Genomic DNA, 72089 nt, shown 5'->3' on the forward strand with positions numbered 1-72089 from the left:
TTCCAATTCTGGTCTTTTACATATTACTTTTAAATCCATACGGGCCTTCGGATTATCCTTCGTTTTTCCTTTGACATTTATTACCATATTGAATACATTATCAAACACATTTTTTTCTACATGCATCATAACCAAATTATGTAGTATTAATAAGGTCGGCCAATATGGTAGTTCCTAAAATATAGATTTCTTTATACAATTGTGATTCTTTCCAAATCCAAGAAAGGGCATCATACTACGAGCATCTGTCAGTCCATATGCAAAGTATCGCAATCGTCTTAAAATCTCTATGCTAGACAACCGTGTAGGTGGACCTTCTACTTCAGTTGTGTCTGCCTTGAACACATTCCTTTATTGTCGGAATGGATGGTCGCTAGGTAGAAATCGACAGTGATAATCAAACCAACACAACTTCCTTCCATGCTTCAATCTAAAAGACTTTGTATCCTCCATGCAGTAGGGATATGCCAACCTCCCATGTATGCTTTAACCAGATAACATACCATATGCAGGGAAGTCACTAATTATCCATAAAACAACAACCTTCATATTGAAGTTTTATTTTTTGTAGACATCGTATGTGAGAACATCGTTATCTCACAGTATTTTCAGTTCATTAATCAATGACCTTAAATATATATCAAGATTTTGGCCCAGAGACGTCGGGTCAGGGATCAATAGAGACAAGAAAAGATTTTGATGCTTCATACACAAGCTTGGAGGAAGGTTGTATGGGATGACAGATACTAGCCAACACGAGTATGGGGTTGATCTACTCTCAAATAGATTAAATTCATTTGTACATAAACCGAGCCTACCATTTCTCACTTCCATTGTGAAGGTTTGATGAGTACGATCAAAGTGCTTCCAAGCATCTGCGTCAACATGATGTGTGATCTTGTCTTTATCATGTCGAACTTTATTTGCATGCCATCTCATGTGTGTAGCTATCCTCGAAAACATATACAATCATTGCAATCTAAGAGTGAGAGGGAAGTAGCGGAGCGACTTGTATGACACTTCTTTTGACGTCATGCTATCATTGCTTCTTGTTTTTAGCTTAAACCGAGGATGCCCACATGACGGACATGATCTGTTATTTTCTTGATCTTTGAAATACAACATGCAGTGATTTAAACAAGCATCTATCTTTTGATACCTCATACCTAAAGTGTTAACCATAACATTCTTACAATAGAAATTTTGTGGCAATTTTTCATCTTTGGGCAACATACTCTTCACAATAGAGCACAGACGGTCAAAACATGATTGACTCAAATTATACTCGGACTTCAAATTCATTTGTTGAAGAACTGCAAACAAGAAAGTGTGACTCTTGCAATCATTCTAAAGTGGCTCATCAGCATCTCTAAGTAAATCATAAAATCTACTAGCTGCATCGTTTGTTGCTTCTTCCTCTACCCCAGTTGGTACATCACTAGGACCCATAGTAGAACCCAGTTCTGGTCCTGCGACAACAAATATCAAATCCATATATGAATTATCGTGCACTACATCCACCCGTGTGTCAAAATTTTTTCCAAATTCTTCACCATGAAGCGTCCAATTCTGATAATCACTCACAAAACCCTTTCTGTATAGGATGATGCGATAATTACTCATAAATATAATATATTTTTATTGCATAAATGCATTATTTATAGGTTTAGAACCCTTACTTAGATGCATTTAGGTACCATTGAGCTATGGTTCGAATTTCATTCGAATCAGACTTAAAACGAGAGAGATATCACATTTTTAATGAGTTAGGTCGGACCTCGGGGCAAAATGGGTCAAAAGTGGATCCAAATGGCCATTTGGGCCTTGGATCTAGGCGAAAACTCCAAGATCCACCCCACATCAGCCCAAACTAGAGTTTTAGAACATTTTCTAAATACCTCCTCAGAAAAGGGCGCCCAACAATTAAGTATTTTTTAATCTCTTTTCTAGAATTTCCAGAAAAGAGTTCTTGAACTATAAAAACTTTGCCCAAAACCCTATTTCATGTCTTTTGCTCTTGGGAGTGCGCCCTTCAGCCCAAATCTTGACCCTTCAGCCTTCTTCCTCAGCCCCAATCCGCCCCATCTTCTTCACTTTGGGTTGCTAGGCTTTGCCAAGCTCCCATGGCTGCCATCTTCTTCCTCTTTCATTCATTTTCTTCTCCGTACGTTCCTTCTCTTCTCCACCTTGCTGAAACTAATCTTCCTTGTTGTGTTTTGCAGGTTGCAGCAGTCATGGTGGTGGTCCAGCTATGTAAGGGGTGTTGTCTGCCCCTTCACAACAAGCCGACTCTACCTCCATCCGGCTCTCTACACCATCCGCACCATCAGAGCACCATCAGTCGCGGTTTTCAGCAGCTTGCAGCAAAAGCGAAGTGGACAGCACCATTAAGGGTGTTGGCCTTGAAGCTTCATCATGAGGGGCGTCTTTCCAAGAGAGGAAGGCATGGGGCTGCGCCCCATGGCCTTTTGGTAATTGTTTAAACCTTTTCAAAATGCAAAAAAAAATGGTTGACTGTTAGGGGCGGTAGCCTTGGGGCTCCCCCTGTAATTTCTCAAAACGTGAATGGCACTTTAAAACTTTAAGGAATGGCATTTTTGAAAGAATTTCCAAAGATTTCAAAAAGAAGCTTTTGATTGGCGTTTTGAGCGGCTATGGGGAGGCATGGAGCACCCCAGCCCTCCATCTTCCTACAATTAATCACAGCCACTCCTTTAGAAAACCTAGGTATTTATCCCTTGAAGAAAGAGAGAGAAAGCCCAAAAATGGGCGATTTCCCCTCTCTCTCTTCCACTCCTTCCCTCTTATTCCTTTCTTCTTCCCCAAATCGTGTAAATAGATTTGTGTGGGTGCTAAGCACCACTTTGGTTGAAGCTCCTAAGCTTCACTCTCATAGCATCCTCTCCATCATTTTGAAAACCTCAAAGGTGAGATTTCGACCATTTTTCCATTCACATGTCTTCTTGTTTTCGTTAAAAGATGAATATGTTGTTCTTTCCTTCGTAATGGCATGAAACCAAATTTCCTATTATGCATTATACGATATGCATAGAGATTTTTGGTGGATTAGGTATTGCATGTTTGGTATTTTGATTTGGAAATGCTTTCTTATGCTTAGTCGTGCTTTGAATGGGTTTGTTGCATGAATTTTTCCTTTTTCTCAAATGATGTGTTTCGAAGCGACTTGTGCTTCTTTTTCCCATTTTGAGATGGTGGCGTGGGTGTGGTCTGCTCGGTTGCAGCCACCACTCACGGTGGGGGAGGTAGCAGCAAGGCTGCCATCCTTGTGTTTGTAGTTGGCGGTTCGGGCTTGCACTTAGCTGAACTCGCCATCCCCTTCTCTCTCTCTCGGTTTTGTCTTAGTCTGAACCAAGTTGGTTCAGACTAGACATTGGCACCCTGGGTCTGAGCACGGGCTCAGACCGTTCTGGGGTGGCCTTCGGTGTGCCCAGGCCACACCGAGTGCTGGAAGCACACTCGGTCAGCCTGTGGTGCTGGCGCCCATGCGCCAGGCACTGGCGCCCTTGTGGCGCTGGCACTCTTGTGGCAGGCGCAGGCTGCAGCGCCCTGCCCCTTTTGGTTGGTGCGCCCCGCACCCCTGCTGGTCTAGACACCTCTGTTCGGACCTGTGCTCAGGACCCCCGCATGGATCCAGGCCTGAGTCAGACGGCTGCAGCACCTGAACCGAATCCAGTTCAGGTGGTGCGCTTAGGTGCTTGCATACGGGCAAGTATGGACCGAATGTCCAGACTTGCTGTCGGCTTTCTGGGGACCATCTGGTCCATTGGCGTGGGTCTGGACCTTTATCCAAACCAGTGGGTTGCGTGACCTGCAGGGCAGCAGTACCTAGTGTGGATAGTGTTTGGTGACTACGGTTGGATTGTGCGAATGCCAGTTCGGGCAAGTCTGGACCGAATGTCCAGACTTGCCACCGAGTTTTTTTGGGACCCCATGGTCTAGTTGCATGGGTCTGGACCTTTCTCCAAACCAGTGGGCTGCTAAGTTTTGCGTGGCTGCAGCACTTTTACAGAGTTTTGTGAGGCCATGCTCCTGAGTTGCACCTAGAGGTGCGACTGCGGCTCTTTGTCTGCAAATTGGGTTGGTGTGTGTTGCGGTTTTGGGGCCAAGGCGTGGCCTTAGTACAACCGGTATATGGGGTTGCTGCAGCGAATAGGGGCAGCATGTTGTCGGACCCCATTCTCGCAATTGTACGGTTTTTCCCGTATCGTGGCCTAAATGACCGTTTTGTTAGTAGCACGTCTCAAATGCACGATAAATGTTGTCATATCACCCCTTAGCAAAAAATTCTCCTTGATGCCACTATGATAGCAAGAATATATCGTTATATGTGTGCTTTTCCATACGTATGATGGCATTTCACTTATGTCATTACGTGCATCATAGTTAGCACTTTACGCAAATATGTGGTTCACAAAATATGTAAAGCAAATTAACATTTATGAAATGATATAATTCAATGAAAAACAAGGAACCACGTGCTTAATTGCTCTTGCACCTTATCAGATTTATGTTGAATACATTGGTTCAATGGTTCGAACACTATGTCTCCTATTAAGTGTTCATGACACTTGTCACTTGCACATTTCTCGTCGCACATGGTGTGCAAGATAACTTGGGGATATTGACATGTATGGATATCTAAGTCTTCTGAGACTTATGTGATAGCTGGAACTCTTTGGTGAGTTTTGGTGTGGGTGATGGCCCCACCTCGTGAGACGAGCTCATTTATGTTAGAGATACATAGTTTTATATGTTTTTACACATCTCGTGTTTCGTTTTCAGAGACGCCTTACCGTGGCTATATGTTTCTAACTGTCTCATCATGATGCACCTTGCTTCGTAATGTTACATTGCTTGTTCACGTGTTTGTCGCAGAATGCACACATATGTTCACACACACTTGTGCTTTACTTGCATAACTCATTTATTTGTATTGAATTATGAAGCATGCTATCACTCGATTGCTATCAATTAATGTTTCGTACGCACTCCTTACTGCCTTTTTCTTGCTTATAGTTATGCCTGCTCAATTATTGTAAATGAATGATAATGCTATGTTTGGCAAATGGATTGTTGTGGTTGATTTCTCACCAGCTCGCAAGAGTACTGACCCCGTTTTATGGGGATGCAGGTGTTTGCCACTAGGTGTGTGATGGAGCTCGATGTACGGCGGAGGACATGAACCCACACTTCTAGAACGTCAAGGATCTTTGCATAGTTTTTGTAAAGGGAATTGTTGTACTATTTGTAAAATGTTGTAATAAAAGATGTTTCATAAATGTCGTTGCTTCTCTCTGTGATCCGCCCAGAGTTTTCCACTTGTTTTCCCTTTCTAGTTTTCCACTTCGCACTATGCATTAAAAAAAAAATTTACCCTGAGAATCTAAAGGATTTTTAAAGTCGAAAATTCTGGGGCGTCACAGTTGGCGCACAACCTGGGTGAATTTCCACCTCTTCTCTACCATTCCACTCCTCAGATTGCCGGAATAGGCCTCTGGTTAATAAGTTAGAAACAAATCAACAAGTGTATTTAAAATGCGAGTGCAGATGCATGTGTGGCAAAAAGACAATACTACCCCTGGCGATCTGGAGAAGACTTAGCAATCTATTTCAGTTCATTTTCATTTTTAGACTGTAATTCAATTAGAATTGTAACGTTAACATAGTTGTAAACTTTTGTGATATTAACAAGTTGAAGTTTTAGATTTAATTGTGAATGTATCCCATTCCCTGAGGATTCGACCAGTACTCGCCACATTCGTGGAAAGTCGATTTTTGCTATTACTTGATTGGTGATTTTTCAAAACGCTGTCAACGATAAAATAACATTTTAAATAATGATTACAAAAATTTGATCAAGTTTTTGGCGCCGTTGCCGGGGAACGGAGATTATATTCTGTTATTTCTGAGATTTCAGTTTATTAATATGTGTTTAGTTAATTGTTTTTATTTGTTTTAGTCAGTAGGATTTAACATAGTTAGCAAACATAGGATTCACATGTTTTTCCTAGGATTCACTGAATTTCAGGATTCAAGGAGCGATTAGACAGGTGAGTTTGAAGAACATAGCTTGTGATTTTCTGTATTTGCTGAATTTACTGATTTAGATCTAGATTTATGTTTGTTATTTTAATCACATAGAGTAATTCTGACATAGTTTAGTTGCTTTATGTGTTAGTGCTTTTATTTTGTTAATTGTTATTCAGGGTGTATCATATGTATATTAGAAATAAAATTGTTATTTGTTTTTGTTTGGTTTTGATTTTTGCTTCGGATTTCATTGTTGTCATGCATAAACACTGTACAATCTGATGCTTCAATGCATAAGTCCAAGTTACCAGACATAGAGCATGCCTTCAGAAGCAAACCATTGACCAAATCAGCAAAAAACTAAGTATTCGTATATGCATAGTGGTGGTGTGAAGTCAAGTCAATCATCAGCTTTAGAGGCTTGGGCATATCAGGTTGTATCTATCCTTTCGCTCGTATCTATATGACTGTTTTAGTGTGCATCTACATTGCAATTTTATATCTCTGCATGCCACTAGGGACAATGTCATTCAAGCATGGGGGGGGGGTCAGTAGATACACACTATTTCATCCTGTTTATCATGTTTCAGTAGCTAAAACTCATAAATTAGGTGTTTCTAAAACTCATAAATTAGGCGTTTCAAATTTTTTTTAGCATATATGAATATTTTTGACATAATCTGACATGTTAGAAAATTTTAAAAGCCCCATGAGGAATTTTTTTTTGAACAAATCTAAAAAGAGTGAGTGTTTATGTGAAGTTCAAAGAAAAGACTGTATTCGAATGTGAAAAAATAATTTTGAAACACAAAGTATAAGTAAGCATAGTCTAAAATAAACTACTAAGTAAATGAAAAACATTAAGAAAAAGCTCGAGCTCAAAAGAAAAGAGCATGCGTTAGGTTATTTGGATAATTTCACAATCCCGTGTTTGAATTTCATTCGAAAAGGAAAGTGAGAACTTCATGAGCCTTAAAAGCTGAGATCAGATACAAGTTGAAGTGTCTGAACCTCATGTCAAAGAGGTAAATGAAGGAAGTCACTTTTGTGCCTAGTTAACGCCCTCAACATATAGATAGTGGTATAAGAAGGCATTAACATTGCACAGGGCACAAAAGTAGACCACACACAAGCTATCAAATGAAAAGAAAAGAAAAGGAAAGAAAAGAATCTAAAAGATTAGAAAAATTGAAAATCCAATGAAAAAAAAAATAAGAGCTTAATGAAAAAAAAATTCATTACTTAGAAGTAGAATGAAAGACTATGCAGAAAAAAATACAAGTGATGAAAAATGAGCAATAGCATGACAATACACAATTTTCTGAGAAACAATCATAGATAAATGTGATTTTTAGAAGAGTGAAAGAAAGATTTTATCGTGGAGGCATAAAATCTCTAATCATGTTACGAGAATGAAAACTACAGGAAATGTTTGCTAAAATTGATTTCTGCAATTGCATAGCCTTTTAAAAGGAAATTTTGAAGTTCTTCTGATGTTTGTGGGTAGCATCTCTACAAACCCTCACGAGACCTTGCCCGTCACTGGGGTAACCCAGGGCTTTAAAAGGCTTATTGCATGTGCTAAATGCAATCGTGATTCCTACGAAAGTGAGTTAGTTGTTTAATAAAATTTGCAGTTTATTCGGGTAATCCATATCTTCATCGCAATGGTAGGGTATATTGCTAGGGACTAGCAATTATTCTAGCATGGGGGTATTTGATGATGCAATAATTACTCATAAATATAATATATTTTTATTGCATAAATGCATCATTTATAGGTTTAGAACCCTCACTTAGATGCATTTAGATGCCATTGAGCTATGGTTCGAATTTTGTTTGAATCAAACTTAAAACGAGAGAGAGATCACATTTTTAGTGAGTCGGGTCAGACCTCGGGGCAAAATGGGTCAAAAGTGGATTCAAATGGCCATTTGGGCCTTGGATCTAGGAAAAAACTCCAAGATCCACCCCACATCAGCCCAATCTCGAGTTTTAGAACATTTTCTAAATACCTCCTCAGAAAAGGGCACCCAACAATTAAGTATTTTTTAATCTCTTTTCTGAAATTTCCAGAAAAGAGTGCTTGAACTATAAAAACTTTGCCCAAAACCCTATTTCACGTCTTTTGCTCTTAGTTGTGCGCCCTTCAGCCCAAATCTTGACCCTCCAGCCTTCTTCCTCAGCCCCAAGCTGCCCCATCTTCTTCACTTTAGGTTGCTAGACTTTGCCAAGCTCCCATGGCCGCTGTCTTCTTCCTCTTTCATTCATTTTCTTCTCCATACGTTCCTTCTCTTCTCCTCACTGAAACTAATCTTCCTTGCTGTGTTTTGCAGGTTGCAGCAGTCATGGTTGTGGTCCAGTTGTGTAAGGGGTGTTGTCTGCCCTTCACAGCAAGCCGGCTCTACCTCCATCCGGCTCTCTACACCATCAGCACCATCAGAGCATCATCAACTGCGGTTTCCAGCAGCTTGCAGCAAAAGCGAAGTGGACAACACCATTGAGGGTGTTGGCGCACAACCTGGGTGAATTTCCACCTCTTTTCTACCATCTCACTCCTCAGATTGCCGGAATAGGCCTCTGGTTGATAAGTTAGAAACAGATCAACAAGTGTATTTAAAATACGAGTGCAGATTCACAAGTGACAAAAAGACAACACTACCCCTAGCGATCTAGAGAAGACTTGGCAATCTATTTCAGTTCATTTTCATTTTTAGACTGTAATTCAATTAGAATTGTAACATTAACGTAGTTGTAAACTTTTGTGATATTAACAAGTTGAAGTTTTAGATTTAATTGTGAATGTATCCCGTTCCCTGAGGATTCGACCCGTACTCGCGACATTCGTAGAAAGTCAATTTTTATTATTACTTGATTGGTGATTTTCCAAAACACTTTCAACGATAAAATAACATTTTAAATAACGATTACAAAAATTCGATCAGTGATATATAACACCATGAGGTTCTACAAATCGATTGTTCTTACGCATCGTGCAGGGGCACCTGATCCGACCTGTGTGATTAACTGTACCGACACTTGCCATTTCAAATTCAATAAAACTGTCAACACCATCCATATATTCAAGTGATACCTCATTGTCAACTATCTTACGGTACATTCATTCACTGTTTGCAGCCATTTTGTCCTATGATTGTGCAGCTATTATCCTAACAAGGTAAAAGAGAATCATAAGAATGTTATGATAAAAAAAATATCTAATTTATCATACATTCATGGTGAATGTAATGATTTGATATATATATCACACACACACACACACACACACACACATATATATATATATATATATGATGTCATTCAATCACAAGAACTATGATGCATGCATTGATAACTTAATATTTTTATATGCAAAACCATTCCTTTAAAGCATTGATAACTTATCATTCATTTTCATGTGCAAACTCATTCATAACATGATACATTCATTTGAAGCATGTTTTCATAATACAATTTCACATGGAAGGATAATCAAATTGAAAATAGCTTTATGCAAACATGGATACAATCACATCAAACATTCCAATATATTCAAATCATTTATATCAAAACAATGTCAAACATGTACCTGCAACAAACATACTCAAATATCCCGCTAACTACTACCATGACTAACATGAAATTCGAACTCCAAAAATAAAAATACTTCTATTTTCATACATTAAAATCATGCTCAGCATGATCTCCGAATTCCATCAAAGCAGTCCTAGATATCCATAACTAAGTGAGTGTGTGAACAAAAAAGTGTTGCATCCAAGAAATTAAATAACCTGTGATACACTTGCATCACTTACTCACCACGTGTATTTACTTGATTTGCATTGCTTTTGCCTTTGCATTTTTAACTGCATGCGATGCTTAGCACTAAGCATCACACAATTAGCTTAGCTACGTACCTGCAAAGTACAAATATACAAAATAATACAATATAAAATAATCTACTCTCTCGTATCCCGTACAACAGGGAGGGGGATCAGCCCCTCCCTAGCAAAAAAAGAACAGGGAGGGGAATGAGCCCCTCCCTCACATCCCGTAACATAGGGAGACAGGAAGGTGGCTCGACCCCTCCCTGATGAAAAAAGAACAGGGAGGGGGTCGAGCACCTCCCTCCCATCCCGTAACACAGGGAGACAGGGAAGGGAGGCTCAACCCCTCCCTGGCGAAAAAAGAACAGGGAAGGGGTCGAGCCCCTCCCTCTTATCCCGTAAGACAAGGAAGTGGATCGGCCCCTCCCTGGTGAAAAAAGAACAGGGAGGGGGCCGAGCCCCTCTCTTGCATCCCGTAAGATAGGGAGACAGGGCAGGGGCTCAGGCCCTTCCTGGCGAAAAAAGAACAAGGAGGGGGTCGAGCCCCTCCCTTGTATCCCGTAAGATAGGGAGATAGGGAGGGGGCTCGGCCCCTCACTAGCGAAAATAGAACAGGTAGGGGGGCGAGCCCCTCCCTCACATCCCATAGGACAGGGAGGTGGCTCGGCCCCTCTCTGGCTAAAAATGAATAGGGAGGGGGTCAAGCCCCTCCCTCGCATCCTGTAAGACAGGGAGACAGGGAGGGGGCTCGACCCCTCCCAGGCGAAAATAGAACGGGAAGGGGGTCGAGCCCCTCCCTCGCATCCCATAAGACAGGGAGGGGGCTCGGATCCTCCCTGGTGAAAAAAGAATAGGGAGGGGGCCAAGCCTCTCCCTCGCATCTCGTAAGATTGAGAGACAGTTAAGGGGTGCAGCCCCTCCCTGATGAAAAAGAAAATAGAGGGAAAGAAAGGGGCTCACCGGTCGACGAAAAAAGAAAGAGAGAGGGGAGTCAGGGGTTACCTGAAAGGAGCCAACATTGGTGTCGGCAGATGAGAGAGACCAGAGTTGGGAGAGGGAGATAGGGTGAGGTCGGAAGGGGGTTGCTAGATGAGGCTCGCCGACCGAAAAAATGATGAGAGCGAAAGAGAGGGAAGCGAAGGTGAGACGGGGACTGAGTCGAAGGGGGAGGTCGACGGGTGTGATCATCGCAAAATTTTTCCTTTCTTGTGGTTTCTCTTTCTTCCTTCTTTTTTTCCTTTTCTAACCTCTATTTTCTGCCTTTTTGAAGGGAGAAAAATAAAGATAGAAAAAAAAGAAAGAAGAGAAAAGAAAAGAAGACAAGAGGAACTCTTTTGCGGGGTCTCACTTGACCTCGCTTTAAAAATATTTAGAAAATTACTCTCCTCCGTTTTGAAATATGTTGCAGGAAAATGAAGAGACGGGATTCGCTCGTCGGTACGAGGTTCGACCGTTCCTGGCGCCTTTACCAGGGGTAATCAAACCAAGGATCAAAATTATGCCTTTAGCTTTGCTAAAATAGTATCTAAGAATTTATCCTAAGTCTAAATGCACAAAGAATCATGCTTGTGCAATGCAAGGATGTATGCTCTTTTACAAGATGTTTTTCAAGAATTCCCAAGTGTTCTGAGATGAACTTAATAATGGAGTGAAGAGATGGTTTTTGAATAGTAGAATTTAACTTAAAACTTGAGATAGATCAGAAAAGATATATGAAGTTCTAAATTTTTGAAATAATCAGAGTTGGAAGAATAAATCTTGATGTTGAGAGAGAATGATTTGAAGCTGAGATGAAAGGGAAAATGAAGGAAATTTCAAAGTCAGAAGATGGACTTTGAACTTAGATTTAGGAGAAGAGATAAAATTTCAAATGGAATTGAATTTAAAATTTGAAATTAGGATGGATTTGAGAAATCCAAATGATATTTAAAAATAGAAATGGATTTAAGAAGTCCATATGAGATCTGAAAATGGAGCTGGATTTGAAATCTTGAATTGGGAATGAAATTGAATTTTGAATCCTAAAATGGGTTCTGGATTTTAAAATGGATTTAGGATATGAAATCTGAGATAAAAAAAAAGAGTTGGACTCTGGACTCTAAGATGGATTTTGGATCTGAAGTCGAAGATCCAAAGTGAAGTTGGATTTTGGGTTCTGAATAGAATTGGATCCAAGATCTGGAATCCAAGATGGGATTGGATTTTGAATCCTAAAATGTATTTTGGATCTGAAGTCTGAGATCCAAGATGGAATTGGATTCGGGACCCTAAAATGGAATTGGATCTGAAATCTGAGATCCAAAGTAGAATTGGGTTCTAAATCTAGAATTGGATTTTTGGAGTTTAAATTCAGAAGATGAATCAAGAGCTTCCAAGTTTAAATTGAACTTGGAAAATGAATTTTAGATTTTAAATGTTGGATAAACAAATGAATTTCAAAGTCAAATTAGACCTTGAATTTGAAGTTTTGAATTTGGAATCAGAAGATGAATCAGAAATTTCAAAGTTAAATTGAATTTTTGAATTTGATTGGAGTTTTGAATATGAGATGAATTTGGAATTTCAAAGTCAAATTGAACTTTGAAATCTGTTTTGAATTGGATTTTTTTTTTGAATACGAAATGAATTTGAAATCTCAAAGTTAAATTGGACTTTGAGATTGAAAATGAAATAGAATTGAAAAGGAAAAGATGAATAGGATTTTACAAGAATTGAAGATCAATTGAAGAAGATATTAACATCACTTGGGTTTTTGAAAAGGAAATTTTGGAAATATGATGCAATTCTATCCTAAATGATGAATGAATTTAAAAAATTTTGAGATTGGATTTTGAAAACCATATTTCATTCTTTACATGAATTTGAAATAAAATTGAAAATATAATACATCCTTGACTATGGTCATTGAATGTATTATATAATAATCTATATTTAAATTCAAGTGAAGAATAAAACATATTTTGGTGTTTTTATAGAGTTTAAAATGAAATTAACTCTCAATATACCCTGACTATGGCCATTGATATATATATTGAGTTAATTTTAAGTTAAACCCTGATAAAAGAGGAAAATATTTGAAGAAAATATGATGAATTTTGAAAAGGATTTAGTGCAGATCCAGTGTTATTCTATAAAAGGTGAAAATCCTAAGTTTTGTTCACATCCTGACTATGGCCATTGATGCAAATCATCAACTTAGGATTAGTCACCTCTTATTAGAATGGTGAACGTGCCTGCCATTCGTGTGCCCATTTGCAAAATTTTGAAAATACAAGAGAAAAATGATATGAAAAACTAGTAGTTTCTAAGACATATACATGCTCATACATTTTAAATCTAATGCTTAAAATTAAACTTCTCATTAGTACCTAACTATTACAACTTGAATTTAAAGATTACAAGATGTTTTAATCTAAGAGGAAGAATTTAACACTCCAGCCTTTCCTCTAAAATAGAATTATTATGGGGTAAGATCACAAAATATGAAAGATGAGAGAAGCTATCAAACTAAACTTGAGATGGTATGCTCATATGGAAAATATATATGGAGATCCCTTCATTCAAATGAGAATATGATACTTACCTTAACTGGTGGAACACATGTATAACGTGCTGTGGAGGTCACCAATCACACATATAATGTATGGTATGCAGGAAATTGTGAGGGTCCATGCACAGTAACGAAGGTGGAAACAGGGTAGCAGCAGATATATAGTGACAGGAAAGCAGTATGTACTGATAGTGAAGTGATGTGAGGCATGGTAGTATCTTGCACCACTGTGAATGTAAGAAGACCACAACAGTACTTTATACTGCTGCACAATGCCAGGAAGATACAGCATTGCACTGTCGTATGCTTAGGGAAATCACAGTTGCACCTTGCACTGCTAAGAGTGCAAGTAGAAGTTGGAGAATACAACAGCAATGCAGTGATGCAAATGCATGCTGTGAGTATAGCAATGTGCTGTGTAGAGAATGTGTAAAGGGTATGAAAGTTCAACTGTGAAAGAAGTGGAGAAAGAAAGTGCAAGAATATGGAAGATAAGATAATGTGCATTGAGGTGACATGAGATTAACTTGCAAACGCATGTTGCATTTTGCAGCAGTGAGAGTGTAACTGGGTGATAGCAGCAGGATGGTGCTGCTGGAAGGTGGGTATGGCACTGCCAGGTATGGGAGATATGTGACAGCAACTAGGTAGTGAAGTGATTATTAGGAAAGGTTTGGTGGTGGTAGGGTAAGTGCAGGAAATGTAACAGCATAATGGATGCACTATCTTTGTGAAAGATAAGTGATGTGCATAGTAGTTTATGAAAGGTGCAGTGGGCATGAAGGGTTGTGAAAGTGGGGCTGGGAGCACTGCTGCGAGTTGTTGCAACAATAGTATGAAGCAGTATCTTATGCTGGAATGGCATACTATGTATAAAAATGGCATGATTGGCACTTCATGACAAGTACTAAGGCGAATGTAGCAGCAACTGGGGCTGTTGTAGGGCAAAAGTAGTGGATTATTGAAAGAGTATATATATGTTGGAGGTTGCAGAAAATGAAAGATTATGCCAGATTTAAGCTGGCGGTAACTGCAGAACACAGATGAAGGGAGTGTACCAGTGAAATGTTATGGGTTGGTTGCTGTAGCAGGAATCTGAAAATGGTGAGTGAGGATTTGTGCTGCGAATTACTGTAGACCTAACAGATGCTAGATGTTATAGAGGTGCGACACTTGGCACGTAGGGGCCAATTAGTAGACTACAACAGGGGGTAGTACTGCTGTAAGCAGCAAGGGTGTGGCTAAATATGATCTGCAAAAAGTGGCACAATCTTAATGAAACTTCAAATAATTTTATACTAACAGAAAGTACATACCTATTCATAAAAGGAGAAAGAGATTTTAAACAAAATATATGGATATTGAAATCTTAAAACAACAACTCTGATCCTTTCCTTAGCTAAAAAAAAAATGATGGATGACTTTCAAAATCTGCAGACCCTTCACTACTAGTCACTTGAAATTGCCTCTCAGATCAAGGTTCTGTTATTTCTCAAAAGCTTTTATGTGATTTCAAGAGCCAAAGATGCAGATATATTGGATTTCTACCTTGGCAACCTTCCCGTCAATTTTCTTTGTTTTTTTTTTCTTTTCTTTTTGCAGGAAATGATGCCTGTGTCTATTACAGTTGGTATAGATAAAACTGAGGCCTCTAATGCTGATGATGAATCCAGATTCATAGGAGTGACAAACAAGATACACTTCTTGGGGAAGCATAGATTGACAGAGCCCTTTTTGAGCAATATCGTTAAATATCAAACTCAACCCAGCCCAACATACGAATTTCTACCAGAAGAATTCAAATTACACAGGTTGATCTTGATGTAGTATTGACAAATGCAGAATATAGCTGGGATACCAGACTTAGGTACAACAACAAATAGATAAAGGAAGGGCAAGGATATGACGAGATAAATGCTGAACTAACTAAAAAAAAAAAATAATAATAATAATAATAAATCAATTGAAGAGATGTCATTATACAGAAATATCATAGGGGAAATACAAATTCGAACCATGAAATCAAAGGAATTGCTGGGAAAAGGAAATAAAAAGAAAATAAAAAAGAATCCTAGAAACGGGTCATTCAGAATCATAGAGGCAACCCCTGATATTCATAGGTTGAGAGTATATGTAGACAACATCCTATGATTAACGAAGTTAAATTATTAAATCTTTCCAATGGCACCATAACAAAGCTTAATGCACCCAGGTGGATGGATCAGGGCAGAATATCTCTAACTATGCATAATATAGAAGTTGACACGCAGTACACTCGTTTATACAAACTATATAGAAGCAATAACGTTGAAAATGTGTGCTAATTTGCAACTTACAAATGTTCATGGAGATAGGTATTGAAATGCTGGAGGTAGCCGTGAGGCTATACAGGAATTACATTAGCTACCTGTTATTTTATCATACACGCATATGCAGAGACACTAACAATGTTCTCCTATCCAAATTACATACTCAAGCATACATCGATGTTACACGCAGAAAGGAGACATTTCACTACCAGCCTGATCAACATCTCTGAAAAGATAAATCAATAATTTCACAGGAACAAAAGACATTTTGCAGGATGGTAGATGAACATTATATCTTCTCACAAGATGCAAATGTTTGTTATAAAACTGATGACAGGTTAGGAAATAGATAAACAACTAACTATTGGAACTAAAGAACTCCTTTGGCTATTGCAGCAGGTGAACCGATCCTGCTACCTGCAGGTTGATTCCACCTGCGATGCTTCTGAGTAGAATGGAAATAAAGCAAAAGTAAGACTAAAAAAAAAGATCTACCGAAAATCAAAAGGAGGTAATAATTCTTAACAGAAACGTGGTAAAGTAGCCACAAAGATAAGACATCTGAAAAATAAGAAAAAGGAATTTATGACAATTAGGATCAGCAGCTGACCCACATGAAAAAAAAAGATTTAAAACTTAACAGGTAATCAAAGCAGGACAAAGACTCCTGGCAAATTAGAGAATGGTATAAACAGGAGCAAAGAAAAGAAAACGTAAATGGAAAATCACATGTGAACGGATGAGAATAAAACAGGACAAACGTATATCGATAGATGTTCAATCAGAAAAATTATGGAAATTTAATGGCCATTAAAGATTTGCTGGAATGTATATTCCATGGATGTAGCAGTAGGTGGGTTGACGCTGCCATAGCAGCGTCTACCTCACCAATTGCGTAAAACTGGAAATATCAATAAGATGCAGGAGTTGTGATAGAGGTGGCACTTTGAGCCATAATGCAACAGAAATGAGGATAACGAATTCAGTAGCATCAACATAAAATCCGAATGTAGATTAGCTAATTGAGATTAACAGAAAGAACAGGACATAGAAGCAAAAATTGAAATCCACATTGATTCATCAGGACGTGAACAAGACTCTGATGTAAACAGGGAATAGCAAACAAAAATCAGGAACAAATTGACTATAAATTGGAATAAACAACAGAAAGGGGGAATAAAATGAAATGAAATAAAATATAAAGCATATGAAAAATATATTGGAACGGCAGTTCCATTTGCTGTAGCACAGAAGAGGGGTTGAGGTTGCTATAAACAACCCAGCACACTCGATAATGCATTAATGGGGGCAAAACAGAGGAATCTAAGGAATTAAGGAACAATAAAACTCTTACCGGTTTCTTTGCTTTTGGTTGAAGGAGGAAGGAGGAAGGCGATCAGAAGGCCGATGGTAGATTGTAATGGATGATAGTGGAGAGGTAGGAGACGGATCCTTGAACCTTTCCCATTCGTGCTTTTTTAAAGAGGAGGAAGGAGGTTCGAGAATGTCTTCGGTTGGCGATGAAGGGCTTACAGAGGAGGAGATGAAGGTTGTTGGGGAATGAACGAGAGATGGTGAGGAGGTCGCACATGGGGGCGTGCGATGAGGGTTCGGCTGGAGTTCTGCTGGAGGGGAAGAGAAGGGAATGGTTTGCGAAAGAGGCGCCACCCTCTTGTCTTTACAAAGGGTTTTCAAAAACCCTAGAAACAGATTTACAACAGGGCCTCCTTCATTTTCGGGATTTTACAAAAAAAGGGGTTTTTAACAAATTTTTGCTAAAAAAAATGTTTTCATAAAACTTGATTTTCAAAAAGGTGTTTTCAAAAGGTTATTTTTGTGTTTCTTCTTTTCCTATTTTCTTTATTTTTTTTGTTTTTTTTTTTGACATTTTTTGCATTTTTTTTGTATTTTTTGGAATGAAATTTTAAAAAATAATTTCAAAAATATTTACAAAGGAAAGGTTTTCTGAGCAATTTTGGAAGAAAATGGGTTTGGACCCGAGTTTTGAAAAAATGCTCGAGTTTTGAAACTCGAATCGAGAAATACAACGTGATGGATCCACATGGATGTCGGATGGACTGACCGAGCTATTATAAAACTATTTTTGGTATTTTCTATAATTTTAAAAATTTGGACAACGAGGCTCAGATTTGGTTCTTGATAATGGATCCAGATCCGAAATCGAGTCAGATATATAAGATGAATTTGATTTCAGTAAAACTTGAGAAATGAACTGGAATTTAGATTTAAAAGCAAATCAATTGCTCCGAAAATGAAATCAGGGACAAAAAGGGAACATTTAAAAGATTTTGAAAAAATTGGGGTGTTCACAGATGCCCCTCTTTGCTACTAAGTCGGTTGAAAGCCGAGCTTAGTGGCAAAGAAAACACTCCAAATTTTGAAAAAAATGCCCCAGTCAGCAGATCTGAACCGGGTGTGGAAGGATTTATTTGAAAAGACATGATTTTTCAGGCTTAAAACCTTATCCTGAATGGCTTTGGGGGGACAAAACCCTTGAAAATGATAAGACTGAATAACAGAAATGAGGAAATCGTGATGGGACTTTGGGTGAAGATCCCGAAGTGATGAAAGATAAGAATTTAGATCAAGTCTCATGGGTGAGACAAGATCAACTTTTGAAATGACTCAGGTTTAGCCCTTAACTTGGATGGGATGAAGATATCTCGAGATAATCTAAATGAGGAAAGGAATATGAGTGGACCTTGATGGGACATTTTGGAAAATGCCTCGTGAGATGAAGCTTAAATAGGATCCCATCCTGGATGGATATACAAAGCATGGATTCCTCGACGGGAAGAACCATGATGGGACTGGGAGGAGAACACCTCGTCTAAACGAGAAACCTTGTCGAAACGAGACTCAGATTTTAAACCAAAACCTGAAAAGGAAGATACCTCGAGGCATGAGGTTCAGGCTTAACCCTTAACCTGAAGAGGACGACCAAATGGAATCCTCGAGTGAAGAAACCGTGATGGGACCTTCGAAGTTTGGACGAACAAATCCGAAAGGAGTTTGCGAAAGAAGGAAGATGGGGTTCCCCAAAGGATGATTTTGAGTGTCTCATTGCTGAGACTAGAATAACTTTTGAATTTTGAGGACCTCTCACAGAAGGTACAGGTTTGATCCTTATCCTGAGTGGGTACAACCATACGGATTTCTCAAAACCGTGATGGGACAGGAGAGATACTTCAACTAAATGGGGTAACTCTTCTGGAAGATATAAACAACGCTAGGTTGCACCAAAATGGATATTGAATATTTATTTCATTCTTAGAATATCTAGAAAATTTTGCCAATAAGATAAATTTATAGTTGACTTCAGCGCTTGAAAATGTGGACATGTGTGCAAAGATATTCCCTCTTTTACCCAGAGTATTTCCTCCAATGAGGTTAACCTCTCGGTCTTAAGAGTCAAATTCAAAATTTTAGCGCTGATGACTTTCTTCAAGGAAGCTATCCATTTCCTTGATATGAGAAAAGAAGAAATATTCTTAATTTCATAAAAGTAAGTAGTGAGAAGATATTGATAACAGAATTTTGCATAAGAAAAGATGACTTCTGGCAATTTCGGCAATTTGATATCTGGGTGTTTTCCCATGATGATCTTTTTGTACTCCTTTTGAGTCATTGGGTTTTTTTGGGCTTTTTACATCATCCTTCATTTTGGAGATGTCTTGGCTTTTCTCTCTTTTTCAGGGAAGGGTACGTTACAAACTCCTTCATCTTAGAGATATTCTGATCCTTCTTTTATCTCAGGGATTCTATTGATGATATTTGCTCAAAAGGTCTTTAGATGATAGCAGAAATCAAATATCTTTTAGGGTTTGTCGGTAGGTTCATCACACTTGCCTTCATCTCGACGGTGATCTAAACTTTCCCTGGAAGGATCCTTCACAAACTCTTTCATCTCGAAGATGATCCAAATCTTCTTTGGCCCCGGGGGTCTGCTCGCCTATTCGCCTTCATCTTGAAGACAATTGAGAGATCCCTTTTGCAGATATTTGATTGCAACTTTAGAATGAGAAGATATGGATTAAGTGGATTCTTTTTGCAGCTCAGGATATTTCCACTGTCTGATTGCCAGAAAATCATCTTTAAACATGCGTCATAGCCATGATCAATATCAATTCGCTTCTGGCTTTTCAACATCATCGAATATTTCTTTCGTCAATCATACCGAGGATATTTCTCTCATCCATTTGGTTGATCAACAGGGAAAAGATTTGAATTTTACCTCTTTTTCGCAAAAAGTTTCACCTTTTTTGAAAGGATACTAGAGGTAATCAGAGGTGATTCTTCTGTGTAGTAAGAATATTGGAATCAATAAATACTTTTAGCAAATTGGCAAATTTTTCATGACTTCCATGTGAAATATTTACTCAATATAGATTTTGATGCGACCTTTAGTTGCAATTTATGATTTTGGACATTCTGACCAGTAAAACTGGGACCTTTCATTTAACGACCAGCGAAGGAGCTAGAACCTTTCATTTAATGACCAGCGAAGTAGCTGGGACATTTCATTTAACGACCAACGAAGGAGTTGGAACATTTCATTTAATGACCAATGAAAACTCGGACCTTTCATTTAACGACCAACGAAGTAGCTGGAACATTTCATTTAACAACCAGCGAAGTAGCTGGGACTTTTCATTTAACGACCAGCGAAGTAGCGGAATATTTCATTTAATGACCAGTGAAAACTGGGACCTTTCATTTAACGACCAACGAAGTAGCTGGGACATTTCATTTAACGACCAACGAAGTAGCTGGGACATTTCATTTTAACGACCAGCGAAGTAGCTGGGACATTTCATTTAACGACCAGTGAAGTAGCTGGGACATTTCATTTAACGACCAGTGAAGTAGCTGTGACATTTCATTTAACGACCAACGAAGTAGCTGGGACATTTTATTTAACGACCAGCGAAGTAGCTAGGACATTTTATTTAACGACCTGATTTAAGATTGAGACTTTTGAAAGACAACTAGTACGAGGACTGAGTTTTGTGAATGAACTTGATTTTTAGATTTGAAAATTTAGCAAAATAACCAGTGCGAGCACCGGGTTTTCCAACTAAGAGTCGGGAAGGAGACTGGCATTTTTAAGATATTTAGAGATTTGAAGCAGGAATGATTGCCGAGGTTTCAGGATTATCGCTTATCCTGAAGGAGAAATGGAATAGACATTTGATGAGAATTTAGGAAAAGAATGATTCAGGTTTATCCCTTAACCTGAAGGGGAAATAGAAGATTTTGTGACGAGATAACTTTGAAACTTGAATTTAGAAGGGATATGACAAGATTTAGAATTTATGATCTATGATTTAGATGGACCAGATATGCGGTCCAATTTTCAGGATTAACCCCTTATCCTGAATGGGAAAAAGAAGAAATAAAATTTAAGAAGATAGAAGGAGATCGAATTTGATGGAAAATTGATAAAAATAGAGAGAATTTGAGGAAATTGATTTATTTTGTAAAAAGAATTCTCACGAGTAGCATTGTTGTTCTCATGAGTGATCTCAGGATTATCCCTTATTTTGAATGGGAAAAAGAATAGAATTAAAAGAAAAATTGCTATAAATTTAGAAATCAATAAAGATCGATAAAACTTGTATTTGCAAAAAGAATTCTCATAGGTAGCATTGTTGCCCCTACGAGAGGTCTCAGGATTTTCCCTTATCCTGAATGAGAACACCTCAGACAACGAGGGTCAGGTTTATCCCTTAACCTAAAAGGGTAAAGAATTGAAATTTATGAAAGTTGAGAGAAATTGAATGAATTTATGAAAACTTTGTTTTTAAAAAGAATTCTCACAGGTAGCCTTGTTGCTCCTGTGAGGGGTTTCGGGATTATCCCTTATCCTGAAAGGGGAAAAGGATAGAATTTAAGGAAAATAAATGAAGAGAAATTGATATAAATTTAGAAAATCAATAAAGATTGACGAAACTTGTATTTACAAAAGAATCCTCATAGGTAGCATTTATTGCTCCTACGAGGGGTCTCAGGATTATCCCTTATCCTGAATGGGAAAAATAGAATAGAATTTAAGGAAATTTAATGAAGGGAAATTGATATATAATTTTAGAAAATCAATAAAGGTTGACGAAACTTGTATTTACAAAAGAATCCTCATAGGTAGCGTTTATTGCTCCTACAAGGGGTCTCAGGACTATCCCTTATCCTGAATGGAAGCACCTCGGACAACGAGGGTCAGGTTTGTCCCTTAACCTGAGGGGGAAAACACCTCGGACAACGAGGGTCAGGTTTATCCCTTAACCTGAAAGGGTAAAACAAAATAAAAGAATACCTCATTGAAAAGAGGCATCAGGTTTATCCCTTAACCTGAAAGGGTTCAGATTCGATAAAATTTAATAAAATTGAGGAAAATTTAATAAAACTTGATAAAATTTGATAAAATTGATATAAACTTGATGAAAATAAAACAAATGAAATTGATAAGCTGAAATTTTATAAGTTTTGAAAAAAATGAGTTTTCTGATCCTGCCTGCATATGGGATCTCGAAAGGAAGATGTTCATTTAAAAAGATAAGTGAGGAATCATTTTTGGGAAGAAAAATCAGTGCGAGGACTGGATTTCTGAAAAGGGAATCAAACACGAGAGATCATCATGAGGGTCAATTTTTGAAGACAATGGTTTGAAAATCAAATTTTGAAAAAGAATATCAACAATAGATCTAATTTCTGAAAATAAGATCAATACAAGGGTTGATCTTTGAATATAATGATTTGAAACCCATTTTGGAAGATAAGACCAACACAAGGGTTGATCTTTGAATATAATGATTTGAAACCCATTTTGGAAGATAAGACCAACACAAGGGTTGATCTTTGAATATAATAATTTGAAAGCCTATTTTTGAAAGATATGATCAAAACGAGGGTTGATCTTTCTTTGTAATGGTTCGAAAATCAATTTCTTTAGAAATATGATCAACACGAGGGTTGATCTTTCAATGCAATAAAACCTATTTTTGAACATGTGATCAACATGAGGGTTGATTTTTCAATGCAATGGTTAAAAACCTATTTTTTGGAAAATACGATCAACACGAGGGTTGATCTTTGACAAAAGTTGGATAAAAGAATATTTGAACTTTTTGTTTATGAAGACTTTCAAAATTTCATGATTTTTAAAAAACCCTCATAGGTAATATCATTTCTCTCGTGAATGATGTCAGGATTGGTCCCACATTCTGAAAAGAACAAGAAAAGTGTGGTTTTAATAGAAGTCGATGAAGAGATTTTTGAAATATAGGTTTTCAAAAGCAAATGCCCCTATGTGGCAGAGGAAGAAAGTATTGTGATATCAGAGATATAAAGGAAAATTGACATTTCATTGATGAGCAAAACTGATAACAAAGAACTGAAATATTTACAAGTATTTTGACCAAAAGGTCACAAAAGGACTGGGCTGACTGACCCCCTACAAGGTGACTGGCAAAAGAGGAGAAAAGTAGGAGAATTCTAGCATCTTAAGTCTTCTGAGTAGCCCGGGAGAGACTTGGTCATGACGGCTAGTTCATCTTCCTCTTCGTCTTCAACAAAGAGACTCTTGTCGACGCAATCCTGAACAATATTTTTGAAGACGAAGCAGTGATCGGTGTCATGCCCCACTGCTCGATGGAACTTGCAGAACTGATTTGTGAACCTTCTCATGACCGTGGGAGGATCCACGACTTTTTGGGAGTTTAACCAATCCTTTGGCCAGCATGAATTCAAGGGCTTCTTCGAGCGTTTGCTTCAGAGGAGTGAACTCACGATCATTACTCCAACCTTCGCGCTTTATCTTTTCTTTTTGCGGAAAGTTAGACTGAGATGGCTTGTCATTCTGCTTGGAAGACTTCTCCCTTTGAGCTGCGCCGTGGTTCTGGCCATGCTTGCTGTCATTTCTGTTTCTTTTGCTGCTGTCATGATCGTTGCCAGAGGTATCAGCTGCATGACTGAACTGCGCTTTCTTTTTCTGGTCTTGGATATTTTTGGTCAGAGGCATGCCCTCGTAAAGCCCACTTTCTATTCCTGCCTCAAGTCATTTGGCTCGCTCAATCAACTTGATGAAGGATTTTGCCGGAGAAGTGGCAATGAGGCTTCTCAGGGGTTGAGAGAAATTGCTGAGGATTATTTGCAATGCATGCTCCTCTGGAATGAGAACTTTCATCTTGTTGCAGGTGCTTCTCCACCTGTGGATGAATTCTCCTACTCTTTCAGTCTCATTCTGCTTTAAGTTGTAAAGGTGATTGAGCGTAGGTGAAGCTTCAGTGTTGAATAAGAAGCGCTTAATGAACAAATTGACTACCTTATCGAACTCTCGTAGTTTGATAGGATTGATGTGGTCAGCATACCACCTGGCTGCTATACCCTACAGACTGCGGGAAAAGCAAATGAATAAAGCCCTATTATCCTTTCTGAAGCGGCAACATTCTGCATAAAAGGTGGCTAAGTGGGCTTTAGGGTTGCCAGTCCCGTCAAATTTGAGAAACTTGCGAGGAAGGTTCTCCAGGTTATCGTCCCCATCTAGACCATCGTAAAAATCTTCGCCAGTGTAGGTCTGCTTGCCCTTACCCTTGGCTTGAATGTCCTTGATTGCTCGATTCATCTCCTTCATCTGTTTGCTCATCAGGTCCTCTGCTGGAGTCCCAGACTTGGGCTTGTTGACGGATTCGGGCTCTTCTGCAACTATCTTTACGGATTGTCTCGGAGGATTCTGTTTGTAGACAATCTGCTCTTCCTCTTCTGACTCTTCCTTGACTGACTCTGATTCCTCAGAAGTAGTGTCCGGCTGTACCTTCTTCCTGATGATTCTGACTTGCTTTTTTACAAGCTTCTTCCTGAGTTTGCTTTTAGGAATTGCCTCTTTCAGATTGGACTCGGCTTGCTCCGACATCATCCTCGCCATCATCTTTTGGAACATACCATACATAGCGGGGTCAATGTCATCTCCTTTGCTCTAACCCTGTCCCCTGACCGATTTAGAAGAGTTCATCCCTTCCGTCTCACTATCGTTGTGTTGAGGAATTGTTGCTTTTCCAGCTCTGGTCTGAACCATTTTTGAATATCAGTGCTCTCTGTAGAGGAAAGTGGAGGTTTTTAGACCGAAGAAACTTTTGAAGAAGTTTTGACAAAAGGAATGATTTAGTTTGAAATCTAAAAAATCGTATCCCATTACTAGGGATTGAGTCGCCACAAAATTTGTAACAATTGCGTTGTTTACTCTACGAGAGAGTAACCAACTAAAACCTGAAAAAAAATGCTTATTTTGAGAAAGATATCTCTTGATGAAAAAGAGAAAATATAAACAAGAATATAAAATCAGAAGAAAAATAAGAGAAAAAGATAAAATTTGAGAATAAATGGTAAAGATTTAAAATTTTGAAGAACTTGCAGGCAGGATCAGAAGAATTTTAAAGAAATGTAGAAGAAGAAGAGAAAGAAAAATACACCTGGGTTTTAGAAACAAAGAGAAAATTTTGAAATATATACCCAGGGTTTTGGAAAATATAAGGAAGATATAAAATATCAGGCAATCACAGATATACAAACAAGGATGTACAAACAGTACTCCCTAAGGCTGACTCTATATGCAATATTTAAAAAATGGCGGATAAGACCTTAATCCTAACTCTAAGATTTAGATCATCTTATTCCAATCAAGGTACGCCGATATACTCAAGCCGAAGCTCGAAGTACGTGGCATAAATATATTCCTCCGGTTGTAAGGTAATGGCTTCCCAACATCCTTGAGCACCTACTGATATACCTCGGACTATGGCCCTTAGGTACGTGGTAGGGGGGTGCGAACCCGAATAAGTGGCTCAGTTGTGAGGCTCTCTCCCGAACTATGGTTCACTGAGACAGCCCAGCAACGTGAAGACCGGGACAATATAGGTAGGGATGTTTTTGAAAATATGTTCAATATGCAAGAAATCAGATGTCTCTAATGCAAGTCCTAAAGAGATAAAATTTAAATGAAAAGAAGCATACACTTGCACACATTGTTTGCATTCAATCCCTAGAATTGAGGAGTGTTGTATTTCAAACCTAAATCTAATATGAACATGGAATAATCTCCTCAATATGGTCCTACCAAACCATACTTAGATCCTATATGCAATGATGTCAGCTTAGGACAGAGTCTAGGCTCCTAAGGTTTGCATGGAAATGAAGCTGACATTTATGGAATAAAGACTTAGAAAATATTAAAGCAAATCAAAGGCGTAGATTCAACCGGACGAAGACGTATGTCCCATCACGGTCGCCAAATCTGTGATCATCGCAAAATTTATCCTCTCTTGTGGTTTCTCTTTCTTCCTTCTCTTTTTTCTTCTCTAACCTCTATTTTCCTCCTTTTTGAAGGGAGAAAAATAAAGATAGAAAAGAAAGAGAGAAGAGAAGAGGAACTCTTTTGCAGGGTCTCACTTGACCTCGATTTGAAAACATTTAGAAAATTACTCGCCTCTGTTTTGAAATATGTTGCAGGAAAATGGAGAGACGGGATTCGCTCGTCGGTACGAGGTTCGACCGTTCCTGGCGCCTTTACCAGGGGTAATCGAACCAAGGATCAAATTTATGCCTTTTGCTTTGCTAAAATAGTATCTAAGAATTTATCCTAAGTCTAAATGCACAAAGAATCATGCTTGTGCAATGCAAGGATGTATGCTCTTTTACAAGATGTTTTTCAAGAATTCCCAAGTGTTCTGAGATGAACTTAATAATGGAGTGAAGAGATGGTTTTTGAATAGTAGAATTTAACTTAGAACTTGAGATAGATCAGAAAAGATATATGAAGTTCTAAGTTTTTGAAATAATCAGAGTTGGAAGAATAAATCTTGATGTTGAGAGAGAATGATTTGAAGCTGAGATGAAAGGGAAAATGAAGGAAATTTCAAAGTCAGAAGATGGACTTTGAACTTAGATTTAGGAGAAGAGATAAAATTTCAAATGGAATTGAATTTAAAATTTGAAATTAGGATGGATTTGAGAAATCCAAATGATATTTAAAAATAGAAATGGATTTAAGAAGTCCATATGAGATCTAAAAATGGAGCTGGATTTGAAATCTTGAATTGGGAATGAAATTGAATTCTGAATCCTAAAATGGGTTCTGAATTTTAAAATGGATTTAGGATCTGAAATCTGAGATAAAAAAAAGAGTTGGACTCTGGACTCTAAGATGGATTTTGGATCTGAAGTCGGAGATCCAAAGTGAAGTTGGATTCTGGGTTCTGAATAGAATTGGATCCAAGATCTGGAATCCAAGATGGGATTGGATTCTGAATCCTAAAATGTATTTTGGATTTGAAGTCTGAGATCCAAGATGGAATTGGATTTGGTACCCTAAAACGATCTGAAGTCTGAGATCCAAAGTAGAATTGGGTTCTAAATCTAGAATTGAATTTTTGGAGTTTAAATTCAGAAGATGAATCAAGAGCTTCCAAGTTTAAATTGAACTTGGAAAATGAAATTTAGATTTTGAATCTTGGATATACAAATAAATTTCAAAGTCAGATTAGACCTCGAATTTGGAATCAGAAGATGAATCAGAAATTTCAAAGTTAAATTGAATTTTTGAATTTGATTGGAGTTTTGAATATGAGATGAATTTGGAATTTCAAAGTCAAATTGAACTTTGAAATCTGTTTTGAATTGGATTTTTTTTTTTGAATACGAAATGAATTTGAAATCTCAAAGTTAAATTGGACTTTGAGATTGAAAATGAAATAGAATTGAAAAGGAAAAGATGAATAGGATTTTACAAGAATTGAAGATCAATTGAAGAAGATATTAACATCACTTGGGTTTTTGAAAAGGGAATTTTGGAAATATGATGCAATTCTATCCTAAATGATGAATGAATTTAAAGAATTTTGAGATTGGATTTTGAAAACCATATTTCATTCTTTACATAAATTTGAAATAAGATTGAAAATATAATACATCCTTGACTATGGTCATTGAATGTATTATATAATAATCTATATTTAAATTCAAGTGAAAAATAAAACATATTTTGGTATTTTTATAGAGTTTAAAATGAAATTAACTCTCAATATACCCTGACTATGGCCATTGGTATATATATTGAGTTAATTTTAAGTTAAACCCTGATAAAAGAGAAAAATATTTGAAGAAAATATGATGAATTTTGAAAAGGATCTAGTGCAGATCCAGTGTTATTCCATAAAAGATGAAAATCCTAAGTTTTGTTCACATCCTGACTATGGCCATTGATGAAAATCATCAACTTAGGATTAGTCACCTCTTATTAGAATGGTGCACGTGCCATTCGTGTGCCCATTTGCAAAATTTTGAAAATACAAGAGAAAAATGATATGAAAAACTAGTAGTTTCTAAGACATATACATGCTCATACATTTTAAATCTAATGCTTAAAATTAAACTTCTCATTAGTACCTAACTATTACAACTTGAATTTAAAGATTACAAGATGTTTTAATCTAAGAGGAAGAATTTAACACTCCAGCCTTTCCTGCAAAATAGAATTATTATGGGGTAAGATCACAAAATATGAAAGATGAGAGAAGATATCAAACTAAACTTGAGATGGTATGCTCATATGGAAAATATATATGGAGATCCCTTCATTCAAATGAGAATATGATACGTACCTTAACTGGTGGAACACATGTATAACGTGTTGTGGAGGTCACCAATCATACATATAATGTATGGTATGCAGGAAATTGTGAGGGTCCATGCACAGTAACGAAGGTGGAAACAGGGTAGCAGCAGGTATATAGTGACAAGAAAGCAATATGTACTGATAGTGAAGTGATGTGAGGCATGGTAGTATCTTGCACCACTGTGAATGTAAGAAGACCACAACAGTACTTTATACTGCTGCACAATGCCAGGAAGATACAGCAGTGCACTGTCGTATGCTTAGGGAAATCACAGTTGCACCTTGCACTGCTAAGAGTGCAAGTAGAAGTTAGAGAATACAACAGCAATGCAGTGATGCAAATGCATGCTGTGAGTATAGCAATGTGCTGTGTAGAGAATGTGTAAAGGGTATGAAAGTTCAACTGTGAAAGAAGTGGAGAAAGAAAGTGCAAGAATATGGAAGATGAGATAATGTGCATTGAGGTGACAGGAGATTAACTTGCAAACGCATGTTTTATTTTACAGCAGTGAGAGTGTAACTGGGTGATAGCAGCAGGATGGTGCTGCTGGAAGGTGGGTATGGCACTGCCAGGTATGGGAGGTATGTGACATCAACTAGGTAGTGAAGTGATTATTAGGAAAGGTTTGGTGGTGGTAGGGTAAGTGCAGGAAATATAACAGCATGATGGATGCACTATCTTTGTGAAAGATAAGTGATGTGCATAGTAGTTTATGAAAGGTGCAGTGGGCATGAAGGGTTGTGAAAGTGGGGCTGGGAGCACTGCTGCGAGTTTTTGCAACAATAGTATGAAGCAGTATCTTATGCTGGAATGGCATACTATGTATAAAAATGGCAGGATTGGCACTTCATGACAAGTACTAAGGCGAATGTAGCAGCAACTGGGGCTGTTGTAGGGCAAAAGTAGTGGATTATTGAAAGAGTGCCTATATATATGTTGGAGGTTGCAGAAAATGAAAGATTATGCCAGATTTAAGCTGGCGGTAACTGCAGAACACAGGTGAAGGGAGTGTACCAGTGAAATGTTATGGGTTGGTTGCTGTAGCAGGAATCTGAAAATGGTGAGTGAGGATTTGTGCTGCGAATTACTGTAGACCTAACAGATGCTAGATGTTATAGAGGTGCGACACTTGGCACGTAGGGGCCAATTAGTAGACTACAACAGGGGGTAGTACTACTGTAAGCAGCAAGGGTGCGGCTAAATATGATCTGCAAAAAGTGGCACAATCTTAATGAAACTTCAAATAACAGAAAGTACATACCTGTTCATAAAAGGAGAAAGAGATTTTAAACAAAATATATGGTTATTGAAATCTTAAAACAACAGCTCTGATCCTTACCTTAGCTAAAAAAAAAATGATGGATGACTTTCAAAATCTGCAGACCCTTCACTACTAGTCACTTGGAATTGCCTCTCAGATCAAGGTTCTGTTATTTCTCAAAAGCTTTTATGTGATTTCAAGGGCCAAAGATGCAGATATATTGGATTTCTACCTTGGCAACCTTCCCGTCAATTTTCTTTGTTTTTTTTTTCTTTTCTTTTTGCAGGAAATGATGCCTGTGTCTATTACAGTTGGTATTGATAAAACTGAGGCCTCTAATGCTGATGATGAATCCAGATTCACAAGAGTGACAAAGAAGATACACTTCTTGGGGAAGCATAGATTGACAGAGCCCTTTTTGAGCAATATCGTTAAATATCAAACTCAACCCAGCCCAACATACAGATTTCTGCCAGAAGAATTCAAATTACACAGGTTGATCTTGATGTAGTATTGACAAATGCAGAATATAGCTGGGATACCAGACTTAGATACAACAACAAATAGATAAAGGAAGGGCAAGGATATGACGAGATAAATGCTGAACTAACTAAAAATAATAATAATAATAATAATAATAATAATAATAATAATAATAAATCAATTGAAGAGATGTCATTATACAGAAATATCACAGGGGAAATACAAATTCGAACCATGAAATCAAAGGAATTGCTGGGAAAAGTAAATAAAAAGAAAATAAAAAAAATCCTAGAAACGAGTCATTCAGAATCATAGAGGCAACCCCTGATATTCATAGGTTGAGAGTATATGTAGATAACATCCTATGATTAACAAAGTTAAATTATTAAATATTTCCAATGGCACCATAACAAAGTTGAATGCACCCAGGTGGATGGATCAGGGCAGAATATCTCTAACTATGCATAATATAGAAGTTGACACGCAGTACACTCGTTTATACAAACTATATAGAAGCAATAACGTTGAAAATGGGTGTATATTGCAACTTACAAATGTTCATGGAGATAGGTATTGAGATGTTGGAGGTAGCCGTGAGGCTATACAGGAATTACATTAGCTACCTGTTATTTTATCATACACGCATATGCAGAGACACTAACAATGTTCTCCTATCCAATTTACATACTCAAGCATACATCGATTTTACATGCAGAAAGGAGACATTTCACTACCAACCTAATCAACATCTGTGAAAAGATAAATCAATAATTTCACAGGAACAAAAGACATTTTGCAGGATGGTAGATGAACATTATATCTTCTCACAAGATGCAAATGTTTGTTATAAAACTGATGACAGGTTAGGAAATAGATAAACAACTAACTATTGGAACTAAAGAACTCCTTTGGCTATTGCAGCAGGTGAATCAATCCTGCTACCTGCAGGTTGATTCCACCTGCGATGCTTCTGAGTAGAATGGAAATAAAGCAAAAGTAAAACTAAAAAAAAAAGATCTACCGAAAATCAAAACGAGGTAATAATTCTTAACAGAAACGTGGTAAAGTAGCCACAAAGATGAGACATCTGAAAAATAAGAAAAAGGAATTTATGACCATTAGGATTAGCAGCTGACCCACATGAAAAAAAGGATTTAAAACTTAACAGGTAATCAAAGCAGGACAAAGACTCCTGTCAAATCAGAGAATGGTATAAACAGGAGCAAATAAAAGAAAACGTAAATGGGAAATCGCATGTGAACAGAGGAGAATGAAACAGGACAAATGTATATCGATAGATGTTCAATCAGAAAAATTATGGAAATTTAATGGCCATTAAAGATTTGCTGGAATGTATATTCCATGGATGTAGCAGTAGGTGGGTTGACGCTGCCATAGCAGCGTCTACCTCACCAATTGCGTAAAACTGGAAATATCAATAAGATGCAGAAGTTGTGATAGAGGTGGCACTTTGAGCCATAATGCAACAGAAATGAGGATAACGAATTCAGTAGCATCAACGTAAAATCTGAATGTAGATTAGCTAATTGAGATTAACAGAAAGAATAGGACATAGAATCAAAAATTGAAATCCACATTGATTCATCAGGACGTGAACAAGACTCCGATGTAAACAGGGAATAGCAAAAAAAAATCAGGAACAAATTGACTATAAATTGGAATAAACAACCGAAAGGGGGAATAAAATGAAATGAAATAAAATATAAAGCAGATGAAAAATATATTGGAACGGCGGTTCCATTTGCTGTAGCATAAAAGAGGGGTTGGGGTTGCTATAAACAACCCAACACACTCGATAATGCATTAATTGGGGCGAAACAGAGGAATCTAAGGAATTATGGAACAATAAAACTCTTACAGGTTTCTTTGCTTTTGGTTGAAGGAGGCGATCAGAAGGCGAATGGTGGATTATAATGGATGACAGTGGAAAGGTAGGAGACAGATCCTTGAACCTTTCCCATTCGTGCTTTTTTAAAGAGGAGGAAGGAGGTTCGAGAAGGTCTTCGGTTGGCGATGAAGGGCTTACAGAGGAGGAGATGAAGGTTGTTGGGGAATGAACGGGAGATGGTGAGGAGGTCGCACATGGGGGCGTGCAATGAGGGTTCGGCTGGAGTTCTGCTGGAGGGGAAGAGAAGGTGATGGTTTGCGAAAGAGGCGCTGCCCTCTTTTCTTTACGAAGGGTTTTCAAAAACCCTAGAAACAGATTTACAACAGGGCCTCCTTCATTTTCGGGATTTTACAAAAAAGGGGTTTTTAACAATTTTTTGCTAAAAAAATGTTTTCATAAAACTTGATTTTCAAAAAGGTGTTTTCAAAAGGTTATTTTTGTGTTTCTTCTTTTCCTATTTTCTTTGTTTTTTTTTTCTTGACATTTTCTGCATTTTTTGGAATGAAATTCTAAAAAATAATTTCAAAAATATTTACAAAGGAAAGGTTTTCTGAGCAATTTTGGAAGAAAACGGGTTTGAACCCGAGTTTTGAGAAAATGTTCGAGTTTTGAAACTCGAATCGAGAAATACAACGTGATGGATCCACATGGATGTCGGATGGACTGTCCGAGCTAGTTAAAAACTATTTTTGGTATTTTCTGTAATTTTAAAAATTTGGACAACGAGGCTCAGATTTGGATCTTGACAATGGATCCAGATTCGAAATCGAGTCAGATATATAAGATGAATTTGATTTCAGTGAAACTTGAGAAATGAACTGGAATTTAGATTTAAAAGCGACTCAATTGCTCCGAAAATGAAATCAGGGACAAAAAGGGAACATTTAAAAGATTTTGAAAAATTTGGGGTGTTCACAACGGGCGGTGGGCGACCGGCGATGGGTGACGACCAGCGGCCGGTGGGCTGTGGGTGACAACCGAGGGATGAAATAGAAAAAGAAAGAAAGGGGCTCGTATTAGGGTTTTACGGGGGAAATTAGCGACAGATTAGTGATGAAAAAATTCTATCGCGAATCCATTGCTAATTAGCAACAAAAAAATTCTACCACTGATCTATCGCTAAGTGGCGATGAAGTTTGAGACATAATTGTTTCATCGCAAATCTATCACTAATTAGTGATGGATTTGCAACAAAAAAATTTTCATCGCTAATTCTGCAAATAATTCGAATGTTAGCGACTGATAGTTTTCTCTAGCTAATCCGTCACAAATTTATGATAGAAAAAATCCATCATAAATTTTCATCGCTAATTAGAGTTTTTCTTGTAGTGGATGGGGTCAGGCTCGACCAGGTAGCCGAGCTCACCTCCCTCTCGGTCGAGGTTGGGGCCGGACTCAACCTGGCAACTAAGCTCACCCCTCTCCATGCTTTCTCTTTTCACAGTGGAGGGGCCAAGCCCCTCCCTGTTTCCTCTGATAGCAAGGGAGGGGCCTGCTCCCTTTTCAGGCAGATAAGCTGACAGGGGAGGGGAGCGACACCCCCTGCCCCTTCCTCTCTTCCTTTCCTTTTGACAGGAAGGCAGGGGTTGTGCCCCTACTCCCTTTTTCTGTCAGGTTGTTGGGGTGGGGAGGGGAGGAGACGGTTTTGCAAATATCAGCCATTTTTTGAAAATATCCCCTGACCCACGTCGGTGACCTTGTTGTCCTCCTATTTTGGTAGCCTCGCTCTACAGCCGACCCACAACCGGATCCCCTTCGCCGGCGAGTCTGCAGGTATACCACATCTCTCTCTCTCTCTCTCTGCCAGGCGGTGGCGGAGCCCCTGTCGCCTCTTGATGGGTTGCTACCATTGTCATATATAAATGTGCTTTACAGGTGCGTAGCTGTGCTAATTGCGCGATGCTTAGTGCTAAGCATTGCATGCGACTAAAAATGCAATGCAAAAAGAAATAAGAAAAAAATTTACAGGCAATAGCAGACAAAATCGGGTAAATACCCGTGGTGAGTAAGTGATGCAAGCGCATCACAGGTTATTTAATTTCTTGGATGCAGCACTTTTCTGTTCACACACTAACTTAGTTGTGGATATCTAGGACTGCTTTGATAGAGTTCAGAGATCATGCTGAGCATGATTTTAATGTATGAAAATAGAAGTTTTCTTATTTTTGGAGTTCAGATTTCATGCTAGTCATGGTAGTAGTTAGCGGGATATTGGAGTGTGTTTACTGTAGGTACATGTTTGACATTGTTTTGATATGAATATTTTGAATATATTACAATGTTTGATGTAATTGTATCCATGCTTGCATGAAGTTATTTTTAATTTGATTATGCCTTCCATCTGAAATTGTATCATGAAGGCATGCTTCAAATGAATGTATTGTGTTATGAATGGGTTTGCACATGAAAATGAATGGTAAGTTATCAATGCTTCAAACATGCTTCAAATGAATGGTTTTACACATGAAAATATTAAGTTATCAATACATGCATCATAGTTCTCGTGATTGAATGACATCTGTGTGTGTGTGTGTAATATACATCAAATCATTATATTCACTATGAATGCATGATAAATTAGATATTTTCTTCATTATAGCATTCTTATGATTTTCTTTTAACTGGTTAGGATAATATCCATAACATCATAGGACAAAATGGTTGTAAGTTGTGAATGGATATATCGTAGGATAGTTGACAATGAGGTATTGCTTGAATATATGGATGGTGTTGACAGTTTTATTGAATTTGCAATGGCAAGTGTCAGAACAGTGGATCCCACAGGTCAGATCAGGTGCTCCTGCACGATATTTAAGAATAATCGATTTGTAGAACCTCATGAAGTTAGACAACACCTATATAGGAAAAGTTTTGTGAGTGATTATCAGAATTGAACGCTTCATGGTGAAGAATTTTGGAACAATTTTGACACACGGGTGGATGTGGTGCACAATAATTCATATATAGATTTGATATTTGATGTCGCAGGACCAGAACTGAGTTTTGCTACGGGTCTTAGTGATGTACCAACTGGAGTAGAGGAGGAAGCAACAAACGATGCAACTAGTAAATTTTATGATTTACTTAGAATTGCTGATGAGCCACTTTGGAATGGTTGTGAGAGTCACACTATCTTGTCTACAGTTCTTCAACTACTAAATTTGAAGTCCGAGTATAATTTGAGTCAATCAAGTTTTGACCGTCTGTGCTCTATTGTGAAGAGTATGTTGCTCAAAGACGAGAAATTGTCATAACATTTCTATCGTGCGAAGGTTATGGTCAACGCTTTAGGTATGGGGTATCAAACGATAGATGCTTATCCAAATCATTGCATGTTGTATTTCAAAAATCAAGAAAATAGCAGATCATATTTGTCATGTGGGCATCCTCGGTTCAAGCTAAAGACAAGAGGCAATGGTAGTACGAGGTCAAAAAAAGTGTCATACAAGTTGCTCCGCTACTTTCTTATCTTCCCTATATTGCAACGATTATATATGTCTTCGATGATAGATAAATACATGAGATGACATGCAAATAAAGTTTGACATGATGAAGACAAGATCACGCATCCTGTTGACGTGAAAGCTTGGAAGCACTTTGATCGTACTCATCAGATCTTTAAAATGGAAGTGAGAAATGTTAGACTCAGTTTATGTACAGATGGATTTAATCCATTTGGGAGTAGATCAACTTCATACTCGTGTTGGCCAGTATTTGTCACCCCATACAACCTTCCTCCAAGCTTGTGTATGAAGCATCAAAATCTTTTCTTGTCTCTATTGATCCCTGGTCCAACCTCTCCAGGCCAAAATCTTGATGTATATTTAAGGACATTGATTGATGAACTGAAAATATTGTGGGATAACGGTGTTCTCTCGTATGATGCAAAAAAAAAACTTCAATATGAAAGTTGTTGTTTTATAGACAATCAGTGACTTCCCTGCATATGGTATGTTATCTGGTTGAAGCACACATAGGAGGTTAGCATGTTTGTACTGCATGGAGAATACAAAATCTTTTAGATTGACGCATGGAAAGAAGTCATGCTGATTTGATTGTCATCGTCAATTTCTACCCAACGACCATCCGTTCCGACGACAAAGGAATGCGTTTCGAGCAGGCACAACTGAAATGGAAGGCACCTACATGGTTGTCTGGCATAGAGATTTTAAGACAATTGCAATACTTTCCATATAGACTGACAGATGCCCGTAGTCTGATGCTCTTCCTTAGATTTGAGAAGGATCACAATTGGACAAAGAAATCTATATTTTAGAAACTACCATATTGGTCGACCTTATTGATATGACATAATTTGGATGTGATGCGTGTGGAGAAAAATATGTTTGATAATGTATTCAATATAATAATGAATGTCAAAAGGAAAATGAAGGATAATCTGAAGACCCGTATGGATTTAAAAGTAATATGTAAAAGACCAGAATTGAAACTCAAAGAGTACAATGGCAAAGTACTGAAAGCAAAGGTAAGGTACGTGCTTGGACTAGATCAAGTGAAGCAGGTATGTCAATGGTTGAGACAGATGCGATTTCCAGATGGATACGTCTCTAACATTGCTCGGGCTGTGAAGATAGACGAGGGACAATTATAAGGGTTGAAGAGCCATGATTGTCATGTCATTATGCAACGGTTGATTCCCCTAGCATTCCATGATATGTTAGACAAACCTATATGGGAGGTATTATCCGAGTTGTGTAGATTTTTTAAAACATTGTGCGCATCGGAAGTTGTAGTATCTGAGGTAAAAAATCTCGAGGATTCTGTCATCACTACTATTTATCAGCTAGAGAAGATATTTCTGCCAACATTTTTCGATGTTATGGAACATGTGATCATACATTTGCCATATGAACTTAGGGTTGGTAGTCTTGTGTAATATCGGTGGATGTACCTATTTGAAAGGTATATTTTATTTATATTTTTCTCTCTAATGTTATTTGGAATTTATTATATTACGAGCTGTATATTGTTGACAGATGCATGTTTGTCCTAAAAAAAAGGTTTGAAATAAAGAAAGAGTGGAGGGTTCTATTTGTGAGGCATACACTTTAAAAGAGATTTCAAATTTCTCATCTATGTACTTTGAACCTCACATTTCAACATGTTACACTTGCCCACCTCGTAATGATGATGGAGAACAATTTACTGTAGCTGACAAACTGTCAATATTTCAACCACTTGGGCATGCCTTTAGTAGTTGTCGGTCAAGACTCTTGGTAGATCGAGAGCAAGACGCAACACAAATCTATATCCTTTTTAATTGATCAACAATCGACCCTTACATCGAGTAAGTATACTTAATATATAACATTAAGTTTTGTACGTGTGTACATGGTTCAGTAATATAAATATTTGTTAAGTGCAGATAATTTGATCTGGAGTTGCGAAAAAAACTTTCATATCTCACTGATTCAGAAGTACAGAAAGAACGTGAAAATAAGTTTATGGCATGGTTGAAAGAGTTGGTAAGGACAGTGACACATAGTCTTTTCGTGAAAACAATAATAAGTTACTTAATTGGTCATGATCACAGTCATTGTTTATGCTTGTAGGTCCGCCATGGTGATGTTAATGACTAAGAAATATGTGATTTAGGAAATGGTCTAACTAAAGTTGTGCAATGTTACAATGGGTACATCGTAAATAGTTATCGATTTCATACAAAAGACTATGGTGTAAATAAGTCAACGATGAATGACTTGTTTGCTCGTGTAAATAAGTCAATGATAAACAAGTCAACAAGTCAGTAGTTAGCAGGATATTAGAGCGTGTTTGCTGCAGGTACATGTTTAACATTATTTTGATATGAATGATTTAAATGCATTGCAATATTTGATGTGACTGTATGCATGCTTGCATGAAGTGATTTTTGATTTGATTATGTATCCATGAAGATATAGAGTTGTGTAACTAATCTAAATAAAATTTTTATTTGTTAAAATATGGTTCGTAAAGGTCACAGTGGTCGAGCACCCAGTGGTAGTCAGTCTCAGCCTTTATCTTCACGGGCTGCTTCGATAGGTATATTATTTAACTAATTGTATACTTAATTAGTTTAAATATGCATTATGTGAATTTCTAACTCATTTTTCTATAGATGATGTTTTTCCTGCACATAACCCACCTACACCAGCTATTCATACACGTCACGAGATAATGTCGGATGCAGGGTCTTCTCAGTCTGACACACGATGAATCATTCAAATAGTATATATCGATAGTCGACCGTAAGTATTTCATTTTCACTTATCCAATACTTATCTTATAAATAGTGTGTATCGATAGTTAATGTGTACCAATTCATGTGCAGCGTGAGGTTCGAGCCACAAGAAGTAATACGAGAAATTAGGCAGTCACTAATTCAGCATCTTTCAGGACCGATCGCTCAATGGAAAAAGTACCTGAAGGAAGTGTTGAACAGATTATGGTCCTCATTCATGGTATGCAATTATTTATCATAGTTAATGTGTTTCATATTAAATTTTTTGTTATAGTCATGTCTATAAACTTTCTGAAATTATTTATAGGCTTTGAATCGCTTCACGACTGCGATGGAGGAGCAGGATGCGAGGTGGGTGTGACATAAGGTGGCTGTCAGTCGATTTGTAGACATGTTGCACAATATGAAGACTGTAGCAATAAAAGCATATGGTGGGATAGATGATCCACTGTAATGGAAGGGTCATGACCCTCCTACTATCAGGTCAGATTCTTGGGATGCAATATGTGACAAGTGGGCAGGGCATGAATTTCAAAACCGCTCAGCAAAGGCTGCACAAAATTGAGCAAAGATGCCCGATGCCCATCTATACACAGGTGGATCTAGAACTTTTGGGAGTCACCTGAAGAAAATGGTAACTCATCAATATATATATTGTCAAATTTATAAGTATTGTTGCATACTTTTTAAATAATTTTTTTATCATTTAACCTCGCAGGAAGTAGAAAAAATGAGGCATTGTGCCTTACAAGGATGTGTTTGTTGAAACACATAAATATAAGAGCACGGGAGAGTTCGTATCAGAGAAGGTGAGAGCGACAATGGTATGTATTTATTGTATTAATAAATATTGTAATATACAAGTTACCATGAACATTGTAATTCTTAATTATTAATCCATACTGTAATCATTACTTTGTAGGAGTCATACGAGCAACAGATGGTAGAGCGATATGGCGATGACTCCACTCAGCATCCGCCTTTTGATCCTTCAACATTAGTGACTGCAACCGGTGAACCAAAAAAGGGTTGTGTGTTCGGGTTTGGGAGTAATATGAACACCACACCACTCGTTGCCTCCTCCAGCCATGGCTCTCAGAGTTCTCCCGCCAGCATCAACTCCAAGCGTCCGATTGACCCAACTAATTCTTGGAATGGTATCCGCCAGCTTGTTAAGGACACAGTGTGTGACTATTTACATGAAGCAATTTTCGACGTTGTCCGTAATGAGTTGTGCAACTTTTTTCGGGACAGGAAAACTTCGTCTGCAGGTGCCTGTCAGATATGAAAGTTTTATGTCATTTGTTTCATGTCGTTAGATTTCAAGCTAGTATATGCATGATTTCATCACATATGGGCATGATTTCATCACTATGAAAGTTTTTGACTGCCTTATAACACATATATGCATAATTGAATCACTATGAAAGTTTTTTACAACATTCGAACACATATAAGCATGATTCCATTACTATGAAAGTTTTTTGACTACCTTAGAACACATATATGCATGATTGAATCACTATGAAAGTTTTTTGACAACCTTTGAACACATATATGCATGATTGAATCACTATGAGAGTTTTTTTATAACATTAGAACATATACAAGCATGGTTTCATCATTATGAAAGTTTTTGACAACCTTAAAACACATATATGCATGTTTGAATCACTATGAGAGTTTTTTGACAACCTTAGAACACATATATGCTAGATTAAAGCACTATGAGAGTTTTTTGACAATATTATTACACATATAAGCATGATTTCATCACTATGAAAGTTTTTGACTGTCTTATAACACATATATGCATGATTGAATCACTATGAAAGTTTTTTTACAACATTAGAACACATATAAGCATGATTCCATCACTATAAAAGTTTTTTGATTGCCTTATGACACATATATGCATGATTGAATCACTATGAAAGTTTTTTGACAACCTTTGAATACATATATGAATGATTGAATCACTATGAGAGTTTTTTGACAACATTAGAACATATATAAGCATGATTTCATCACTATGAAAGTTTTTGACTGCCTTATAACACATATATGAATGATTGAATCACTATGAAAGTTTTTTGACAACATTAAAACACATATAAGCATGATTCCATCACTATCAAAGTTTTTTTACTACCTTATAACACATATATGCATGATTGAATCACTATGAAAGTTTTTTGACAACCTTAGAACACATATATATGTGATCATGCATATAATTTAGGGTTTATTAACATTTAAATATGCATGATTTTATGAAATAATGTTTCAAAAACCCAATTTTATGTTAGTTTTTGAGTAAATGTGCTAAAATGATTTAAAAAGAGAAAATGCTTGAAAATTAGTGTTATTTTGCAATTCAATGAATATTTTAATGTTTGTCATTGTGAGTTCCTAAAAATAAAAATAAAAATTAGAGTTGAGAATCTAGTTAGTTAGTTTTAAAAATAAAAAAATAAAAAATTATAAAATAAGTTGAAATGAGGTTTAGTGTAAATATTTTTAAGAAGTAGTCTTTAGTTTAGTTGAGTTTTGAGGTTTTTAGCAAATAAAATTCTGTAAAACAGTTTTTAGATTTTTTGAGAATAAAAAAACAAACTCGGTTTCACGGTTTGAGTGTTTTAAAAATAAATCTGTTGCAAACCGGTTGAACCGGTTTGGAATTTTTTAAAATTGAAAAAACAAACAGTAGCAAACCGGTTCAAACCGGTTTGCTTGATGTTAAAAACCCAACGAAGGGGAAAATTTTCCCCGTCTTCATCCTTTGCGCCAGAGCCCTCTTCTCCTAACCCCTCTTTTCCCTCCACCTTGTTTCCTTACCTCCTTCTTCTCCTTCTCCCTTGATTTTCTCTTCTTCCCTGTTTCCGGTGGAGGTGCTTCTTCAACGGCGATGGCGTTGACGGTGGAGACCAGCTTCTTTCCCCAAGCCCCTCAGGTTCACGGTGAGTGCTGAGTCTACTTCTTCTTCTTCTTCTTCTTCTTCTTCTTCTTTCTGAATTTTAATTTTCATAATGTTTGAATTTTAATGTGGAAAAGATAAAAAAAGGAAAGACAAAAAATAATATCTGCAAAAGATTTCCGGTGATCAACAGAGATCTGCCGAAACATTTGTTCTGAGGCATAATTGTAGTAAATGCTTGCATTAATTCTTGATCAAAAATCTTGATCGGAATCTGCTGAAGGAATTTCTGTATATTGATTATCTGAATCAATATCAGAAGTAGATAAATTGAGTTCAAAATTCTGTTGATCGTATTAATTGAAATCTGATTTCCGGCAAATGAAGTCCAGCTTGAATGAGTTTTCCGGTGCTTGTTTATTTGAGTGTGAACGATTAGATGTCTGGATCAAATATCTCCAAGTGATTCCTGATTTACATTGTTGATCTTCAAATGGAGAATATCGGATTACTGATCAAAGTAATTCCAGTAATCGGCTGAATCTCTGCCGGAATCCACTCTGCTTTGCCGGAATTTTTTTTTTCTCTTCACGGTGAAAATCTGTTTCACCGTGGAATGGTTGGATTGTTTGATTTCTGGATTGAATAGATGATTTCAATCGATTGATTATCGGTAACATCGGGCTATTCATTTCTGTGAAAGCCAATGTCTAATTTGGTTCACAGAAGATGCTTTTTCATCCGCCGGAATTCATGTGATTGAGGTCCGAATTTGCTCCAATCTGCTAGAGTAGCACCTCAAAGTTGATCGTCACTTCATAGTCACAGTATAATGGCATTCTGGTGTGTTCTACAACAGAAGTTGGTTGTGTGAAGGATTATCATTGCATTTGATTGATTTTCATCAGTTTTTGGAAAGAATTTGATCATTCGGATATCGGTTATGTTGTGGATCAGTTAAACCGGATACATGGATCCAGTTAAGTGCTGAACTAATATTTCTATCAATGTTACTATTTTCTGGAATAAATTGGATTTCTGGTGTGATTTTCAGTTGATTGAGTCAATGTAATTCATTGATTGTTGATCTTTAACAACTGCGGTTACTGATTTTCACTGATTTGTATTGTTTTGAGTAGTAATTTTAGATGTTAGTTAGGTAACTAGTTAAGCTGTTAGTTAATTGAAATAATTACCATCAAATTAGTGAGTTGTAAATAGTTAGCATATAGTTACTTAGGTGTTTAGTATTAGATCATTATATTAGTGTTGGCAATTTAGATTAGTAGCATTTGATTTGTTAGCATGTGCTTGATTCAACATCTTGCAAATAGACTACTTAATTGATTTGAAATAATTCAAAATTAATAGAGCTTTACTTGTCAATTAGAATTCTTTCATAATTTTTAGCATTTACTCAGTATGTTCTGTTTAGTATAGTTTCTATTTCTTTCTCTTGTACTGCTCGTGTCATTTTGACTTGTGCAGGATCGCACCAAAGTGGAGTGAAAGTGATTACACGACACACGAAGTGCAAGAATAGAAGAATTTTTACTTTTTAGTTTAGATTTAGGAATTTAATTGGGTTTATAAATATTGCACTTTACGCCCTCTGCGAAGGGTATTCATTTGTTGTAATAGTTAGTTGTTTTTACCTTTTCTGAACATTTTTACATTTCAATAATTCGGCAATAAAGAATAGTGTAGATTTGTGTACTTGAATACGAAATATTCCCGTTCCCTGAGTTCGACCCGGTCTCATCCACTAGTGAGAACCGGTTTTTATTATTTGATGTCTGGTTTTCACATGTTTTTCATATAAAAATCTTTTCAAAATTACAACGATTTAAAAGAAGACATCAATATGCATGATTGAATCACTATGAAAGTTTTTTAACAACCTTAGAACACATATATAAGCATGATTTCATCACTATAAAATTGTTTGACTGCCTTAGAACACATATATGCATTCTTGAATCACTACAAAAGTTTTTTGACAACCTTGAAACACATATATGCATAATTGAATCACTATGAGAGTTTTTTGACAACATTAAAACACATATAAGCATGATTATAATACAGAAGACATTTATTTGACAGCCTTATAACACATATAAGCATGCTTGAATCACTATGATATTTTTTTGACAACCTTAGAACACATATCTGCATGAAATCACTATGATTTTTTTTTGTCAGCCTTAGAATACATATCTGAATTCTGTTAATGTCCTTCACTTTATTACTAGCTAGTCTATGTGTAATTCATTCATGTTACTTTGATTGCCTTAGATTAGGTGTATTGCATATAATTTATTTTATTATATTTTGTTTATCAATATTAACCTTTATTTTCTCTTGTAAGATGCTGGAGATAATCAGCGTAGAGGAGCTGATGGAGACATGGATGAAATGGCAGATCGAGACAATAAAGAAGATGATGCTCAGAATCTTGGCGATGATTAGATTCATGTGTTGAATTTGTTGCACCTTCATGTTGTTTCAAAAGAAACTCTTTGTAAATGTTCACTTGTAAATAATTAAAATTTGGCAAGGATTATAGTGGATCAATAAATTTTTTCACCTTGTATCTTGTGTTAAATTTGTTTCAGCTGCTTTGTATATGTATTTTTATATGTACTTTGTTTTTTATACACAGGATATATAAATTGTATAACAAGAAAATTTTTCTAGATATTTATATTTCAAACAATTTTTTTATTTTTTTTTAATTTTTTGCGATGGATTAGCGACTTAGTATTGACCTCCAATTTAACGACGGATTATGGATGAATATTTATCTGTCCGAAAATTGAATCGACTGATATTTTATGACGGATTGTAATCCGTTGCAATTCCATCATTATAATGGTGACAGATATGTATCTGTCGTAAAACCAAATATCTACGAATTAACGACGACCTTGCGATGAATCATGGCATTCGTTAATTTATCGCAAATTAGCGATGGAAGTAGCGACATATATTTTCCATCGCTAATTAGTGACTAGGAAATTGCGATGAAAGTTATCCATCGCTAAACTACTGTTCAGTGATGGATTTATGATGGATTAGCGACGGATTATGACCATCGCTAATCCACAGATTTCTTGTAGTGTTTCTTGAGACAAGCACCGCCTCCCCTGAGCAGTCCACCAGTCTCAACCAATTTCTCTATAACGACCCGATCTGGAGTCTCTCGAGCCCGAGTTCATGAATGTTAGTTTTTAGAGAGAAATTACTCTAATAAGCTTAAAAATAACCTCAAAAATTATGTCACATTTTTTTTTATTAATTAAAGGTTTATACATCCATTTACAATATCATAACCATCAAAATACATAAGCAGAATAAATAGAAGAGTGAAAGTGAACCATACTTCAAACGTACTGAAGCCTGGTAGCAGAGTCGAAGTTCACTACTAAGTCCTGCGGCTGACAGCAGTTCCTGAAGCTACACTTGCAACCAAAAGAAGGGGTGAGTCTATAACCCAGTAAGTTCTCATTTACAAATAGACACGATCATTACAGCTATAGTGAGCTTTAAGCTCCTAGTCTTAGTTTAGTTTGTTAATTATGCACACATGTTATTTATGAGTTTTAACCCCTTTTATCGTATCTCAATCATCATTCTCAAATACCTCTTCTACTCTAATCGATTATTCCTAACATAACTTCTTCAGGCATAGCAACCCATGTAGACAACTCAGAGTCTACGAAGTTGGCCAGACATATGAACCACTCACAACAACATAGTCCAAACCTGTCCACACTACGGACACAGGTGTTACAGTTGCTCGTCGGTTGCAAGCCGAGAGCTAAATAGCTTAATCGGTAGTTTGCCAAAGAGTAAGGATGGTTATATCTGCCCTCAAGGTGTCTCAAGGAGCTATACCTGCCTCCAAGGTTTTATGGTTCATGCTACATCCTATATGTGTCTAGCGGGCAATGTTCTAACCCCGAAGGGTCACCTAAGAATGTCTGAGATATTTCTAAGGTACACACATCAATAATGCCACAGACCATGCATCCTAGTAGAGTTCCTTATTAATCTCTGTGTGGTTATCCTATATACAACATTCTTTCAACATTCATATCTTAAAGTCAGTGCATTATATAATCAACAATATATGTCCACCAACTACTTTTTAACACATGTTCCCATATCAGAACTTTTAAGGATAGCAACCCACCACATACTTATTAATTTATGACACTTACAATGCCCTACTACGACATAAGTGTGTCATTCTCAGGGTAGTTCCTACCCTGAGACTCTGGAACTCTACCCTCAATTCTCAAACTCACACATCAATCTTTTACATGTAGTAGTGTCATGATACATTCATATTCATGCCATGAATCAAGAAATATGTATCATTATATTTAAGCATCGTACTGAACATTTAAACTTTATGGATCCCTAAGCATGTCAAACAATGTTCTATTCATAATAAATAAAACTAGCATACTTAAAACATGTGGAATCACATTGAAAGATGCTCAAACAAGCTAACATGTATTTTATTCAATTAAGGAGGAATTTACAAATGTTCACTTACCTGTAACGCTTAAAATTTAATTTTAAGGAATATCCTTAGCCTCAAACAAGTTTTGATCTGAAATCACTGAATATCTCGTATCATTATTTATAGTCTTATCTTTATAAAAATTATTAAAGTACCCTTGGGTTTAAATATTAAACTCTGACTCTATTCTTTTATAGTTTGTCATCATCTCCCCTACTAATGGATCTTACTTGAAAAGTAGAATCAAAGGATCCAAAAATCACTTGAATCCGACCTCGGGGTACCAAGTTATGCCTTGTTAACTAATCAAGCATATTGAGAGCAAAATACTTTTTTTACTTTTCGACCAATTGTAATGACATCTATGTTGTCTTTACACCATGTTTAATTCGTATTAAATTTCGGATCCAAATCTACACTGATTTCAAAATGAATTACTTAGGTTTTTAATCGAAATTTTAACTGGATCTTGGATTTGGTATGCTCGATCCAAACCTATTTGTGATGGTTTGGCACATGCATGGCGTCTATGCTAGACATTCTTGGATTTTGGACTAAACTCCACTAAGTCCACTTAGTTTTCAATTCACTTGGGTGTCTATGATTCAACTTGAGTTTTGGGTTTAAATTGGGATCCAAACTTGAATCTGGTTCGTAATAAAAAATTGAGGTAATCACTATCTCGATTTTAACACTACACCCATTCAATCACGTGCACACATATCTTTATATACATCAAAAGTCTGATTTGTCTCGGTCTAGATCGAGTCAGTCTTATCCATATCGAGCTCAACTTGGTCTGGACCGAGTCGGTTCACAAATACAAACCCGACTCGATCTACCTAGACCGAGTCGGTCTGCTAAATTAATTCAGACCCAACTCGGTCCGAACAGACCAAGTTGGTCTGTCGAACTACACAAACCCGACTTAGTCTGTCCAAACCGAGTCGGTCTGTCAAATAATACAGATTTGACTCGATCTGTCCACGCTGAGTCAGTTTGTCAAACTTTATATATATATATATATATATATATATATATATATATATATATATATATATATATATATTGCTGCTTGACTCGGTTTGGGTCATGCCCAGACCGATGATCGAGTTTGTCATTTCGGGTGTGCGACAGTTTTGGCAACCACATTATTGTCAAACTGTTGCAGTCTCCATTAAGCGGGGCGGCACCACTGGCGATCGTTGGCGGTTGCCAACTCCCTTCCATCTTTTCTTTTCAATGGCGATAGCAGGGAAAAAACCCCTCTACTACCCCTTCTTTTTACAAAACGGCAAGGATAGGGTTCTCCCTGTCCCTGAACGCCTGCAACTCACCGATAATCGAAGGTTGCCGATGACCCCAGCGTTAAATGAAAAATAGAAGAGTGAGGAAGTTACCTACTGGTGGAGCCATGCCTCCTCCTCTTCTTCTTCCATTCTCCTAGTCTCTCTCTCTCTCTGAGCTTGGATTCGAATGGGGAAGGGAGGATGGGGGCGTCAATTACCCCCCTCACCCGGCCTTCCTTAATGAAGGGTTGTTTCCCCCCCCTCTCCCTCTCCCACTTTCCATTTACGTGGGAGAGGGAGAGGGGTGACGATTCTCCCTCTTTCTGTAACCGCCCCAGGAGGGCGGCTGCGTTACACTCTCTCTATCTGTGATCGATGGCAAAGGCTTGCGGCCAGAGAAGAATCGGTACTCTCTCTCTCTCTCTTTGTAGTTGGCTTTGTTGGGCTCTTTTCTATTTATATGCAATTCTTTGTTGGTGCAAATGTTCGAGGGGAAATGGTGGAAAAGATTCGCTATGTACAAACAAGAAATAACCTTGGGCCTTTAGATGTCCATTTTTTTCCCTTTCCTCCGTTTCTAAGGTAAGGTGGGTGTCCATTTTGTCTTGGTAAGAAGCATTATAGTTGAATGGTTCTTTTTATTTTTCAATTCTATATGAAAATGTTTTAAATACATGCTGGGTTTCTCTTTCTTTCTTTATCTTTATGTATTTGTTTTTGTCCAAACTCAGAAGAGGAGTCACTTTGTTGAGTTGCATCCCTGAATTTGTTGTCTTATGAGATTTAGATGTCGTTCTATTCTGTAGATTTGATGAAAACTAAGATCTTTTGAGTAGATTTCTCTTTTTTGGGTACCCAATGGAATATGAGATTTGTTTGATTTTCTGCAGCGTTTTTTTTTTGGGGGGGGTGGGGGGGGGGGGTTGTTTGATTTTTTTCAGGGGCAGTTAGAGCATGGAACCAAACTCTACTCATGATTTTTTTAGGGTTTGTTTGATTTTCTGTATCGGTTTTTTTTTAGGGTTTTTTTTTTTTTTTTGTGTGTGTGTGTGTGGAGGGGGGGGGGGGGGGGGGGCTTGTTTGATTTTCTGCAATGGCTGTTAGAGCAGGGAACCAAAGCCTTCTCATGATTTTTGGCAGGGGCCACTATGATATGTTGTTCCAAGGTTACATTTGTAACTAGTGATATTTTACATGGAAGATCAATTGCTGTTGTTTTAGGTTGACGAGTTATTTGTGAATTGCATCAGTTGATGGGCTAAGAGTTAAACAAATCCTTTGGGATGTGTATCACTGTCAGCAATTCTTTTGCATATTCGAACAACATCAATTAATATTAGTATGGAATGGTTGTTTGAAAAAGGGCATTAGTTGTTGGGTGAATTTTTTGGGTTTGTTGTCCCGTGAAAAATTTGGGTATTGATTTATCGGGGCAGAGAAGGGCTCAATGTACCAGCAAAAGAAAAATACCATCTTTCCAGTCCCTTAGTGTTACAATCTTGTCCTGAGAAATTGTGTTACAAAATTGAAGAAATGCAATTGCAAATTTCATTCGGTTGTTCTTATGTTGAGTCTTATATTGCAACGGGATGCAGACAGTGATATGGACAGGTTGTGGCAAAAGAAGAAGGCAGAAAATCGTCAGTAAGAGCCGAAGTATTCAAGAGCGGGAGGGCGTATGGTTTTTTGTCATCATGGATTTTATCTTAGCCTTTATTTCCGTTTAGTCAATTTAAGACTTTTGTCTGAGTTCTCTTGCGATTTTAACATGGGTTTTGTTTGGTCGTAGTACAATAATGACTTTGTAAAACATTTAGGTTAGCCTGGGTTATGAATTTGAATGTGGGTTCGAATCTTGTTTCGTGTGGTTCTTGTTATCACAGGAGCAGACTAAAAATTGCCCAAATTATTAATCTCAAGGATGGATTTAGTCAGTATGTCTTTTAAAAAATGTTGCTTAAACACCTGGTATTTGAGAGAGAGAGAGATCTGAAGGCACTTTTCCCTTTGTTATTCATATGCAAACATAATCATTGTTCGGTGAAACAAGGCCTGAGCAAGGGAAGCATCAAAAGCCCTCTACCATAATGATATTATCAACAATTCGTGGCTCAAGCTATTGGGGAGGTATTAGTCATGGGTATGCTTGTGATCAAGGTTTCAAGATGACACGCAATGGAACAAATACATCGAACTTTGGGAGGCATTCTGAGGATATTACCGATGACTCAAGCTATTGTGGAGGTACCAGTCAGGGGTATGTTCGCATTCAAGGTTTCCAGGTGCCAAGCATGGAACAGATGCACTGGCATTTGGCTGACCATAGATCAATAGTACTTTCCGGCGTGGCAGGCTTGCCGTATAATAAAAGAAAAAAGCACATTTTTATTTGAGGTATTTATAAATCATGACTAGGGTTGATAAACAAGCCTAGTTAGCTCGCTGCTCAACTCATAAAGACCTCATTCAATCTCATAAAACAAACTTAGGATAGTCTAAATTTTCCATGAAACAAGCCCTAATCATGACAACATTAAGGATAGTCTAAATTTCCTAGGAAATCTCTGATGCAAACATTCTTGCATTTTGCATATAAAGAATCTCTCTCTCTCTCTTTCTCTCTCTCTCTCTCTCTCTCTCAAAAGATGAACCCTAAATTTGTGCCATTGTAAATCATTTCTAGCGTTGGCTACAACATTACATGACTGATAACAAAAAGAAGTTAAATAACCAATAATAGCTAGCTGAGTTTAACTTGAAATACTTCATCTCAATTTTCAGCAGTAGGAATAGCCTAATATATTAGCGGTTAAAAAAGTGGTTCTTTGCGATAGAAGACCACAACAAAATAAATTTCACATGCAACAGGAAAAACATAAATCCAAATACAAGAAAAAAAATGGTGGAAAAGTAAACCAACTGCAGCAGCATTAGCATAAAGCAGGCAAAAACTCCATCGTTACTTTGTGTAAAGACCGTCTTCCCAAGGGTGTCGGTACAGTGGTTGTTTTAATCTCTTCTGGTGGAACGTGTGCCTAACTAGCAAGGAAATCCAGGAAAAGTGACCCAATAGCTCCGTCAATGTTGAAGACCAGATTGTTTGACTTTGACATGGTGTATTTCTTAAGTTGCAATGCATACTCCACATACTCCACATATTTCACCTCTCTTCGTTTTTTCATCAAGAAAAAATCGAAGCAGGTTATATGTTCTCCCCCCCGAACAGGGCCGATACTCCATCTCATGTTCGGGTGTTCCCAAAGAGCGCCACGTATAAGATGCAGACCGGCATGTATCCCCATGTGTGTCCGCATCATATTACATTGTAATTTGGTGCCGTCGCAAAGACTTAAGTACCCTTTACCGCCATTCTCTTCCTCTTCCTCGAACGGACATAAATGCCCTCTATCTAGAAAACTGAATCGGCGGTTCGTGAAAAGGATAAAACTGTCCTCCATCGTTATCGTGCCAAAATGTTCCGCAAAGTTTGCGTATGAAGCAAGTTGTATGTTGTAGGATTTAAATAGTTCAAAACAATCCATTCTCGCCCTAAGCAGAAAACTCTACCAGAGCATCTTTTCCTTTGTTCCAGAGCATCCGTTTCCATCTTACGCGCAGTCACAACATCGTTGCCACCTTCTGTTGCGTATTAGTTGTTATTGTTGCTTACTCTACAGTTGGAATATCCAAAATCCTATCGTTTCGGTGAGTTTCGTGTAAGGTTTCGTTATTCAATCTGTAGGTTGCTTCTTATACAACGATTTGTAAGTTTGATAAATCTTACAAAGATGTGTACTTATGAACCCAAATATTACGACGATTTGTAATCATGATGATCGTTTAATGTGTTGTGCAGGTTAGCAATGTCTGTGGCTTATCAGAGAAGAGATGCCCCGTCATTCTATGGTTTGTGTATTAGAGAAGTGATCCGCCAGTCTCATCTATCTAAGGTTCTTGAGAGGTACCAAAATATACTTAAGATTGAGAACGATGAAGACATGGAGAAAGCCTTGGAATTATATTATGCGGAGGATTATCCCTCAGATATCGAGGCTGCGGACCAAAGGAAGAATGCTGAAGAATGAAAGATGCAGAAGAATGATGACGAAGAGAAGGCAAAGCAAAGAAATAAGGAGGAGAATGAAAAGAAAAGGCGGAGGAAGAAGGCAGAGCACAGGGAAAGGCAAAAAAAGAATGAGGAGGAGAGGGAAAGGTATTTTAACAAGGTAATGATGGAGGCTAGGGCGGAATTGGATAAGGGGGGCTTGGAGCATAAAGCAAGGCGAAACAAGGAAAAGCTACTGAAGGAGGCGGAGGAGAGGCGAAGGCAAATGAATAAGGAGGAGGAAGAGAAGGAACAAAATAAGCCTCAGGATGAAGAAGAAAATGAAAGGCGAAGGAGGGAGAAGGAGTTTGAGGAAGGTAAGGAAATGCAAAAGCAGGAGGATGAGGAAAAGAAGGAAAGGCAATGGAAGGAGAAGGAGGAGGAGAAACAAAAGGAAAGAGAAATGAAGAAGCGGGAGGAGGAAGTGTGGGAAAGAAGGAAACAAGACTTGGAAGAGGAAGAAAGGCGGCAGAAGGAGAAGGAGGAAGAGGAAGAAAAGGAAAGAGAAAGGAAGAAGCAGGATGATGAAGTGCAGGAAAGAAGGAAACAAGACTTGGAAGAGAAAGAAAGGCGACGGAAGGAGAAGGAGGAAGAGGAAGAAAAGGAAAGAGAAAGAAAGAAGCAGGAGGAGGAAGTGCAGGAAAGAAGGAAACAATATTTGGAAGAGAAAGAAAGGCGACGAAAGGAGGAGGACGAGAAAAAGGAGAGAGAAAGGAAGAAGGAGGAGAAAAGGAAAGATAAAGGAAGGAGAAGGAGGACGATGAAAGGAAGGAGAGAGAAAGAAAGGAGAAGGAGGAGGAGAAAGGAAGGAGGAGCACAAAAAAAGGAAGGAGAGAATAAGGAAGAAGAAGGAGGGTGAGAAAAAGAAGGAGAGAGAAAGGAAGGCGATGGTGGAGCCGGTAGAGAAGGAAAGCAAAAGGCAGTTGGAGGCAGTGGACCCACCAGAAAGGCATAGGTTGGAGGGAGAACAGGAGAAAAGAGCGACCAAGGTAAATAAATTTGTCTTGTCTTTGAAGATTTAATAATATGTTTAGCGATTTTGGTATAGCGATTATTGTGTTAGGTATTAATATGTATAGCGATTACTGTGATAGTCTGTGTGCAACCAATATTATTTATAGCGATTAGTAGAATATTATTTATAAGTACAAATAAAATTAATTGACAATTGGTAGGAATAATATGTTATTTTGTGTTACAGGGAGGTCACAGGAGAAGTAGAGTACCAGGTGAAAAGCTCGGAGGTCGATGTCAATGGCCTGTAGTTCTGTCGTGGTATGGTCAGCTGAGTACATATCAGAAGGACCGATTATGAAATATGCACTTCGGTGGCCTTTTAGACCAACAATATTTTGAAACTTGCTGAAATACCATGACCCATCTGGTAAATAAGTGGAATGATAAGACTAACACATTCCAATTTGATTCTTTTGAGATCACCATGACTCTAGAAGATGTGGCGAGGATCACTGGCCTTAAGTGTGATGACAGTGTTGTCCTATTACGGCATTCAAACTATAACGCAAGAGAAAAATGCATGCCCTTTTAGGAATGTCGATGGACGAATAAAGTCAATGTATTTCTGGTGGAATGAAGTCCACATCAATAAAAGTCTCATTTTTCCGTAATAAATGGGAAGGTCGCTCCGCTACTTATGCATCTGAAACAGCTGACCAAGAGTTGCTCGACTTCCTTCTTTATTTTTTTGGTATTACATTATTTTCTGATTGTTCTGGTTCGAGAATAAGTTTCATGTGGCTATAGTACGTGGTAGACTTAGACGAAGTCGACAACTATGCCAGGGGTGCCGCTATGCTCGCACACTTGTACAGTCAAGTCTACCGTGCGAGTAATGGTACGAAAACAGTTGGGGGATTTTGGCCATTTGTTCAGGTATTTGTTGATTGCATACTTAGTAATTGTAGACTAATTTCATTGAAGTTTGTAGTGTTACTAATAATATTGTTTTTGTTAGGCTTGGGCGTGGGAACATATTATCCTATTGCGTCCACGTGGTGCCTCTACGAGTTGTGGTTTTCCAAAGATCGGTCGCTAGGCTAGAATAAATGTCACAGTTCATAATGCTAAGTCCATTTTAGATGCACTGCAACTGAATGAGGTAAACATTCTAAAATTGTTTACAATTGTGTCAGCATTTATCATTGAGTATTATAAATCATTGTAATGTTTAACATTCTTAAGTAATCATCATTGCAGGATTGTCTTCCGTAGTACATATCGTTGTCGCCATATCATGCTTAAGTAAATTGTAATATATTTGTCACTCGTTATTAAAAAGAATTACCAATGTACAGGTTTTGTGGAGACCTTATGGAGATGGGGAGGACGATGACCAAGACGTTGTTGCAGAGGTTGCTAGATTGTCTGACCGCGATTTGTGGTTGTTTTGCAATTATGAAGCCGAGTTGCAGCATGGTAGTCGAGTTCTCCTGCAATCTGGCATGGGGGCAGTCTATCCCAGATAAGCCTTTGGAAGTGAGAAGAAAGATGAATAGTAGTGGGTACATGAACGTGAATTGGCGCGAACGCTACAGGGATGAATTATTAATTTGAAACTCAGGTGGTGTCCATGCCGTATCGTATGATTCTAATGGACGACAATTTGATCTCTTCTATTTCGAAAGGTATTGGGAACCAATGAGCCGAAATCTGGCGATTGATAAAATTGGGAACCCATGCCTCCCAACTGCCCCCTCTCATGTTGCAGCCCAGCCTCTACAACCAAAACGTCGTCTCTTTCTGGTTACAACAACGACTCCCTCAGTAACAAAGCGCGATGAAGAGCGAACACTTGCTACAAAAGAGAACATTGTCTCTGCCGCAAGCTTCGATCTTGTGGAGAGGAAGAATAAGAAATTAAGGACATAAATTAGCAATATGGGGATACAATTGAACTTAATGGTAGAGATGATGACCACTTTTTTTAGTAAGATGGACGCAACCCAGAGGCCACCCAGGATAGACAGTCCACCAATAAAAAGAGAGAGACAAGTGTATGATATTTCATCTGATTCGTCAAGTGCCTAGGAATAAACCCTGGGCATTCTTTTTTATCACGATAGCTATTTGTTGTAATTGTATAATTAATTGTCATAACGTGACATTCTTGTATTGTTTAATTCTTTATTATTACATGTAACAGACACGGTTTGTCTGTAGATCTCGTAAATAAATAAACTTTAATTGAAAATAGATGTCTGTTGTTCAGAATGCGTGACATTGACTAAGGTTGCCATCGTTATGATAGAGCATTTCTGCCCAACAATCATTGTATTTGTCTTCGCCTCGATAATACATCGCAAAAAGGATTTGCGATGTAGGCCGTGAACAATAATTTAACGAGTTCTGACGTCGTAAATGATAATAGTCAATAGCGATAAGAAAAGTTTGATGCTCAGAAATCGCTACTGATGATCATAAGTAAATTGCAATCGCGCAATAGGATGCCGGCCAGCTAAAATTGGTACAATATTGTTCCCTGTCAGAAATCGCTCATTTGCGGGGACACCTTCAATGCAAACCGCGAAATAGGATTGCAATTCATGAGATCAACAACGCAAACAGCAATGGCTTGTCCCTTTGTAAACGTTGTAAGTCAACAAAGATTTGCGGTGTTAAATGATACTAGTATAAAGCGACAATGAACGTTTGTTGTTAAAAAACCGACAAAGGCTAAGATATGTGGCATGAATATATCGATGTATCCATATTTGATAATCAATTCAATAATCGTCAAAGATTATTCATACCTGGAAAACGGGTTTGTTTGGGTCGGGTCAATCTCCCACTCAACCATTATTATAATACGAAGTCTAAACGACGGGTTTTTAATTATTTAAAACCCAATCATTTAAGTTGCAGGTTGTTTTCGATAAATGGCGGTATTCGAAACGATAATTTTTTAATTATTTAAAACACAATCATTTAATTTGCGGGTTGTTTTCGAAAAAGGGTGGCATGGGAAAAGACGTATTTTTAATTATTTAAAACACAATCATTTAATTTGCGGGCGTTTATTGAACAAGGGCGGCATGTGAAAAGGCGTATTATTAATTATTTAAAACGCAATCATTTAATTTATGGGCGGTTTTCGAAAAAGGGCAGCATGTTAAAGGACGTTTCCTTTATATGTGACTGATGACGTCGATTCCGTATCTGCATTGCAAATGTGGCATCGATATCTTCGTCCAGGCATGGTGCCGAAGAAGAGGACGATGGGAGCAATACGACCAGGCATGGCACCGAAGAAGAGGACAATGAGAGCAGTACGACCAGGCATGGCGCCAAAGGAGAGGATGATTGGAGCAATACGACCAGGCATGGCGCCAAAGGAGAGCACGATGAGAGCAATACGACCAGGCACAACGCCGGAGAAGAAGACAACCGCTTCCACAGTACCAGCTTTAGCGCTTAAGATATATATTTTTTTAACCTGCTGACCGGTTTAGTCAACATTTGCCTTTTCATGTCGTATTTCGACTTTTGTTGTTTATTGTAGAAAATAATTTCAATGTCGAATTCTGAATACTACACTCATGGTGCACTCAGTGCAACATCCATAGACAAGGGTGGGCGGCAACGCCCTAACGAGGTCGTAGATGACATAGAGTAGATGCAAGATGAATTTCCAGATGGGAACACTATCAGTAATTTTGTACGTACGTAACCACTATCATTTTCTAGGTCTTCGGTTTGTATGTTTTGAAGTTCGTAAATTTTTGCAACCAAACAATGTGTTATTTTGTCAATTATATTCAAAGCAACGCAACGAGCAATACAGTACGCATCATCACCCCTTATTTCATGATATGTCTGGTCTGTCATTATTTTATTTGCTTTTATGACTTACTCACTTTTCTTGGTGGTTAAACCTTACTATTTCGTGCAACAGATGTACGTTCGGCGAAAGCCATACATCAGTGGATTCCTAGATGCACTACCTTGTTGGAACAACGATGATGAGTTCGTAGACTTTTCGAATTTTGATAAGGTAAGTGAACAAACCTCTTCTCCAAGGTTTAGTCGTTACATCCTTATCACGATATGTCTTTGAAATTATAAATTATTGTATCGATTCACAGATTTTACTTCCTACTGTGATCATGCAAAGTTTTTCCTTTTGTTCCTCCTTTCCTTCTCTTCGTCTTTCTAGCCTCTATTTCCCTTTTTAAGGGGAAAATAAAAGTCAGAAAAGAAGAGAGAAAAGAAAAGGAAGAAGAGAGAGGAAATCTTTTGCAAGGTCTCATTTGACCAAAGAAATATTTTGAAAAATCACTCGCCTCCGTTTTGAAAAATTTGTGGGAAAATGGAGAGACGGGATTCGCTCGTCGGTACGAGGTTCAACCATTCCTGGCGCCTTTACCAGGGGTAATCGAACCAAGAATCAAATTTATGCCTTTTTGCTTTGCTAAAATATTATCTAAGTATTTATTCTAAGTCCTAAATGCCCATTGAATCATGCTTGTGCAATGATTTTGAACTTGAGAAGAATACTTCAGAAAATTTGAGAATTTCCAAGTGATTTTGGGAATGAATTTTTGAAAAAAAATCCTTTAAGAAACGGCCCGAAAATTAAGAAATTGACTTAAAATTTATTGAAGAATATTATAAATTGCAATAGCAATTTTCTGAAAGAAGTGATAAATCGCAGTACCGTAAATTGCAGGATGATTTGCTAAAAATCGTTGTAAATTGCACAATGATTTATGGAAAGACACGGTAAATCGCAATAGCGAATTACTGAAGGATGTCGTAAATCAGACAACGATTTTGAAATTCAAGAATTTAAAATGAATTTAAGAGCATTGAAATCGAAGATCTGGAAATTGAATTCTGAAATTGAATTCAAAATTTAAAGTTGAATTTTGAAAATCAGAAGTTAGAATTGAATTTAGAAGTCAAAAGATTGAACTTTAAACTTAAAATTAAAGATTTGAAGAAGTGAAGTTTGAAATTAAAAATGTAATTGAATGGAGGGAATTAATTTGAAAATAAGAAATTGTATGAAATTGGGAATGAAATTAGAAAAGGATAACTTTGAAATGAAAACTGATTTTGAAAGATCATTTCAAAATTCACTTGGAAATTTGAAAAAATGGTTTCAAAGAGGTGGAAAATGTTGATGCAATTATATCTTAAATGATGAATGCATTAAAAGAAATTTGAAATTAGGTTTGAAAAGCATATTTCATTCTTTAAGTGAATTGAAATAAGATTGAAGATATAATACATCTCTGTCTATGGTCATAAAATGTATTATATAATAATCGTATTTAAATTCATTTGAAGAATAAAATACATTTTGGTGCCTTTATAGAGTTTAAAATAAAATTAACTCTCAATATATCCTGACTATGGCCATTCATATATGTTTTGAATTAATTTTAAATTAAACTCTGATAAAGGAGGAAAATATTTAGAAAAACATGATGATTTTTTAAAAGAGATCCAGTGTGGACCCAATGTTATTCCATAAAAGATGAAAACTCTAAGTTTTGTTCATATTTTGACTATGGCCATAAATGCAAATTGTCAACTTAGGATTTAATCACCTTTTATTAGAATGGTGCTTGTGTCATTCGTGTTTCACCATAGTGTTATTGAAAACGAAAATAAAAATGCAACATATTGATTATGAGAAATGAAAAGTTAAACTACATACTCATTCATTCTAAACTAAGCATAAAGTAAACTTCTCATTAATTGATTTATTACAACCTTTGAATTGATACAACGATAAAAAAAAGAAATAATAAAACAGAAAATCCTGCAAAATGAGCAAACTTGTTAGAAATAAATGTAGGCTTTTATGGATTTTTCTTCAATTATTGAGAAATTGAGGAATACACCCAAAATTAGCCTTTTATGCCTCAGAGATAAAGAAAATTAAACAAAATAAACACATATGATGCATGATTTCATGAAAACATTTGAAAATGATGCTTTGGAGTTTTGAATTTTTGAAATTGGGGCTTTAAAACATATAAATACATTTTAAAGCTTGAGTTTAAAGTGAGTTTAACCTTGAAATTGAGATTTTTATGAAAATCTATTGAAAATTATTGAAATAAAGGCAAATAAACTCCAAAGTTTGCTTGAAATGAAGTTAAGGCATTCTAACTTGATAAAAATCATTTTTTTTATTTATGAAATATATGAATCATGTTTGAAAATCGAATTTAAGAATGATAAAATGCCCAATTTAACTTCATTTTAACAAAGCAATGCTTCTTTATGAAATCAGTTTTTGAAAGATGCAATGAATGAATGGTCAATGACCTTAGAAATGTCTAAAATGATATGCAGATGCTTAATAATCTGATGAATGTTGTAGAATTAAAAATGTCAAGCAATCATCTGAGGAAAACCCAAATTTGGATTCTCTTATTTTGATAAGACAAGATTTTGCAAAATCAGGATTTTGTAGGTGAACCTGTTAGAGCATTCTGAGTGGGCAAAAGTCTTAAAAGATTTGATTTTAACTCAAAATAAACCTCTGGATTCATAACACAACAAGGAAGTATTCTCTTTTTACAGAATATCAAAATCATTCTTGAAACTAGAGTTATGATCAAAACATTAGAGCATTAATTTCAGGAACAAGAAATTGGATTTTAACAGACAGGTTTCAGTAAACTGGATGTTACAGAGGCTAGACAGACCTGATTTCTTCCAAATTTGAGGGAAAAGTTGCTCAATTTAATCAAAACATGAACCCAATTTACAGAATTGAAAAATCAATTTTGGTTAGAAAATGGCGACTTCAGGAAGTCACTGTTTCTAAACAAGAAATGAACCTGTTACAGAATTCAAAATTTTGTAACCAGACTCGATTTTTAACAGATTTGAAATATCAAATGAGCATAAAAAGTTATAAAATATTTCAGATGTAAATTAGACACATAAAGGAAGAAAACCCTTTTTACGGATTTAGAAAATGATCTTCCGTTGGAGAGATATGACTCTTACAAAATGAACTAAAAAGCTGTGTCACTCAAATAAGGTAGACTGATAGGGGTCTGGTTTTAGATCCAAATAGGGTATCAAATGACCATAGAAATCGCTGAAAATTTACAGGAATAAATTAGACTTTATAAAGAAGACACTACTTTTTACGGATTTGAAATCCAATCTCTGTTTAGGGAGATATGGCCCTGACACGTTGGTCCTGATTCGGATAGCGATTTACAGCGATTTGTATCACAAATCTCTGTAGTGTCAAGCGAGAAACACTACAAATTGCTATAGCGATGTCCAACAATGGTACAAATCGCTGTGGGTCTCGTTAGAGACCCAAAAACACTATAAATCATAGTAGAAAAACTGGACAATACTATAAATCGGTGTAGGGGTCGTTGGAGACCCGAAAACACTATAAATCGTAGTTAAAAGACTAGACAACACCACAAATCGTTGTGGGGCTCGTTGGAGACCCAAAAACACCATAAACCGTAGTAGGAATTTATTGGAGACCCAAAAAATCATAACCACGATTTGCTGAAGAATATTGTCAATCAAATAGCGATTTGTTGAAGGAGTGCTACAACAGTCATGATATGGGGGCCAAAATCAGAATATGTGCAAAATCTGGATACAGAGTTCTGGTATTTAATCAAAATAAAATATCAATTAACCATAAAAAATTTTGAAAATTTACAGGGATGAACTAGACACAAAAATAAAGAGAACCCGTTTTACAGAATTGAAAAATGATCTCCCATTAGGGAAATAAAATTCTGAAAAAATAGATCAAAATTTGAGCCGTTAAAATGACATAGAGTGACAGGGTTATGGTTTTTGACCAAAAACAGGTATGAAAATCCCATAAAAATCACTGAAATTCAATATAAACAAACGAGATTCAATTTAGAAAACACCCCTTTTTTACGGATTGAAAAGATCATCTTTGGTTAGGGAGAAATCACTTCCGCAAGTTGGTCCTGATTCTGCTAAAATTGTGACGGTGCAAAATAATAGGTTCTGAATCTCGATTTTTAAAGTGGGTCAAACAAACTCAAAATGATCTAATTTTTGGTAGAGAGCATGAAGACATATGCATGAAGTTGCAAAAAAAAATTTAGATTAAAATGAGCTCTGGTTACATACAAATCGATAAATCTAAAATGCACCAGAATTCAAAATAGAATCTAGAAAGCAACTAAACATGATGAAAGTAAACTGCACATTCGTAGATGTTTAAACATGAGATCTAATGCCTTAAAACATGAATGCATGCATGGATGATGAAAAATTAAGATAGAAAATGCATTAAAAGAAAAACAAAATGGCTGAGGCACAAATCTAACTTGTTGTAGCCCATTTGAAAGAAGAATTTGATCTAAAGAGATCAAATCACTTCAATTCTTTTGGCTCAATCAAAGTATGTCAAACAGAGATTAAAATGCACAAATGAGAAGATGAAAACTCAGATTCTAATCTATTAATCATGCTATGACAAGAAATCTTAAGGGAATACAAGAGGAATACTCACATTGGCTGAAGGGGTCTGAAGGAGAGGGTTGGGAGCTTCTTACGTAAACTCCAAGTGAAGAGGAGAGATAAGAGAGAGAGAGCTGACCACCAATCGCTCAATATCTGAAATCGCTGAATGTTTTCCCCTTTCCTTCCTTTCTCTTCTTATCATTTTTTTCTCCTTCTTTTCCTGTATCTTTTCTGCTCATTTTCTTCCTTCTTTTATGCTTCTTTTCCTCCTTCTTTCCTCCTGTTTTTCTTCCTCGGTTTCCTCCTCCTTTTCTTCCCATTTTTCTGGAGGGTCTTCGGGCTGAGGCAGCAGCGGGCGACCGTTCTTAAAAAAAACATTTTTATGATTTTAAAGGGTTTAAAATCTAAGTTAAGCAAAATATAAAAGAGAATTTTAAAAATAACGAATTTTAAAAGGAGACTTTTGCAAAATGATGATTGTTTTCAAAAGATTTTTCTGAAAATGGCTCTTTAAGCTAAAAGAGGCTTTTTAAAAAGGAGGTTTCTAAAACCGATTTGTATTTTTTTCCTTTTCCTTTTTGTATTTTTTTTTGTGTTTTTGAAATAAAACTCTAAAAACTGAAGGGAAATAAAGGGGTTTAAAACTATTTTTTTGTATTTTTGAGAAATATTTACGAAAGAGAGGTTTTTTGAGAACTCAGGTTTGATTTCTTCAGAAAACAAATTTGGATTCTGGTTTTGAGGAAATATTCGAGTTTTGAACCTCGAATCGAGAAATGCAAGGCATCAGATCCAAATAGACACTGGATGGATTGTTTGAGCCTTTCAGAAAATATTTTTAAAAATTTAATTTAAAAATTGGATGGCGAGGCTCAGATTTGGATTTTAACACTAGGTCTGGATACAAAATCGAGTCAGATATATAACATGAATTTGGATTCCAGTGAATCTGAGAAATAACTGGGATTTGCATTAAAAATGACTCAATTTATTAAGAAAGATGAGGTCAGAGACCAAGAGGAAAATTTTACAAAATTTTGAAAAATTTGGGGTGTTCACAGATGCTCCTCTTTGCTACTAAGCCGGTTGAAATCCGAGCTTAGTGGCAAAGAAAACACTCCAAATTTTGAAAAATGCTCCAGTCAACAGATCTGAACTGGGTGTGGAAGAATTTTATTTTGATAAACATGATTTCTCAGGCTTAAAACCTTATCCTGAATGGCTGTGGAGAGACAAAATCCTTGCAAATGATATGATTGAATAACAGAAATGAGGAAATCGTGATGGGACTTTGGGTGAAGATCCCGTAATGGTAAAAATATGAATTTTGATCATATCTCATGAGTGAGACGATCAACTTTTGGAATGACTTAGGTTTAACCCTTAACCTGGATGGGACGAAGATATATCAAGATGAATTTCAGTTTCTACCCTTACCTGAATGGGAAATGAATACATGAGGATTCTGACGGGACATTTTTTGAAAAATGCCTTGTGAGATGAAGCTCAAGTAAAATTCTTTCCAGATGAATATTATGAAGATTTAGATTTTGAAAATCCCGACCAGTTGTATAAACTGGATTTTTAAAATCCTGACCACTGAAAACGCTAGACTTTAAAATCCCGATCAGTTATAAGAAACTGGATTTTTGAAATCCCGACCAGTGAAAACACCGGATTTTGAAATTCCTGACCAGTTATGAGAAACTGGATTTCGAAATCCCTATCATGATGGGACTGGAAGAAATACCTTTGTCTAACTGAGATAACTCTGTTGATTCTTTCTTGGATGTAGACAACGCTAGGTTGCATCAAAAATAGATATTAAATATTTATTTCATTCTTGGATGACTAGAAGGTTTTGCCAATAAGATAAAATTTGTAGTTGATTCAAATATTTCAGAATGTGCACGTGTGTGCAAAAGAGATTCCCTCTTTTATCTAGAGTATTTCCTCCAACGAGGTTAACTCCTTGGTCTTAAGAATCAAATTCAAATTTTTAGCGTTGATGACTTTCTTTAAGAAAGCTATCCATTTCCCTGGTATGAGAAGAGAAGAAATATTTCTTAATTTCATAAAAGCAAGTAATGAAAAGATATTGATAAAAGAATTTCGCATAAGAAAATAGGATTTCTGGCAATTTTGGCAGTTTGATGTCCTGAGACTTTTCCCTTGATGATCTTTCTGGCACTCTTTTTGAGACATTGAGCTTTCTCGGGTTTTTACATCATCCTTCATTTTGGAGATGTCCTGACTTTTCTCTCTTTTCTTCGGGAAATGATATGTCACAAACTCCTTCATCTTGGAGATGCTCTGATCCTTCTTTTTCTCAGGAATTATACTGGGGATATTGACTCATTGGTTAAAAATCTCTTGATGATAGCAGCAATCAAATATCTTTTAGGGTTTGTCGGGAGGTTCAGCGCAGCCGCCTTCATCTTGACGGTGATCTGAACGTTCCCTGGAAGGATCCGTCACAAACTCTTTCATCTCGGAGATGATCCGAATCTTCTTTGGCCCCGGGGGTCGAACTCGCATATTCGTCTTCATCTTGACGATAATTGAGAGATCCTCTTTGCGGATATTTGATTGTACCTTAAATGAACGAGGAGATATGAATTGAGTGGATTTTTTTTTTATTGCTCAGGATATTTCCACTGCCTAATTGCCAGAAAATCGTCTTTAAGCATGCCTCATAGCTATGATCAATATCGATTCGCTTCCGGCTTATCAACATCATTGAATATTTCTTTTGCTAATCATACCAAGGATATTTCTTACATCCTCTTGGTTGACCAACAGAGAGAAGATTTGAATTTTACTCTTTTTCACAAAAAACTTCACCTTTTTTGAAAGAATACTAGAGGTAATCTGAGGTGATTCTTTTGTGTGGTAAAATGTGTGGAATCAACACATTTTTAGCAGATTGGCAAAGTTTTCGAGAATCCTTTGTGAAATAATCACTCAATATAGATTTTGATAGGACCTCGAGCTAAAAATTTTGATTTTGGCAATTTTGATCAGTAAAACTGGCTTTTACAGGACCAACTTAAAAAATGAGGTTAAGTAAAGAATTTTGGTAAAGGACCTTGATAAAAGAGTTTGGTGAAAGAATTTGCTAAAGGACCAGTGTTAAACTGGAATTTGAGAAGGATCTTTGTAAAGGAATTTTTTGGTAAAAAAGATTTTGGTAAAGGACCAGTGTTAAACTGGAATTTGAAGGACGAATTTGAAAAATTGGACATTTGAAGGGTCAATTTTGAGAAAATTGAAAATTTGAAGGACCAATGTACAAATTGAATTTTTTTTGAAGGATTGGGGTTTGAAGGATCAATTTGGAGAAATTTGGAATTTTGAAGGAGCAATGTAAAACTGAAATTTTAAAGGACCAATTTGAGAAAATTGGAATTTTGAAGGGCCAATGTAAACATTCGAATTTTGAAGGACCAGTGTAAAACTGGAATTTTGAAGGACCAATTTTGAGAAAATTGGAATTTGGGAAGGACCAATGTAAACATTGGAATTTTGAAGGACCAGTGTAAAAACTGGAATTTTGAAGGACCAATTTAAGAAAATTGGAATTTTGAAGGAGCAATGTAAAACTGAAATTTTGAAGGACCAATTTGAGAAAATTGGAATTTTGAAGGACCAATGTAAATATTGGAATTTTGAAGGACCAGTGTAAAACTAGAATTTTGAAGGACCAATTTTGAGAAAATTGGAATTTGGGAAGGACCAATGTAAACATTGGAATTTTGAAGGACCAGTGTAAAAACTGGAATTTTGAAGGACCAATTTAAGAAAACTGGAAATTTGAAGGACCAATGTAAACATTGGAAATTTGGACCAGTGTAAAACTAGAATTTTGGAGGACCAATTTTGAGAAAATTGGAATTTGGGAAGGACCAATGTAAACATTGGAATTTTGAAGGACCAGTGTAAAAACTGGAATTTTGAAGGACCAATTTGAGAAATTGGAATTTTGAAGGACCAATGTAAACATTGGAATTTTGATGAAGGACCAATTGAAATTTGAAGGACCAGTGTAAAACTGGAATTTTGAAGGACCAAATTGAGAAATTGGAATTTTGAAGGACCAATGTAAACATTGAAATTTTGAAGGATCAATTGGTATTTGAAGGGCCAGTGTAAAAACCGGAATTTTGAAGGACCAATTTTGAGAAAATTGGAATTTGGAAGGACCAATATAAACATTGAAATTTTGATGAAGGACCAATTGGAATTTGAAGGACCAGTGTAAAAACCGGAATTTTGAAGGACCAATTTTGAGAAAATTGGAATTTAAAAGGACCAATGTAAAATTGGAATTTAAAAGGACCAATTTGTGAAATTGGAATTTTGAAAGGATTTTGATGAAGGACCAATGTTAGACTGGATTTGGAAGGATCAATGTGAGAATTGGATTTGGTGAAGGACCAGTGTTAAACTGGATTTGTAAGGACCAATGTGAGAATTGGATTTGAGGAAGGACCAGTGTTAAACTGGATTTGGAAGGACCAATGTGAGAATTGGATTTGGTGAAGGACCAGTGTTAAACTGGATTTGGAAGGACCGATATGAGAATTGGATTTTATGAAGGACCATTATAGAAGACTACACTGCTTCTATGAATGGTTTCAAGATTATCCCTTATCCTGAACAGGAAATTAGAAGGAAAAAGGAATACCTCATGGGAAAGAGGCATCAGGTTTATCCCTTCACCTGAAAGAGTATGGAATAAAGATTTGACCAAAATTTGATGAGAAATCGATAAAATTTAATAAAGGATATAAAAATTGGTAAAGTTGATAAAGACTGACAAAAGATAAATGAAAATTGATAAGAAATTGAGAAAAGAAAGAGTTTATTTGATCCTGTCTGTAAGTAGATCTTCGAAACAAGTGATTTTTCATAAAAAAAATGCCCCAGTATAACTGGGAAGAAAAAATAATGTTTGAAGAATGCTCTTTGAGAAAAATAGGAGAATTTAAAAATGAAATATGTAAAAAAAAGAATTTTAAAAGAAATGGTAACAAAAGAAGGAATCAGATTAAAATGGGCTGAAAAATGATATCGCATTACTAGCGATTGAGTCATCACAGAATTCGTGACAATTGCGTTGTTACTCGATGAGGGAGAATAAACAACTAAAACACGAAGGAAAATGCTATTTTGAAAAGGATATCTCTTGACGAAAAGAGATTTCGTTTATGAAAAGGTAAACAAGAAAAATAGAATCAGAAAATACATTGGAAAGATAGGAGGGAAAATAAATTTGAAAGTAAATGGTAAAGATTTAAATTTTTGAAGAATTTGCAGGCAGGATCAGAAGGATTTTTTGAAGAAATCAGGAGAAGAAAAGAAAATTACACCTGGGTTTTTGAAGATAAGAGGAAATTTTAAATGATATACCCAGAGTTTCGAAAAAGGTTTGATATATATATATATATATATATATATATATATATATATATATATATATATATATATATATATATATATAAGAGAGATACAAGACATCGCATAATCACAGCTGCGCAAACAACACTCCCTAAAGGCTGACTCTAAATGCAATATTTTGAAATGGCTCATAGGACCTTAATCCTAACTCTATGGTTCAGATCATCTGATTCCAATCAAGGTACGCCGATATACTCAAGCCGAAGCTTGAAGTACGTGGCATAGAAATATCTCTCTGGTTCTAAGGTAATGGTTTCCCAACATCCTTGAGCACCTACCGTTATACCTCGGACTATGGCCCTTAGGTACGTGGTAGGGGGGCGCTAACCCAAATAAGTGGTCCAGTTGTGAGGCTCTCTCCCGAACTATGGTTCAGTGAGACAACCCAGCAACGTGAAGACCGGGACAATATAGATAAGGATGTTTTTGAAAACATGTTCAACATGCAATAAAACCAGAAAGCTCTAATGCAAGTCCTAAAGAGATAGAATTTAAATGAAGAGAAGCATACACTTGCATACATTGTTTACATTCAATCCCTAGAATTGAGGAGAGTTGTATTTCAGACCTAAGTCTAAGTGAGCATGGAATAATCTACTCAATATGGTCCTACCAAACCATACTTAAATTCTATATGCATTATGTCAGCTCCTAAGGTTTGCATGGAAATGAAGCTGGCATTTGAAGAATAAATACTTAGACAATATCAAAGCAAAGCAAAAAGCATAATTCGATCGGACGGAGACGAGTCCCATCACGGTCGCCAACTTCTGTGATCATGCAAAACTTCTGTGATCAAGCTAAAGCGTCTCGAGGATCCAGACCTTTGACATTGATTAAGAATTGTTTCTCCAATGGGTCTCCAAGCTGACCAACTGGTTCAGGTAATCCCATAATCTCTGAGAACTCGTCCATCAACAAAGTCATTTCTCTCCATGGGAACCAGAAGGTACTAGTGCTCGGATTCCACCGCTCTGTCAGTGCGTGAATCAAATTGTCGTTGACCGTCTGTTTTCCCACTGCGGATGCCAGTTCCAATCCACAATCGTCCAAATGGTCCGAAAACATACGAGAGAAGTTTTTGAGCCATGAATAATACCACCGGAGAAAGAAGGATCCGGTGTTGAGGACTCGATGTTCAGGAAGACCTTGTCTCACCTCATAGGAGATGTGACCCTCAGGAAAGACCGAATCAAGTTGGCTGGATGCCATCAGACTGGAAAACATGGAAAGTTTGGAATAAGACTTGAGAAAATATAAGGATTTTAAAAAAATGCAGGCAGGATAATAAAGCAGGAAATTCGAGATCCAGAAGAACGAAAGGATGGAAATCACCTGGAGTTTTGAAAGAAATAAAGGGAAATTTGTAAAATCGTCCAGGGTTTGAATAAAACAGGTTTTTTCGATAGTTTATGGAAACAGATGGAAAAATTTAGAGTTTTATGAAAATTGTCCAATATTTTGGAAAAACTTGTGAAAAATGTAATGGAATAAAAGAAGCTAACATTCAATCACATCCTGTTCAATCAAGTATGCACATACAGCATTCCCTAAAAGCTGACTCTAGATGCACAAGTTTTGAAATAGCTATAGGATCTTAATCCTAACTCTAAGGTTCAGATCATCTGTGTCCAATCATGCTATGCCTATATACTCGAGCCACGACTTGATGTACGTGGCATAAAATCAATTTCTCCGGTTCTAGGTTCAAGTTTTCCAACATCCTTGAGCACCTGCCGATATATGTTGGACTATGGCCCTTGGTACGTGGCAGGGGGGGTTTCACCCAAATAGGTGGCCCAGTTGTGAGGCTTTATCCCGAACTATGGTTCTGGAAGAAAGCCCAGCAACGTGAAGACCAGGTAAAAGTAGGTGGGGTGGTTTTTGAAAACATGATCACATGCAAGAAAATCAGAAGGCTTTAAAACCTAAAGAAGTAGAGATTAAAATTTTTGAAGAAGCAAACAATGTTTTCATACAATTCCTAGATTGAGGAATGTTGTATTAGACCTAAGTCTATGTGAGCATGAATAATTCTCCTCAATATAGTCCTACCAAACCATGCCTAGTCTACATGCAATCCATGTCAGCTGGGTTCAAGTCTAGGCTCCTAGGTTCACATGATATCATGAAATAAAAGCTGACATTCCATGAAACACGATTTTGAGAATTTGAACTAAGTCAAGTGAAGAATTGATAAGGAGAAGACAGGTCCCATCACGGTCGCCAAACCTGTTGTCATCGCAAAATTTTTACTTTTGCCAGTCAAACTCACCTTTGAAAAAGTTTTTGAAAATAGCTCGCCTCCGTTTTAAAATGCGGGATAATTCCGAAGAATGGGACTCGCCTGTCGGTACGAGGTTCAACCGTTCCTGGCGCCTTTACCAGGGGTAATTGAACCAAGGATCAATTGTGTGATTAACTTTGCTCAACTTGTTTAAATCATGTTTTATTTCCTAAATGCACAAAGAATCAGGCAAGTGCTATGGCTTTATGAAAATGCAGGTTTGAAAACATGATGTTTGCTTTAAATATTGGAAATACTTGGAAATTTTTGGAAAAGATAACACTTGTAAAATCGTGAACCATGGTTGAGAGAATATTTTTGAGGAAAATGAAAATCGATTTCTGAAGAATTCAAGTGTTTTATGAAAATCGATTCTGAGAAATGTGGAATAACTTTGGAAAAACTTGATTTCTTTGAATTTAAACGTTGAAATATAACTTGAAAATCAAGATTTTGAACTTGGGAAGATACTTGAAATACCATTTGAAAGCGTAGAGTTTTGAGAAAATCGATTTTAGAATAAGACTTAGAAAAATTTTGAGAAAATAGATTTCTTTGAATTGAAATTGGAATTTGCAAATGAATGAAATGAATGAATATGGATTTGAAAGACTTGATTTTGAGGAATTGAGAAAACCCTTTTTGTATTTTTGAGAAATGCAATGCATTTTTGAAGTTAGCCTAAGAGTGTAGGTTGAATGTGGCTAATACGAAGATTACAAATCTAGGTATCATTTGTATTCTGACTATGGCCATAAATAAAAATTCCACCAAGTTTATCAACTCCATAAGAGCTCGTGCATGTGCCATTCGTGTAGACCATAGTGAATTGGTAAAAATATGCATGATTTGGCATACATAACAGTTATATATCAAAGTTTAAAACTATATGCAATGCATCCTATTCTATGCAGAAATTGAAATTCTTATTCCAAATTTAATTACAATTTACATCACTAATCAAATTTAAATACAGAAAATAAAGGAAAATAAAGTCTTCAATGTTCCTGCAAAACTAGAAAACTTGTTAGTGAAGATATGTTGGCTTTTCTAGATTTATCGAGTAATATCTAGAAATTACTGGATTTTGCTAGATATAAGCCTTTTTCCATGATTCCCTGATATAAACTTAATAAAATAAGAAATAAAACTAAATGAATAATAAATATTAGATTTGAAAATTCGAAATTGGGGTCAAAATGACCAAAATACCCCTGATAGCAAGACTATGGTCTTGAAATCATGGTTTTCAGAAAGATATTTTGTAAAATGCAAGTTTTGAAATACAAATAATGATAAATTAACTCAAATATGATATGAAATGACTAAAAGTATGAAATAGAATTTAGAATTTCGAAATTGAGGTCAAATGACCAAATTACCCCTTATAGCAAGACTATGTTCTTGAAATCAGGGTTTTCTGAAATAGATTTTGGTAAAAACTTGGGATTTATGATTGAAATAAATACAAAATCAAACATAAAACACCCTAATATGATTATAGACATGAGTAAACCCTAAAAACACACATTTATGCACGAAAATCAAGAAATATCACAAAAATTATGATTTTGGCAGTGTTTCGGGATCCTGCAGGTGCCCTGTTTTGCAATTAGATTAATTCAGGCATCAAACGGATTCTAAATTTCATAAAAATTGGTACCTGCACTTTTCATGTCCCTAAAATCAAGTTGAAATCATAAAAATAATTTTTTGACATTATTTTAATCCGAAAATTGCATTAAAACCCTAAAATATGCTATTTTTAACCTAAGTCACATACCAATTTCAGAGTTGGACCCGAATCAGGAGTCAATCTTCCATGAAAACTTCTTAATTTTTACAGAGGCAAATTAGACATAAAAACAAAGGTTTTTTTTTTACAGATCGGAAAAGGCATCTTTGGTTAGGGAGAAATCCTTCCGGCAATCTGAACTAAAATATAGCAAATCTAACAGGGGTTAAAACAGCTACTTAGGATTGAAAATACAGAAATAAATAGAAAACTTAATCAAAAATTTCTGCAATTTTAGCAGTGAATAGTAGACAGAAAAAAAATAAAACTCTTTTTTTTACAGATTATGAATCGGATCTGTGGTTTGAGATCTATGGTCATTACAAGTCTGATTAGGGTTTTGGTAAACCCTAACGAGTTTTAAATTTAAAATCAGACTTTCTGTCAGAGAAAAAATACTAAATAGATGCCAAAAATTACCTAAATTTCACAGTAAATAGATCATCTCAACATGAATCCACAGCATTTTACGGATCTCAAATCGGATATCGAATGAGGAAAATAACATAACAGCAAGTTATCCTTTTGATTTTAACAACGATTTTAAAGCTTGAAAATCCCGATTTGATGTCTGATTTTTCTGACAAGGTTCCCGAATCCCAAAACCTTTGATTGTTTTACAGTAGTTCGTTTACACATCCATGTATCACATATAAAAAAATAAGAAATTAACAGTGAGTATTTAGATCCGAAATAGCATGCTCTTTTCTGTTCTAAACTAAAAACACACAGAAATTTGATAAAACCTAATAAATCATGCTTTAACTAATGAAAATAATAAAAAAAATACCAAACAGCAAAACGAAATTGATTTCTATGCTAAAATACATGTAATAAACATAAATAAGTAAAAAAATAAATAAACACAGGGAATCATTGGCTGGAATTTCATTTTACCTTAAAAAACATGGATTTTACCCATTTAACGGGTAGATCGCATGTTTTAATGGTTAAGAATATGAAAAACCACACTATAATTGATTCTAATGGATTAGAATCCCTGGAAAAACATCAAAACATAGTTATATCATTGTCTTGAACCATTCTTGGGGTTCTTGAACTTGAATCCATGGTTAAATCCATGAAATAGAAGGCACCAATGGCTAAAATTGATTTAAAACATGAAAAAGAATTGAATAAAACTAAAAAAAATATAAAAATATTACCTTGATGCTTGCAGCAATGGAGGAAGGGCTGGAGAGGAGAGAGAAGCTCCAAGAATTGCCAAAGAGAGAGATGGAAAAATTGACCCCCTATGGGTCTCTATTTATAGAAATTTTTTAGGTTTTGAAAATTGACAATTTTGAAATTTTTGGACTCTTCTAAGGGGGGCGATTTTGGGGTGGAGTTACCTATCTACCCCTAGTCTAAACTATCCTAATTAGTTCCTAATTAACCCCTAGCTAATCCTAAAAAGCCCCCAAATGTGGTGCCACTTGGCATTTTTCCACATTTGGGTTTTTAAAGTTTTAAAAACCTCTAAAAATACTAGTTTAAAAACCAAACTTTAAAAATGAGTTTTCAAAATAGATTTTGACTCTTCTAAACTTCTAAAACTAACCAAAACACTGACTAAGCCTAGACTAACCCTGACTTTCTCAAAAGTGGAGCCACCCCGAGTGGGCCCTACTTGAGTTTTTAAAAAAAAATGATTTTAAAACTTGAAATTGAGAGAGTTTTCAAAAGATTTTCAAAAGCAAACTTGAAATTAAATTTTTTGAAATGGCATAGAGTTCCAACTGGGTTAGAAATCCTCTGAATATGGCGCCAACTGAGTGGGCCCACACCAAGTTTTGAAATAAACACTGAAAATAACTTTGAAAAAAAGTTAAAATCAATAATTGAAATTCAAAATCTTTAAAAATAGAGTCTCAGTCGAACTGAAACTCCGAGTTAGAGTTCTGGATTTTTAGGACTCTGTGA

This window comes from Nuphar pumila, chromosome 13, assembly GCF_984573655.1.
Source record: "Nuphar pumila chromosome 13, dmNupPumi1.hap1.1, whole genome shotgun sequence".
Lineage (NCBI taxonomy): Eukaryota > Viridiplantae > Streptophyta > Magnoliopsida > Nymphaeales > Nymphaeaceae > Nuphar > Nuphar pumila.